Here is a 72,089-nt window from a genome sequence, read left to right on the forward strand (position 1 = left end):
ATAATCTTATAGTTTTTCAATTGTTCATTCGTGTGGATATTACTAGAGGCCGGACAACTGGACGACTTATAGTTTGCAACAATCTAGCCGCGTAGGTTAAGTTTGAAGAATCTGCAAAAAAAGTATTCTCTTAAATAATTTTATTATTTTAATCGTTTAAACAGATTCCTGTTGGAATAATTATTTTTATTATAATTATCTTATTCCGGAGCATATTATTAATATTGAAAACCAATATGTGTCTTGTCTTTGTTGTTTAGAAATATGTTTGAAGAATTTCATTTCATGCATCTATTATGAGCTTGCAACAACTTTAGATAAATTCAAGCACAAATTAGAGTAGATATCTAAAAAATACAAAAAGAAAAGTAAATAAATTTTATAACAGGAAGAAGAAGTAAGACATTAATATATTAAATTTGTCTGCACATAAACATCTCATAATTTCATGTGGCTCATTACAGATAACCCAAACGATAATTTATTATTATTATTATTATTATTTTCCAAAAGATAAGAAGAAGGAACCACAATCTGGGCCAGGGGATCTCATGAAGAAGCAAATAGCTAATTAATGCCCTAAAGGGGCTGCCTCGAAGGTTGTTAACTAGTAATGAAGCAACGTCACGTTATACTCAGTGATGGACTCAACAGTAGTGACATTAAAGTAACGTGTATAGACTTCTGCAAATCCTCTAGCCATCCTAAAGTGTCCTCGCCCACCGACAACAGCAAGCTCGCGTTTTGTCTCTGTCACATGATCTCTTGAGCACAAAACAAACGAACTTCCATTAAACTTACCTGTTGTGAAACCAAAATCCATATAGAAAACCAAAACGAAATCTGCTCCTTGGCCAGTTACCACAAATAGCCCTTTAGCTCTCCCAATGACTTCTGAACTTGGTTCCACACCTACCCTCAAAGCATCATTAGAGGCATAAAGTGACCCAAATGTAAACGGGATGGTCTTGTTAGCTTGGGCTACTAGTACTGTACTCGGGTTTTTTGCATTAATTGTTTGATGGGAAAAGAAATGGAGATTGGTCATTTTCTCTTGGTTGTAGTCAGCGGGAATGGTTTTGGAGTAGTAGTTTCCTTGTGCATTTGCTATCATAATAACACAAAGGATCAGAGCCCACATAAAGGAAAATTTTCCTTCCATCTTTCTTTTATCTTTCTCTTCTTCTTCCTCTTATTTGTAAATGTACATATAAAGTTATGAATTGTGGTACATATATACTTTTAGGGAACTTACCTTTCGCTGGGTCCATGAATCCATCTCATATACCAAACTATTGATTTAACGAGGGTATTTCTGATAATTCATTAGGAAAAAATAAACTGATAACTATTTTTTAAAAAAATATATATTTTTAATTGATTTGATATATAAGTGATCTCATACACTCGTGTAGGCAAGTCATATCATATACTAGCAATATCTTTTTACGCACGGTTAAGAAAAATAAATAAAACTTAAAGAAAAGAATATATATAAATTTTTATATTATGCTATTAAAAGATATGAACATAGATAAATAAATAGCAAAAAAATATGGTCATGATCTTTTGGTTGCAATAGAATTAAGGAATAACAACAGTACATAACTTGAAAAATACAACTAGTCTGTCTCTGTTAAAAAATAGACTACAATGTCCTTATAGTTCATTTCCGTCAGACCATGAGATCCTTTTGTTTAACTTTTGCATATTATCTGTTAAGTATCTTATAAGATGACGAAAATTCCCTTTTATTTTGAAAAACACAGGGATGAACTAGTTATATTTTTCAAACTATAAAGACTGCACTGTAATTTTTTTGGTATAATATTATAGTACATCTGCTTTGATCTTTATGTTTTCTTGTTGACTTAATAGAAAATATGCAAAATTGGACATAATGACCTAATAGTGTAACAGAAATAAAATTTAAGAACAAATTAGTATATTTTAAAAAAGACAAGGCAGACTGATTATATTTCGCAAACCACAAGGATCATATTATAATTTTCTAAAATTAATAGATAGACATGTATTTATAGATTAAAGATGAGGAAATTCATAGAGATAAACAGAGAAAAAGAATATAAAATAAAAGATAATAATAGAATTCATTAAAATTTTTTATTTATTTTAGAATTATTTATAGAGGACCAATGACAACTTTATAAGGTTTTAAAGATTTTTCTAATGAATATTTCTTAATTCTTTCAAATTTTGTTGACCGCGTGACAACCACGCAGTGCTTTTTGTCCAAAAATTGGTGAATTGGCTATATGTAGATATATTTTGGAGTAATTTCACTAAAAAATTGATTTTTTTTGGGTAAATTAATTATTTAAACTAAATTCAAAATGCAAGATAAGCCTTTTTCTAATAAATTTTCTATGATATCACAATCATAAGATTCCTTGTTATGCTAGAATTGCAAATAGGGGCATTATTAGGTGAGAATGATTTTCAGTCACAAGTCGATAAATTCAAATAACGTTCAAATTTTAAAAAGTTCTCTTCAATAGCAAATAATCTAAAGTATTTCAATGTAACACGTTAAATTATAAAAACAGTTATGCTCAAAAAAAGAAACCACCATAGCAGTTTACATATGGTCTCTTATGGAGACTTATTAATAAGGATAAATATTGTATTATTAAAGTAGGGTGTGATAAAAAAAAAGTAATTTTTTTAAAAAATACATAGCAATAATAGATAGGTTTAAAAAATATAAATGAATAATTAACAAGAAAAGAGAAGTATAAATTAATTACTAATGTGATTAACAACTCTAGCTAGAGAAGTTGTATGTGTAACTAATTAAGAGAAAGTCATTATTAATTATTTCATTTGTGGGAAGTGGAAACTAATAAATCACCTCAACAAATTATTAAAAAAAAACCTTTAAATTCATTATTTTTCTAATAAAATTCAAGCAAATAAGTGAAGATAATCAAACCTTTAAAATTAGTAAGCGGAGATAATCAAAAGTAAATTCAAGCAAATAATTGTAGAGATAATCTAGCTATGGGATCTCTATTTATTCTTAGTGCAAATCATGAATAGTTGATTTATGGTGTCCAAATTTCTCTCTCGTATCTAAATGGACCGTTAAAAGCACATGACATCTACTTTCGTAGCTTAACACAGTTAAAACGTTTTATGCCAATTCCTTAAGGAGAAGTAACCTAGGGTAACTGGATTCCTCTCTCGAGTTTAAATGGAATGTTAAAATCATGCGATATCTACTCTCGTAGCTTAACATAATTAAAACTCATTAAGCTGGTGGTAATTCTTTTTACCCTCAGAGAACTTAGTCAATCTCTAGGTCTAAAATTCTACATTAATATGTGGGATTCAATCTAATTTGTCAATCTCTCGATCTATTCAAACAGCTCTAAAATCATGCAAATATGGGTACCGACATATGCACAAACATATTAAATCGAGAATTTTAGCATTTAAATACAAATCAAACTATTCAAAGTTGCATTTTAAATTAATAGATAAATCTCATAACTAGATCTGGATATTTAGCTTAGCATTATTACAAATATATCAACACAAATAAAATACACAAAAGGAATAAAAAACATAATTAACAAACTTTGAAATTTATTGATTGGTTGGCCTTGTTGTCCACGTCCAAGTTTGCAAAAATCCTCCTCTCCCTTTGTGTTGTAGTAACACTAGTGCTAACAGCTACTGACTCTCTCTCCTTTTTTTTTTTTTTTTTTTGGAATTCTTTTGATTGGCTACTCCTTCTTCTCATACACGGCAGTAACTGCCCAAGGAGAGTAACCTCTACAACTCCTTTCTTTGCTCCTTAAATAGGTTCTTTGCTTAGCTCACTTTGGTCCACATCACACACACCACTTCCACAAGTTGCATTTGGAAAACTGTCTCCACTGCCCATAGTCAACATGCAACGCATATCATGAAAAGACTAGTTATAGCAAAACGAAGAGTAATTTGATGTCAAACCCAAGGGTTTTATCCAATATAAATAAGGATAATATTGAAAAAATATAATTTATTACACCTTAAAATATTTAAAAAATGACTTATATTTTAAGATAAAATAATCAATTTATAAACGACTTATATTTTGGATAAAAAAAAGTGATTAATTAGTAATAAGGTGACATGGCGTCACCATTAATGTCATTCAAGTAACGCATATAGAATTTAGCAAACCGTTTAGCTATCCTAAATTGTCCTCACCCACCACCCACAACAAGCTCGTTACAGTACTTTTTGAACATTAATGAATTTCCCCTGAACTTGCTTATTGTGAACCCGAAATCAAATCATTATATATATATATATATATATATATATATATATAAAGAAGAACTATTGATTTTTGTTGGGTGTTGACATGACAGTTCTTTTAAAGAGAGATTTGAGTATTTGTATTTAATTAATTAGAGGAAAAAATTGTAGGTTTTTAAAGAAAAAATATGTTTCCCATTAAAAGTCTATCTATTTAATAATTTGCATAGAGAGTTTTAAATACAATGACTTTTGGATTTACTTATATTTCTTACTTATCATTCATAATTTTTTCAACATTTTTTTTTTTATGTATGCATTTTTATGTTTCAAATTGTTACCCTAAGGGAATATAAGTTCTCACTAATTTTTTCATTAATATTTAAAAATTTTGTTATAGTTGCATTTCTATGCTTCAAGTTATGACCTTTAGGGAATAGAAGTTCTCATTAAGTTTTCCATCAGTATTTTGTGTTTATAGAATAATATATTTCTCCTATTTCAATTGACTACATATAAATACTATATTGGCATTCTTTTTTCTTTCAAGTTTATATATTAAATTTGTCTGCACATGAAAGTTTCATACTTCATGTGGCTCATTACAGAAAACCCAAAGGATAATTTATTATTTTAAAAGATAAGAAGAAGGAGCTGAAATTATTTCGAGCACAATTTAGGCTAGGGGATCTCACAAATGTCATGAAGAAGCAAATAGCTAATGCCTAAAGGGTCTTCCTCGAAGGTTGTTAACTACTAATGATGAAACAAGGTCACAGTATACTCAACAATGGCATCACCAGCAGTGACATTAAAGTAACGTGAGTAGAGTTCTGCAAATCCTCTAGCCATCTTAAATTGCCCTCGCCCACCAACCACAGCAAGCTCACGTTTTGTCTCTGTTACAGGATTTTGTGAACACAAAATAAAAGAACTTCCATTAAACTTACCCGTTGTGAAACCAAAATCCACATACATAACCAAAATAAAGTCATCTCCTTGGCCAGCTATCACATATAGCCCTTTAGCTCTCCCAATGACTTGTGAGGTTCGTTCAAAACCTACCCTCAAAGCATCATTAATGGCAAAAAGTGTCCCAAATGGGTTAGATGAGTTGCTATTTTTGGCTTGGGCTATTTGTACTGCACTTGGGTGTTTTCCATTAACTGTTTCATGGAAAAAGAAATGGAGATTGGTAATTTTCTGTTGGTTGTAGTCAGCAGGAATGCTTTCAGAGTAGTAGTTTCCTTGTGCATGTGCTATCATAATAACATAAAGGATCATAGCCCACACAAAGGAAAACTTTCCTTCCATCTCTCTCTTCTTCTTCCTATTTGTAAATATACATATGAAGTTATGAATTGCTGTCTATATATTTATATAAACTTCAACCGGATTGACTTACCTATACGCAATGTATGAACCCATCAATATATTAAACCAATCAAAAATAATTTTTTTGGTTTAAATAAGGATATAGTAATTTTTTAAAAAATTATTTTATAATTGGTTTGGTATATAGGTGGTGCATAAATTGATATAGGCAAATCATATCTTATAACTAGCAATAGCCCTATAGCACGGTTAAGAAAAAAAAAAAATTAAAGAAAAGAATATAAATAAATTGTTGATAGACTGTGGAGTAAAAGTTTTTATATTATGCTATTAAAATATATGAATGTAGATAAATAAATAGTAAAATATGTAGCGGTGATTGTTTAGCTGTAAGAAAATTAATAGATAGACAGGTATTTATTATAGGTTAATAGATGGTAAAATTTATAGAAATAAATAAAGAAAAAAATGTGAAATAAAAGATTGTAGAATTTACATTCATTAAAATTTTTGATTTATTTTAGAATTAATATAAAAAATGCCTCCTCATACTATGAAAGTACAAGAAGGAAGTAATCTATTTTAAATAATTTAAATTTATATAAATCATCATTTTATTATGTTATTAATTGTCTAAAGTTATAATTAATTAATTATATTTATCACAATGTAATTGAATAAATAAATAATTATTCAATTTATTTTCAAATAATATATTCTGAAATTAATATACAACAATAACTGTTCATACCATTAAAATATGTATATAAATTATAATTTATTCATATCATTAAAAGCTATATAAATTATTAATTCTTTGACCTTGTATTAACCAATTAGATATTTAAACACAATTTAATTCGATCAACAGACAAAGTAGTGGCTATGTATAAGGATGATCACGAGTGTCCTCTTTGAAAGATCGGACGATCATCGCCGTGCATGCGCGACGCAGCAACGGAGGACAATGACAACTTTATCAGGTTTCAAAGGCTTTTCCATATTAATTCTTTTAACTTATGTTGACCGCTTCATAATCACGCATTGCTTTCAGTCCAAATAAGGGGTGAATTGGCTATAATTGAACAAGTTTTGGAGTGATTTTTTACTAAAAAGCTGATTTTTTTTGGGTAAATTAATTATTTGAAACAAATTCAATAAGCAAAATGGGGCTTTTTCTGATAAATTTTCTATGATATGACAACCATAAGATTCTTTTTTTTTTTTTTTTTTTTTAGTATTGCAAATAGTGGAATTGTTAGGTGGGAATGATTTCCGATCACAAGTTGATAAATTCAAAGAGTAAAATACTTTCGAGCCCCTAAATTATAATCATATTAACACTTTCGTCTTCTACAAGGAACAAATAATTTTGGATATCCCTAAATTATTGTCAAATAAATGGGTCTTTCCATTCAATTTTTTAAATCCATGTATAAGTTAACATTTTAAACTTTTGAAATTTAATTATTTCCTCTGAGTATTTTCACTTATGGTATAAATATTATATATTATAGAAAGATAGCTATTTTAATTAATATATTAATCATTGTTTTAGAGTATAGTTTATAATACTCTGTAAAAGGAAAATAATTTTTAGTTTAAACGAGAGTATATGAATTTATAGTGTAAATTTTCTCATAGGTCAAACCAATTAAAAATAATTTTTTAGTTTAAACCGGGGGGGGTGGGGGGGGGGGGGGGTGGGGGGTGTCTATGTAAAAGGAAAAACACATTAAGGAACTTCCTCTAACCAAATAGCTTCATCTACAATACTACAAATAGAAAGCTTTATCTAGTTTCTGAGCCACCATCCGAAGGGCATGACAACACTGGAAGGATAGAAATCTGTTTACCATCCAACATGGGTCATAGAAGATGAGTGTGCATTTTCCAGACTGATATTAGACAATCTATATATATATATATATATATATACATATGTAAACTATTGAGTGAAAGTTTTTATATTAATGCTATTAAAAGCATAGATAAGTAAATAGAAAAAAATTATGATCTTGATTTTTTTGTTGTAAGAAAATTAATAGATAGATAGGTGTTGAAGAGTATGGATTAAAGATGGTGAAATTTATAAAGATAAATAAAGAAAAAGAAAGTGAAATAAAAAAAATAGTAGAATTCATTAAAATTTGATTTATTTTAGAATTAATATAAAAAATGACTCCTCATAAAATAAGTAATCTATTTTAAATAATTTAAAGCTATATAAATCCTCACCTTATTATGTTATTAATAATCTAAAGTTATAATTAATTAATAATTCTAAAAAAAGTTATAATTAATTAATTATATTTAACATAATTTAATTCAATAAATAAATAATTATTCAATTTATTTTAAAATTAATATAAAACAATAATTTTTCGTACTTTTAAAATATAAATTATCATTAAAAGCTATATAAATTATTAATTAATATTATTAATTCTGAGTCCTTGTATTAACCAATTGTATATTTATCACAATTTAATTCAAGTTTAGACAATTGTAAATTCAATTTACTTCAAATAAATATAAAGGCAAACAATTAAGGCACCATGAAGTTAAATATATACTCTCTCCGTCTCATTTTATTTGCTTGTTATTCCTTTTTGACATATCCCAAAATTTTTGTAAGGTTTCTAAATTTATACATTTAGACAATTATTTTTTCCCAAATAATATTTATGGTTATTCATTAAATGAAAGACTTTTATTAATATTTAAGGCTAAAAATGATAAAATATTTTGGTTGACTAAATTCATAATATGCATATTTTGTCAAATCATACAAACAAAATGGGACGGAAGGAGTATATGTTATTTCTTTGAATCTTACGTGGCAGCACTAAAGAAACATCTGTCAGCTATATAGTGTTTAAATATTACTTCCTCTATCCCGAAAAGATAGTTCATTTTTTCTTTTTTGTTTGTCTCAAAATATAGTTCACTTTTTTTTTTTTTTTTTTTTTTTTGCATTATAGTTAATATTTAAATTGTCTACTATACCCTTATTAAATTTTATCTTATTTTCAATAACCATCATTAATTCTTAGTTATTATTTTAATATATTTTTGTATATTTTCAACATATTTTTGTATATTCCAATTATTCAACCATATTATGAAATAACATGTATATTTTTGTTCCCTATGAAAAATTCTTGGCTCTGTCACTACAATTTACCAATTCTTTGGATTTGTAAGGGTGCGTGCATAATGAAAAATAAAAAAATCAAAAGCGCATAAGATAATTGGTGAAGTGAGCAATTGAAATTTGGAGGCAAAGACCAAAAAAAAATCTTATTCATGAAGTACTTGTATTTGGTTTGCATTATCAATTTTACTTTCCAGAAATTAGATCATCTAACTTCTCTCACATAAGAGAAGTAAGTTCCTCAGAATGACTAGGGAAATTGCACTTCTCCGGTTAAGTGCAATGAATTTACTATTTTATTATATTATTTAAATATACTCAAATTTATATTATAGATATTATTGTAATTTATTGTTTGAGAGCAATTTATTTTTCAAAAAGTTGATTTGCATACCAAACATGTTCAAATTATAATTTCTGAAAAATAATTTTCTTGGAGGTATACTTTCTGTGAAGTGACATGCCATTTTAAACCAAACGAGATAATACTAAACGCATGATAAATATTTCTTAATTCTTTTAAATATTGTTTCATAACCACACATTACTAATTTTAGTCCAAAAAATGGTGAATTCTCTATATTTAGACAAGTTTTGGACTAATTTGACTAAAAAACTGACTTTTTTTTGGGTAACTTGTTTATTTGAACCAAATTGAGAAGACGAAATGAGACTTTTTCTAATAAAGTTTCTATGATATCACAAGCATAAGATTCTTTTTTTTGATTAAGATTGCAAATAGGGAAATTAGTAGGTGGGAATGATTTGCAATCACAAGTTATTCAAATTTAAAAGTATTTCAATTCAACATGTTAATTTATAAAGGAAATTGCCATAATAGGTTAAGTATGGTGGCTTGTGGAGACTTGTTAATAAGGAAAAAATTGTACTTTTTAAATATAAAAAATAATTTTTTTTTTGAAAAAATAGTAATAAAGATAAGTTGAATATTAAGTTTGTGATTTAAAAATAGTTATCGAAAGAAGAAAGAAATTGAGACACAAATATCATATGCATTTTACTTTAATTTTATTTGGAGAAAAAAAGGGAAAACAAATAAATAACAAGAAAACAAAAGTATAAAAACCACATCTGATGAACAACTCTAGTTTGAGACGTTGCATGTGTAACTAAGAGATTATAGATTTTATTGTAATTTGTTGTTTGAGTGCAGTTTACTTTCGAAGAAGTTGATTTGCATAACAAACATATTCAAATTATAATTTCTGAAAAAAAATTTTCTTGGAGGTATACTTTGTTGGCTCAAGGGTCAAATATTAATCTCGAGATTTTGATGATTAAAACAAACAAATAAATTTAAATTATATTATTTGTGCTAATAATATTTGATGCAGATTACATATGGAAAGTAATAAATGAACAAGGCAAGTCCTACAAATTCAAGGATTGTGAAGGCATTTGAAGACCCTAGTGGTTAGATTTTTAGGATTCATTGTAGGATAGAAAGAATATCCAATTATAAGTACAAAAATCAATTTACTTCCAAATTATCAAAAAGGTTTTTCGAAACTATCTCTTTAAATTAAAAACTTTTTCTTGCGTTTCTTTTTTCATAAAAATTGGAAAGGTTTACTTTAATTTTTCGAATTTTCTTAAAGTTCGAAATATTCAAATTACCTAAATTAAAAAGACTTTGTCTCTAGCAATTTTGGTAATAAGAATAAATCAAATAAAGATCTTATGTACTTCATTTTCGGAAACAAAACCTTCTTGAAGATCCAAAAATCTTGATTTATTTTCTTACCTAAACGAAGGAAGATTGTATTTTAATTCGTTTTGGTAAATAAATCTTTCGAAAAAGATTTTTCAAACATTTACTTTCGAAAATCTTTGTTTTTAAAGGAAAGAAAGATTGTCTCTCATTTGCGTACCAAAAAGATAGAATGTTGACTCAGAAGTTTTTGCTAACAACGACTTCCATATCTTTTAAATAAAGAAAGTCAATATTCTGATTTGAAAAATAGATATTCACTTTCTAAAAATGAGAGTCACAGCCCTCTCTATAAAAAGGCTTTTTCGTTTTTGAAAGAGATGGAGAAAAGAGTTTTCGTTTTAAGAGTATTCATCCATTGATCATATCTTTTATCTCTCAAAACTTACTCTCTACCCTCTTATTTCTTTTCATCTTAATACTTTACGTTTTATCTTTAAAAGAGAAAAGAAATTTTATAACAACTTCTTTTGAAAAACAGTTAATGGTTTCTAAAACGATTTTCTAATCTTAAAAATTGTTTTTCCTGTACTTATATTTGGATTTCTGTCTGTCTATTTAGATTTTGTAATCTTCAGTAGACATGTTTTATTTGATAAATTTTTGTGTAATAGCTTAGGTGAGAAGCTATTGTGAAATAGGTTCTCAAGTGACCTTCTCCGTGAGAGAGATTCTAATGTCTTGAACTGAGTTTCTGTACTCTGCCAAAAACAGAAAGGGTTGAGATTAACTAGAACCTTTGGAAAATTTAGTGGGACAAAGGGTAGATCTAGGAGTTGATCTATTGCCTTGTACTATTAGTTTGTCTCTTACCCTTAAAAAGAGATAACATAGTTGAGGATCTCAAGATGAGTCTTAGGGAGTGGATGTAGGCGAGTCAGTGCCGAACCACTATAAATCACTGTGTTGATCTTTTTATTTTCTGAAGTTATGCTTGATAATATTTTACTCACACTTCTGTTTATACTTTAGAAATGCTAAAGTTGTTAATAATTTTGATGTTCTAAAACTGAGATATGCTTTATATTTTCTGAACATTAGAACTCTGAACTTCTGCTCAGTGAATATACCAAGTTTTAAACTATTCTTCTATTTTCAGTATATTTCGTTGTTTGAGTTTCTAATCAATTTTCTAAACTTGATCAAAACTTTGTGAAGCAGTTCAGATTTCAATAACTGTCTCTCACACGGTCTTTTATGATTTTATAAACTTTATAGGGAAGTTCTAATCACAATTGCTTTCCATCATAAAGCAGTTTCAATATTAAAATAAGACATTGTGAAGCAGTTCTAATTGATAGCTCCACTTTGCAAAGTCTTTCTATTTTCTCTGAATAGAATATTGTGAGGTAGTTCTAATCAATAACTTATTATTACAAGTTTATTACTTTTCCACTGCAGATAGAATTCTGAGTTTTGTTTTAAAAGTCAAATTGTTATTTTTAGAAAACCCTGACCGCGTCATAACCACACATTACTAATTTCAGTCCAAAGAATGGTGAATTCTCTATGTTTAGCCAAGTTTTGGACTAATTTGACTAAAAACCAGACTTTTTTTTTTTGGTAAATTGTTTATTTGAACCAAATTGAAGAGAGGAAATGAGACTTTTCTAATAAAGTTTCTACGATATCACAAGCATAAGATTCTTTTTTTTTTTTTTTTTTTTTGATTAAGATTGCAAATAGGGAAATTATTAGGTGAGAATGATTTGCAATCACAAGTTGTTCAAATTTAAAAGTATTTCAATTCAACATGTTAATTTATAAAGGAAACTCCCATAATATGTTAAGTATGGTCGCTTGTGGAGACTTGTTAATCAGGAAAAAATTGTATTTTTTAAATATAAAAAATAATTTTTTTTAAAAAAAAATAGTAATAAAGATAAGTTTAATATTAAGTTTGTGATTTAAAAATAGTTATCGAAAGAAGAAGGAAATTGAGACACAAGTATCATATGCATTTTACTTTAATTTAATTTGGAGAAAAAAAGGGAAAACAAATAAATAACAAGAAAACAAAAGTATAAAAACCACATGTGATTAACAACTCTAGCTAGAGAGGTTGCATGTGTAACTAAGAGATTATAGATATTATCGTAATTTTTTGTTTGAGAGCAATTTACTTCCCAAGAAGTTGATTTGCATACTAAACACATTCAAATTATTATTTCTGAAAAATAATTTTCTTGGAGATATACTTTTTGCGAAGTGACAGGCCATTTTAAATCAAACGAGATATACTAAACGAATGATAAATATTTCTTAATTCTTTTAAATATTGTTGACCGCGTCATAACCACACATTACTAATTTCAGTCCAAAAAATGGTGAATTCTCTATATTTAGACAAGTTTTGGACTAATTTGACTAAAAAATCCGACTTTTTTCGTGGGTAAATTGTTTATTTGAACCAAATTGAGGAGACGAAATGAGACTTTTTCTAATAAAGTTTCTATGATATCACAAGCATAAGATTTTTTTTTTTTTTTTTTTGATTAAGATTGCAAATAGGGAAACTAGTAGGTGATAATGATTTGCAATCACAATTTGTTCAAATTTAAAAGTATTTCAATTCAACATGTTAATTTATAAAGGAAACTACCATAATAGGTTAAGTATGGTCGCTTGTGGAGACTTGCTAATCAGGAAAAAATTGTTTTTTTTAAATATACAAAATAATTTTTTTTTGAAAAAATAGTAATAAAGATAAGTTGAATATTAAGTTTGTGATTTAAAAATAGTCATCGAAAGAAGAAAGAAATTGAGACACAAATATCATATGAATTTTTACTTTAATTTTATTTGGGAAAAAAAGGGAAAACAAATAAATAAAAAGAAAACAAAAGTATAAAAACCACATGTGATTAACAACTCTAGTTTGAGAGGTTGCATGTGTAACTAAGAGGTTATAGATTTTATTGTGATTTGTTGTTTGAGTGCAGTTTACTTTCGCAGAAGTTAATTTGCATACCAAACATATTCAAATTATAATTTCTGAAAAATAATTTTCTTGGAGGTATACTTTGTTGGCTCAATGGTCAAATATTAATCTCAAGATTTTGATAATTAAAACAAAACAAATAAATTTAAATTATATTATTTGTGCTAATAATATTTGATGCAGATTATATATGGAAAGTAATAAATGAACAAGGCAAGTCCTACAAATTCAAGGATTGTGAAGGCATTTGAAGACCCTAGTGGTTAGATTTTTAGGATTCATTGTAGGATAGAAAGAACATCCAATTATAAGCACAAAAATCAATTTACTTCCACATTATCAAAAAGGTTTTTAGAAACTATCTCTTTAAATCAAAAACTTTTTCTTGTGTTTCTTGTTTCATAAAAATCGGAAAAGTTTAATTTAATTTTTCGAATTTTCTTAAGGTTCGAAATATTCAAATTACCTCAATTAAAAAGACTTTGTCTCTAGCAATTTTGGTAATAAGAATAAATCAAATAAAGATCTTATGTACTTCATTTTCGGAAACAAAACCTTCTTGAAGATCCAAAAATCTTGATTTATTTTCTTACCTAAACGAAGGAAGATTTTATTTTAATTCGTTTTGGTAAATAAATCTTTCGAAAAAGATTTTTCAAATATTTACTTTCGAAAATCTTTGTTTTTAAAGGAAAGAAAGATTGTCTCTCATTTGCGTACCACAAAGACAGAATGTTGACTCAAAAAGTTTTTGCTAACAACGACTTCCATATCTTCTAAATAAAGAAAGTCAATATTCTGATTTGAAAAAGAGATATTCACTTTCTAAATTGAGAGTCACAGCCCCCTCTATAAAAAAACTTTTTCGTTTTTGAAAGAGATGGAGAAAAGAGTTTTCGTTTTAAGAGTATTTATCCATTGATCATATCTTTTATCTCTCAAAACTTACTCTCTACCCCCTTATTTCTTTTCATCTTAATACTTTACGTTTTATCTTTAAAAGAGAAAAGAAATTTTATAACAATTTCTTTTGAAAAATAGTTCTGATTTCTAAAACGATTTTCTAATCTTAAAAACTGTTTTTCCTATGCCTATATTTGCATTTCTCTTTGTCTATTTAGATTTTGTAATCTTCAGTAGACAGGTTTTATTTGATAAATTTTTGTGTAATAGCTTAGGTGAGAAGCTATTGTGAAATAGGTTATCAAGCGGCCTTATCCGTGAGAGAGATTCTAATGTCTTGAACTGAGTTTCTGTACTCTGCCAAAAACAGAAAGGGTTGAGGTTAACTAGAACCTTTGGAAAATCTAGTGGGACAAAGGGTAGATCTGGGAGTTGATCTATTGCCTTGTACTGTTGGTTTGTCTCTTACCCTCGAAAAGAAATAACATAGTTGAGGATTTCAAGATGAGTCTTGGGGAGTGGATGTAGGCGAGTCAGTGCCGAACCACTATAAATCACTCTGTTGATCTTTTTATTTTCTGAAGTTATGCTTGATAATATTTTACTCACACTTCTGTTTATACTTTAGAAATGCTAAAGTTGTTAATAATTTTAATGTTATAAAACTGAGATAAGCTTTATATTTTCTAAACATTAGAATTCAGTATATTTCACTATTTGAGTTTCTAATCAGTTTTCTAAACTTGATCAAAACTTTGTGAAGCAGTTCAGATTTCGATAACTATCTCTCACACGATCTTTTATGATTTTCTAAATTTTATAAGAAAGTTCTAATCACAATTGCTTTCCGTCATAAAGCAGTTTCAATATTAAAATAAGACATTGTGAAGCAGTTCTATTTGATTGCTACACTTTGCAAAGTCTTTCTATTTTCTCTGAATAGAACATTGTGAGGTAGTTGTAATCAATAACTTATTATCACAAGTTTATTACTTTTCCGCTGCAGATAGAATTCTAAGTTTTGTTTTAAAAGTCAAATTGTTATTTTTAGAAGACCCAATTCACCCCCTTTTGGGTTGTACCATACATATACGGGACCCACATACTTTCTGCGAAGTGACAAGCCATTTTAAACCAAACGAGATATATTGAACGCATGATAAATAATTCTTAATTCTTTTAAATATTGTTGACCGCGTCATAACCACACATTACTAATTTCAGTCCAAAGAATGGTGAATTCTCTATGTTTAGCCAAGTTTTGGACTAATTTGACTAAAAACCCGACTTTTTCTTTTTTGGGTAAATTGTTTATTTTAAGCAAATTGAGGAGAGGAAATGAGACTTTTCTAATAAAGTTTCTACGATATCACAAGCATAAGATTCTTTTTTTTTTTTTTTTTTTTTGATTAAGATTGCAAATAGGGAAATTATTAGGTGAGAATGATTTGCAATCACAAGTTGTTCAAATTTAAAAGTATTTCAATTCAACATGTTAATTTATAAAGGAAACTACCATAATAGGTTAAGTATGGTCGCTTGTGGAGACTTGTTAATCAGGAAAAAATTGTATTTTTTAAATATAAAAAATAATTTTTTTGAAAAAATAGTAATAAAGATAAGTTGAATATTAAATTTGTGATTTAAAAATTGTCATCGAAAGAAGAAAGAAATTGAGACACAAATATCATATGCATTTTGACTTTAATTTTATTTGGAAAAAAAAAAGGGAAAACAAATAAATAACAAGAAAACAAAAGTATAAAAACTACATGTGATTAACAAGTTTAGCTTGAGAGGTTGGATGTGTTACTAAGAGAAAGGCATTACCATTTACTACTTTTTCGGTTTCATTTTAATAGTAACAAAAAGACATTTTACTTTATTTCTTTTTCAGCAGTTATTTACGATTTTGAGAGTATATTAATAAATTCTTTTTCAATTTATCCATATTTGGAGATGTATGTTATTATTATTTGACATTTATTTTCACTTTTTTGTCATTACTTCAATCATATATATTTGTATTAAAAGTTTGACTATACACATAATTAAAAGTTTTTCATTATATTAAGGCATGAGAAAATGAAAAGGAAATACTAATCTGATAGTATTACTTTAATATGAGTTAAAATTAGCATTGGTCTTGTATCTAAATTAAATGGAGAGTTTTTAACTTAAAAAAAATAATTTAGACATTCTACTATATATTTTTAGAAAATCGATATGTTCTAATCATTTTTTAAAATTCTTGTTGCTATTAAAATATAACAGAAGAAGTACTATTTGTTTCATTCGTGGAGAGTGGAAACTAATAAATCATCTCAACAAATTATTCGAAAAAATTCATTTTTTTTATAAAAAATGAATTGATAAATCATAAATGAAAACTTTGAATATTCCTTCAATAGAGAGTCAATTCATATAATGTTTAGTTCATGACTCATCTAACCTCTTAACAACTCAAATTCAAAAATCAAATATGGTTATAAATTAGGAATAAAGGCCAATTTGGTCCTTAAACTTATTTAGCAACATAAAAAAGGCTAGATTTGACCTTTTGGGTCAATTTAGTCCTTGAACTTATATAAAATGATTAAAAAAAATCTGATTTCACTTTTTAGGCCAATTTAACTCATGATTTTATTTAAAATGATTAAAAAAAAGTCATATTTGACATTTTGAGTCAATTTAACCTCCAATTTTTTATTGAACTTATAATGTGAAAATCAATATGATTAAAAAAAAAAATCATATTTAACATTTTGAGTTAATTTAATATCTAATTCTTTATTGTACTTACAATGTAAAAAGCATTATATAGACATTTATTAAAACTGTAATTGGGATCGAGCTAACTAATTTATTAAAAAATTAATTAATTATAAAATATATAAAAATGATATATGAAGTATATTATATCTCTTTACCTTGATTGATGGTTTTGAAAATTAACCTCTATTACTAGGTTATCGCTTATGAAATCAATGCATTTTTCATATTGAATAAATTAAAGTTATAATGCATGTTTTTAAATTTATTATATTACAAGAAATGATTTTTGTATGGATTTTAAAGTTATATTTAAAAGTGTTGAAAAAGTTTGATCTAAATGTTCTTAGTGTAAGACAAAATGAGATAAAAAGTCAATCATATGACATTAAATCAATCATTAATTTATAAAAATCAAAACAATTTCAAGGGTTAAATTGAACTAAAAAGTGAAATCGGATCTTTTTGGTCATTTTATATAAGTTCAAGTGCTAAATTTTTCTAAAGGTCAAATCTGACGTTTTTTATCCTGCTATACAAATTCAGGGATCAAAGTGACTTTTATCCTATAAATTATGTACATCTTTATAATCCCTAATTGAATTATGAAACTCTCAAAATACTTATTCATATAAATAATCAACGATAAGAATATTTATTTCATTAATTCAATCCAGAAAAGTTTAATATATAAAGAGATTAAATTTAGGTGAATAGGCCATACACTCAAACCTATCCTAGATATATTAAGTAAAAAAAATTTGGTCAAAACGTCAAAATTAATTAAAAGCAATATACAAAAATAACCACATTAATGCCCAATCTTAGAAACACAGTACTAAAAAACATAGATAAAATCGCAAAAGGTGAGAAGGGTTATTGAGGTAAGAAAAGATTCACCGTACAAGACCATAGAAGCTCAATGGAAAGAATTATATTAGGCATCACCACGGTTCCAAAATCACTGATTTTAGTTTCAAAATCTCCCATTTCGATTATAAAAAGGTGAAATTGGAACAAAACCATTTTTAATAGTCTCGGTTTTGGTTTTATTTCAATTTTGAACTAAAATTAAATAATATATTTTTAAACTTTTAAAAATATTCTTTAAAAATTTGTAGCTTGAATAATAATAATAATAATAATAATAATAATAATAATAATAATAATAAATATTACTATTAAAAAAACTAAACCAATTTAATAAAAATTCTTAGAAGTTTAAAAAACTATAATAAAATAAAAACTATGGTTTATTGTCGGTTTTGACTGGTTCGATTTCGATTCGATTCCGATTTAAAATCGAACTGTAGTTATATCTTAACTAAATCCACTTAAAACAAACTAGCACTAAAATAGCAGTAAAGTATAGTAAACACAGCCAAACCCAATGGCATGGGTTTCTAGTCGAGCGGAGCATCTCATCTCTTGCGGTTGGATAGCAATCATTACTCATATGAATCTAAAAGTATAAGAAACACCACCAACTATAGAAGAGAAGAGGTAGTTAGTATCTCATAACAATTCAACTTAAATTATATAATTAGTAGCTTGAATACATAAAATTCAATTCTGAATTTTATTATTTTAATCTTGTGGTATCCTTAATTTTTATTTTGACCCATTAAATATTTCAATTTATAAAATTATACCAATTAAATACTTAAATTTATAGAATTATATCTAATTAAGCACTTCAACTTGCAAATTAATTTTATTGAACACTTTAACTTGTAAAATTAGATCAATCAAAAACCTATTAGATTGTTAAAAAATGTAAAAATTATCGTTTTAAAAATTATATTAACTATACATCAAATCAATTGTTTCATATTTTGAAATAATCAATGCATCCTTGAACCCATGTATACTCAATGAATTGATGGTTTTATTATATACTCCATTACTGAGACACATATATCATATGCATTTTTACTTTAGTTTTATTTATAGAAAGGTAAATCAAGTAAATAACAAGAAAAGAAAGGTATAAAAACTATAAATTAATTAGTAGTGTAGGCTTATTGAGTAGTAGGCTTATTGAGCCTTTTACCAACTAAAGGTTTGTTTGACAATACTAGCTGTTTTAGTAACTGTTGATTGTTAGATGTTAACTGTTCGCTATTTAAGTAGTGGTTGAAAGCTAATATGTTAGATAATAATAATTGTTTAATTGACAATTCAATTTAAAATGACAAAAAAAGATATTGGAATATTCACTTGTAGCCATAGAATTAAACTCATTATAGAAAAATCATTTTACTAAACCTAAATTTTCAAAATTTAAGGGAGTATAAATTGAAAAGTTCATTATTTTATAAATAAAATTGAAAATTTTTAATATTTTAGGGATCAATATTTTTAATTTTTAATATTTGCTTGAGTTCAAATGCAAAAATATATAAGCAAACATTTTGTTTCTTTCTTCTATCAATTATAAATAAGCCAAGCATTAAAAAAATAATAATATAAAGAAATATAAAAATTGTGAAGTTATAGTTGTTTAAACTTGAGACCAAATTAAGAACACTATATATAATTTAAATATAAAATAATTATTTTTGGACCGATGAGTTGGAGCTGTCCATAATAATTGACTTGAACAACTTATCAATAATATTAAAGGGAAAAGATCTAATATATGCATCCATATCCTCTTTGAATTCAGTCCAACAAATAATGTGATAATGGAAGGATTTTAAATTAATTAAGGGAGGGCTGTAAAAAAATTTCAATAAACAAATATTCCCTAATCTTCTAAAAGCTACTGTATTACCGAATACTATAATATAGGCAGATAGTATTTTGATAAGTTCAAAACACTTAAAGTTATTCTAAACGCTGTTGCCAATCACACCCTAAAATTCACATATCAAATATGATTTATAAATTATGTACATCTTCATAACCCCTAACTCAATTCTATAACTCTCAAAATACTTAATCATATAAATTTTTACTCAATTCTATAACTCTCAAAATACTTAATCATATAAATTTTTTTATCAGAAATGATAATTTTTATTTTATTAATTCAGTTTAGGAAAAACTTAATATTTCCGAAAATTAAAGGCCAATAGAACCCGCATACGATCAAACCTACCTAGATATACTAGGTCAAAAAACCTGATAAAAAACATCACAATTAAAAGCAATATACAAAAATAACCATACTAATGCCCAATCTAAGAAACATTGTACTAAAAGTCAAGAAACATAGATAAAATGCAAAAGGTGAGAAGAGTAATTGATGTAAGAAAAGATCCTCGATACCAGACCTCTCAAGATCATAGTGACGGCTGTCGAATCCACCAAAAATAATTTCTGCTATTCTTAATCTAAATAATTTATAGAAAGGGTGAGAAGGGTCGAACCCTAGAGACTAATTTCGATTAATTTAATTTGAAGACCAGAAAATCAAACAATAAAAATAAAAGGGGTTGTTATTGAAAGAGAATAAATTAACCACGAAGTAATTAAAATAAATAAAGAGAGCAACATAAGTAACAGATTTAAATCAATAGGAAAATGATTCAATCAAAGGCAATTCTCAGTATGAAATTCTTTTGATCGATCATTAACTCTGAGATAATTCAATAACTCAAAAAGCAAATAGGATATAATCTTTGAACAAGCATTGCCGATCAATCTTTCCTTATTATTAGATTAAATGAGACAAGGCCTATAAATAATACCTAATTAATAGACAACCCTAAACAAGGATAAGATTTAATTCGCCAATTGCTTTTAAGAATTATAAAGACCATATCCTAGTTAATAAATTCTATAAACAAGATTTATTTAAATCAGTTCGTAAATTCTCATAATACAATCCAAAAACCTGTTTGTGGTTCGATTATATTATTCTACTTTTTTTTTTTCGCTTCACCCCCTTTTGCTTTTCATCTTTTATTCATTCTAATAAAATTAGATATGTTTTTCCTACAACAAATCTGTCCTTTTTTTAGTTTTATTATTATTATTTTGTCTCCATTTTCAGAGTTTTTTGTCCCTTCTTTGTGAGGGTGGTCCCTTCTTTATGAGTATCTATTACTAATTAAAATAATATGATATTTGATTTTATTTGGGTAGAGACTTTAGATCTCGATTTTGCAGGTGTGGATCTTCGAACAATGAAGCTTGATAGTGCGGCCTGTTCCTACATTGATGCTATTGATTTATGGTGGTGTAAACTCATCTGTGTCTCTCATATATTTCAAATTCTTGAAAAAATAATCTAGGTATAGAAGATCCAGAAGAGTTATTATTTTATTGTCCAAATCCATTAATGGACTAATTGCTACAGTGAAGATTTATATCTTTTATCAAGATCAACTTCAAGCGAAAAAATTTAATATTAATTTTTAAATTTTAGTTTCATTGTTTAAAAGAATATGAATTCTTTTGGTTTGTTAAAAGATCAGTGAACTCAGTTAGCTACCAATAGTAGAGTTTTATGTCTGGTCTATAAGAGTTTATAATTCTTAATATTATTATTAATGAATTATATTTTCAAAAAAAAAAAAAAAAGAGCAATTATGGACTTAATTTTGTTGATTAGCTATGTGCTATCCAATTACATTGAACAATGGGCACTGTTGAACAAATAATAAGACAATAATAGAGATGACATTTCTCATTATATGCAGAAAACACAAAAAGACTGATCGAAATTAAAGAAGAAAATATTGCATTAAGATCTCACAATCTTTGAGGAATTTCTACTTTGACCGAAAAGAAAGGGCTTAGCTATGCATGACCTTGAACAAAATATAAGAAAAATATTAAACCTAAGAAAACGACTATTATTTCCAAAAAAATGATGATCCCCTTTAATGGACTTAAAGTTCTATTTATGAGAGAGCAGAAAAATCCCTAAACTAAGAAAATAAATCTAAAATTAATTACAAAATTAAAGTATTTGAATCCGAGTATCTTTCTAATTTCCTAATTAGTAGTATAGTTGCTTTAAAAGATTTTCTAGAGTAGTCCAATGCTAAATTGTCGATTTTCAGAAGGTCTTAGCAGTCTTTTGAATTCAACTCCAACTTAACATATTTCTCCAAAACTTCAAAAATTGACCCCAAAAACTCCTTATCCAATTAGCACAACCTAAGAAAAATATGAAAACAAAGTAAAAATATCTTCAATTAACAACCAAAAAGATATCATGCTAAATTAACAACTTATCACATAAAAGAACTAAATCCACTTAAAACAAACTAGCACTAAAGTAGCAATAAAATACACGAAATACAACCAAGGGTTGTTGTGTGGGCTTCTAGCTAAGTGGAGTATCTCATCCTTTGAGATTTGGGTAACAATCATTACTCATATGAATCTAAAAATATACGAAACACACGAGCTATAGAAAAGAAGAGGCAGTTAGTATGTCACATTAACCCAACTTAAATTAGACATTGGTCTAATAATATTACGAGCTTCCTTAATGTGAGATGATTTTATAGATTTGTTTAAAAAGGAAACATTTTAAAATATTTTTAAGATGACTGAATACTTGGTTTCCAATTACATTCAAAATGTGGTTTTCAAAGTTTTCAATCTTGAACATCTTTTGTTAAAAAAAGTCTTCTAATTTTTTGACCAAATGCATAAAGTTACCTCCATATTTTTCGTGAAAAATTTAGTAGCACCTTCAATTTTATTTTATTACTTTCTCAACCTTCCAAGCTTTGAATCTTCATGTTGTTAGTTTTATGCTCTATAGCTAATTTGATTGATTATATTTTAGATATAATATTTCATGCAACAAATATTTTATTATTAATAAAAAGGGCATTTATTTATCTTTTATATTCTATTGATTGAATCTTGGTAAAAGATAAAGACCATAAGACAATACTGCTTTGCAAAGTAAATTACAATGTGGTTATAATTATGAGTTTTATTTTGTATTAAAGCAATGTTTCTAAATATTCCTGGTCAATGTTTTCCTCATTATTAGACAATGATAAAGGTGTTGAGACTGATATATATTATGTTCTTTCCTTAAGAAAGTAGCTATTCTCATAAGCTCAGATATATGTGATATCTAGAATTATTATGTAGGTGCTTGTTATTTAAATAAGTCTACTGATTTGACTTGCATGAGAATTTCGTATGGAGAGTTATCTGTGTCTATGGAATTCTCAAGTCATGGTTGTGTAAGTGATCCTTTAGCTTGAAATTACTAGGCTATCTTGTTTGGGGATGACTATGTTTTGATTCTTCGTTCACATAATTCATTCATGAAAAATAAGTAATGATTTATTGGACATAGTATGAACTGTATGGAGGTACTTAGTGTAATTAAGAGATGATTGATCACCTTATGTAAATTAGGAAAAATGTTCTAATTGTTTTCTATTATTATTAATTAAGAAATCCTTGCATAAGGTAGAATGAAATTAGCAAATTAGATTTAGAATTTCATTAAAATGATCAATGACTAAGATCAAGAGAACTAACATGATTTAGTAAAGCAGATACACTTCATGTCTAATTACTAAATCAAAACATTAATGAATGATATTAATTATATTGACAAATCATGCACTAAAAGATTAAGTCAAACCACTTTGACTTTCCAAATGTTTGGGTAGTTATGACATGTTGCTAGACAATGTACTACCTTCAAATATTAATTAATTGGTTTAATTCATATTTGTTGCCAACATATTTGGAATGTTGAAAGTCACACACATAAGAATGGATATGAAAAAGTGAAAACGAGAAATCGAATCAAGTATTACTTGATTACAAATAAGCTTTGGGATCTTAAGGGCAAAATTGTAATTTATATTTAATTACAATTTTATCTAAATTATTAAGTATTGACTTAATTGATTTATGTCTAAAATTGATCAAGATTAAATAAGCCTAATATTTTAATTATGATTTATTTATTTAAATAGTTAAATAAATAAATTAAATTGATTAAATTGAAAATCCTATTACCATATGTATTATGATTTATTTATTTAAATTGTTTAAATAAATAAATAGGCACCTATATATTTTAGTTATAACTTATTTATTTAAAAGGTTTAAATAAATAATTATAATTTTATTTATAAGATAGAGTTTTCATATATAAGGTTTAAGAGACACTCTAAAGACTGCAGTAGTTGTTCATAAGTACAAAACTAAACATAGAGCGTAGGATAGCTAGCACCATCATATACTCTAATCTCTCAACCCTCTAAAATAATCTTATAGTTTTTCAATTGTTCATTCGTGTGGATATTACTAGAGGCCGGACAACTGGACGACTTATAGTTTGCAACAATCTAGCCGCGTAGGTTAAGTTTGAAGAATCTGCAAAAAAAGTATTCTCTTAAATAATTTTATTATTTTAATCGTTTAAACAGATTCCTGTTGGAATAATTATCTTTATTATAATTATCTTATTCCGGAGCATATTATTAATATTGAAAACCAATATGTGTCTTGTCTTTGTTGTTTAGAAATATGTTTGAAGAATTTCATTTCATGCATCTATTATGAGCTTGCAACAACTTTAGATAAATTCAAGCACAAATTAGAGTAGATATCTAAAAAATACAAAAAGAAAAGTAAATAAATTTTATAACAGGAAGAAGAAGTAAGACATTAATATATTAAATTTGTCTGCACATAAACATCTCATAATTTCATGTGGCTCATTACAGATAACCCAAACGATAATTTATTATTATTATTATTATTATTTTCCAAAAGATAAGAAGAAGGAACCACAATCTGGGCCAGGGGATCTCATGAAGAAGCAAATAGCTAATTAATGCCCTAAAGGGGCTGCCTCGAAGGTTGTTAACTAGTAATGAAGCAACGTCACGTTATACTCAGTGATGGACTCAACAGTAGTGACATTAAAGTAACGTGTATAGACTTCTGCAAATCCTCTAGCCATCCTAAAGTGTCCTCGCCCACCGACAACAGCAAGCTCGCGTTTTGTCTCTGTCACATGATCTCTTGAGCACAAAACAAACGAACTTCCATTAAACTTACCTGTTGTGAAACCAAAATCCATATAGAAAACCAAAACGAAATCTGCTCCTTGGCCAGTTACCACAAATAGCCCTTTAGCTCTCCCAATGACTTCTGAACTTGGTTCCACACCTACCCTCAAAGCATCATTAGAGGCATAAAGTGACCCAAATGTAAACGGGATGGTCTTGTTAGCTTGGGCTACTAGTACTGTACTCGGGTTTTTTGCATTAATTGTTTGATGGGAAAAGAAATGGAGATTGGTCATTTTCTCTTGGTTGTAGTCAGCGGGAATGGTTTTGGAGTAGTAGTTTCCTTGTGCATTTGCTATCATAATAACACAAAGGATCAGAGCCCACATAAAGGAAAATTTTCCTTCCATCTTTCTTTTATCTTTCTCTTCTTCTTCCTCTTATTTGTAAATGTACATATAAAGTTATGAATTGTGGTACATATATACTTTTAGGGAACTTACCTTTCGCTGGGTCCATGAATCCATCTCATATACCAAACTATTGATTTAACGAGGGTATTTCTGATAATTCATTAGGAAAAAATAAACTGATAACTATTTTTTAAAAAAATATATATTTTTAATTGATTTGATATATAAGTGATCTCATACACTCGTGTAGGCAAGTCATATCATATACTAGCAATATCTTTTTACGCACGGTTAAGAAAAATAAATAAAACTTAAAGAAAAGAATATATATAAATTTTTATATTATGCTATTAAAAGATATGAACATAGATAAATAAATAGCAAAAAAATATGGTCATGATCTTTTGGTTGCAATAGAATTAAGGAATAACAACAGTACATAACTTGAAAAATACAACTAGTCTGTCTCTGTTAAAAAATAGACTACAATGTCCTTATAGTTCATTTCCGTCAGACCATGAGATCCTTTTGTTTAACTTTTGCATATTATCTGTTAAGTATCTTATAAGATGACGAAAATTCCCTTTTATTTTGAAAAACACAGGGATGAACTAGTTATATTTTTCAAACTATAAAGACTGCACTGTAATTTTTTTGGTATAATATTATAGTACATCTGCTTTGATCTTTATGTTTTCTTGTTGACTTAATAGAAAATATGCAAAATTGGACATAATGACCTAATAGTGTAACAGAAATAAAATTTAAGAACAAATTAGTATATTTTAAAAAAGACAAGGCAGACTGATTATATTTCGCAAACCACAAGGATCATATTATAATTTTCTAAAATTAATAGATAGACATGTATTTATAGATTAAAGATGAGGAAATTCATAGAGATAAACAGAGAAAAAGAATATAAAATAAAAGATAATAATAGAATTCATTAAAATTTTTTATTTATTTTAGAATTATTTATAGAGGACCAATGACAACTTTATAAGGTTTTAAAGATTTTTCTAATGAATATTTCTTAATTCTTTCAAATTTTGTTGACCGCGTGACAACCACGCAGTGCTTTTTGTCCAAAAATTGGTGAATTGGCTATATGTAGATATATTTTGGAGTAATTTCACTAAAAAATTGATTTTTTTTGGGTAAATTAATTATTTAAACTAAATTCAAAATGCAAGATAAGCCTTTTTCTAATAAATTTTCTATGATATCACAATCATAAGATTCCTTGTTATGCTAGAATTGCAAATAGGGGCATTATTAGGTGAGAATGATTTTCAGTCACAAGTCGATAAATTCAAATAACGTTCAAATTTTAAAAAGTTCTCTTCAATAGCAAATAATCTAAAGTATTTCAATGTAACACGTTAAATTATAAAAACAGTTATGCTCAAAAAAAGAAACCACCATAGCAGTTTACATATGGTCTCTTATGGAGACTTATTAATAAGGATAAATATTGTATTATTAAAGTAGGGTGTGATAAAAAAAAAGTAATTTTTTTAAAAAATACATAGCAATAATAGATAGGTTTAAAAAAATATAAATGAATAATTAACAAGAAAAGAGAAGTATAAATTAATTACTAATGTGATTAACAACTCTAGCTAGAGAGGTTGTATATGTAACTAATTAAGAGAAAGTCATTATTAATTATTTCATTTGTGGGAAGTGGAAACTAATAAATCACCTCAACAAATTATTAAAAAAAAATTCTTTAAATTCATTATTTTCCTAATAAAATTCAAGCAAATAAGTGGAGATAATCAAACCTTTAAAATTAGTAAGCGGAGATAATCAAAAGTAAATTCAAGTAAATAATTGTAGAGATAATCTAGCTATGGGATCTCTATTTATTCTTAGTGCAAATCATGAATAGTTGATTTATGGTGTCCAAATTTCTCTCTCGTATCTAAATGGACCGTTAAAAGCACATGACATCTACTTTCGTAGCTTAACACAGTTAAAACGTTTTATGCCAATTCCTTAAGGAGAAGTAACCTAGGGTAACCGGATTGCTCTCTCGAGTTTAAATGGAATGTCAAAATCATGCGATATCTACTCTCGTAGCTTAACATAATTAAAACTCATTAAGCTGGTGGTAATTCTTTTTACCCTCAGAGAACTTAGTCAATCTCTAGGTCTAAAATTCTACATTAATATGTGGGATTCAATCTAATTTGTCAATCTCTCGATCTATTCAAACAGCTCTAAAATCATGCAAATATGGGTACCGACATATGCACAAACATATTAAATCGAGAATTTTAGCATTTAAATACAAATCAAACTATTCAAAGTTGCATTTTAAATTAATAGATAAATCTCATAACTAGATCTGGATATTTAGCTTAGCATTATTACAAATATATCAACACAAATAAAATACACAAAAGGAATAAAAAACTTAATTAACAAACTTTGAAATTTATTGATTGGTTGGCCTTGTTGTCCACGTCCAAGTTTGCAAAAATCCTCCTCTCCCTTTGTGTTGTAGTAACACTAGTGCTAACAGCTACTGACTCTCTCTCCTTTTTTTTTTTTTTTTTTTGGAATTCTTTTGATTGGCTACTCCTTCTTCTCATACACGGCAGTAACTGCCCAAGGAGAGTAACCTCTACAACTCCTTTCTTTGCTCCTTATATAGGTTCTTTGCTTAGCTCCCTTTGGTCCACATCACACACACCACTTGCACAAGTTGCATTTGGAAAACTGTCTCCACCGCCCATAGTCAACATGCAACGCATATCATGAAAAGACTAGTTATAGCAAAACGAAGAGTAATTTGATGTCAAACCCAAAGGTTTTATCCAATATAAATAAGGATAATATTGAAAAAATATAATTTATTACACCTTAAAATATTTAAAAAATGACTTATATTTTAAGATAAAATAATCAATTTATAAACGACTTATATTTTGGATAAAAAAAAGTGATTAATTAGTAATAAGGTGACATGGCGTCACCATTAATGTCATTCAAGTAACGCATATAGAATTTAGCAAACCGTTTAGCTATCCTAAATTGTCCTCACCCACCACCCACAACAAGCTCGTTACAGTACTTTTTGAACATATATACATTAATGAATTTCCCCTGAACTTGCTTATTGTGAATCCGAAATCAAATCATTATATATATATATATATATATATATATAAAGAAGAACTATTGATTTTTGTTGGGTGTTGACATGACAGTTCTTTTAAAGAGAGATTTGAGTATTTGTATTTAATTAATTTGAGGAAAAAATTGTAGGTTTTTAAAGAAAAAATATGTTTCCCATTAAAAGTCTCTCTATTTAATAATTTGCATAGAGAGTTTTAAATACAATGACTTTTGGATTTACTTATATTTCTTACTTATCATTCATAATTTTTTCAACATTTTTTTTTTATGTATGCATTTTTATGTTTCAAATTGTTACCCTAAGGGAATATAAGTTCTCACTAATTTTTTCATTAATATTTAAAAATTTTGTTATAGATGCATTTCTATGCTTCAAGTTATGACCTTTAGGGAATAGAAGTTCTCATTAAGTTTTCCATCAGTATTTTGTGTTTATAGAATAATATATTTCTCCTATTTCAATTGACTACATATAAATACTATATTGGCATTCTTTTTTCTTTCAAGTTTATTAAATGGATAACTCACTCATAGGTTAAAATAAAAAATTTCAATTTCACAAGATACATTTAAATCTTAATGTCTATACATTGTTACACTCTAATTTTTTAGCAATTTATTCAATACACATATTTTACATCTCAAAAATAAATTTATTACATAACTGCGCAAAACGCGGAAAACTGCCTAATATATGACTAAAGCAAATTCATTTTCTTGATAAAAAACCTACTAGATATAGCCATAAGCTCTCCACAAGATGTATAAAACTACTTACCGAACCAAACCAACCTATTTCGATTTGATTTAGTTAGGTGTTCAAGAGAAGTTTGGTTACTCTGTTTATTCGGTTTGAACCAAATTTGTTATTTAGTTCGAGTCCGTTGCAATGAAATTCATTAGCTGGGCTTAAAACTAAACCGAAATGGTAAAAATAATCAAAATAGACCGAACAGATTGGTTCAGTTTGAGTAGTTCAGTTTAAATGTTAATTTCAGTTTGGTTCCATCTGTTGTAAAAAAGTTCGATTTGCATTTTGTAGCCTCGATTTGGTATGGTTTGAATCGAATCCAAGCATTTGCTCAGCTGTAGCTCTCCCAATGATTTTTGATGTTGAATTGAACAGACCATTTGCTCATCCCTAGCTTTCCGAATGATTTTTAGGTTGGTGAAAAACCTATCCTCATAGCATCATTAATGGCACTAAATTATTGTTTGGAACAAATGAATTCTATAAAATTTTGTACAATTCATTTGGGAAATCCAAAGTTTTATGTTTGGAATAAAATAAGATACAAATTTAAATTTCTTGAATTAAATTCTATATAAAATTAGGAATACCTAGCTCAAATTTGGTGTAATTTCAAAATGCATTTTACAAAATTAAACCATTGAACATATTGGCAAATTAAACTATATCTATAATCTTACCAAGCTTATTGTTTCTTCTCAAGTAAACTAAGCATACAATCCTTTCTTGTGCATGTGCTAAAAAAAACATATCTAAAATAGAGTAGAACATATCTAAAAAACACAAAAATAAAAGTAAAAGAAACAAAAAAAAAATTATTCTATTCATAGTAGGCAGAAGAGATAAGACATTAATATATTAAATTTGTCTGCACATGAAAGTTTCATACTTCATGTGGCTCATTACAGAAAACCCAAAGGATAATTTATTATTTTAAAAGATAAGAAGAAGGAGCTGAAATTATTTCGAGCACAATTTAGGCTAGGGGATCTCACAAATGTCATGAAGAAGCAAATAGCTAATGCCTAAAGGGTCTTCCTCGAAGGTTGTTAACTACTAATGATGAAACAAGGTCACAGTATACTCAACAATGGCATCACCAGCAGTGACATTAAAGTAACGTGAGTAGAGTTCTGCAAATCCTCTAGCCATCTTAAATTGCCCTCGCCCACCAACCACAGCAAGCTCACGTTTTGTCTCTGTTACAGGATTTTGTGAACACAAAATAAAAGAACTTCCATTAAACTTACCTGTTGTGAAACCAAAATCCACATACATAACCAAAATAAAGTCATCTCCTTGGCCAGCTATCACATATAGCCCTTTAGCTCTCCCAATGACTTGTGAGGTTCGTTCAAAACCTACCCTCAAAGCATCATTAATGGCAAAAAGTGTCCCAAATGGGTTAGATGAGTTGCTATTTTTGGCTTGGGCTATTTGTACTGCACTTGGGTGTTTTCCATTAACTGTTTCATGGAAAAAGAAATGGAGATTGGTAATTTTCTGTTGGTTGTAGTCAGCAGGAATGCTTTCAGAGTAGTAGTTTCCTTGTGCATGTGCTATCATAATAACATAAAGGATCATAGCCCACACAAAGGAAAACTTTCCTTCCATCTCTCTCTTCTTCTTCCTATTTGTAAATATACATATGAAGTTATGAATTGCTGTCTATATATTTATATAAACTTCAACCGGATTGACTTACCTATACGCAATGTATGAACCCATCAATATATTAAACCAATCAAAAATAATTTTTTTGGTTTAAATAAGGATATAGTAATTTTTTAAAAAATTATTTTATAATTGGTTTGGTATATAGGTGGTGCATAAATTGATATAGGCAAATCATATCTTATAACTAGCAATAGCCCTATAGCACGGTTAAGAAAAAAAAAAATTAAAGAAAAGAATATAAATAAATTGTTGATAGACTGTGGAGTAAAAGTTTTTATATTATGCTATTAAAATATATGAATGTAGATAAATAAATAGTAAAATATGTAGCGGTGATTGTTTAGCTGTAAGAAAATTAATAGATAGACAGGTATTTATTATAGGTTAATAGATGGTAAAATTTATAGAAATAAATAAAGAAAAAATATGAAATAAAAGATTGTAGAATTTACATTCATTAAAATTTTTGATTTATTTTAGAATTAATATAAAAAATGCCTCCTCATACTATGAAAGTACAAGAAGGAAGTAATCTATTTTAAATAATTTAAATTTATATAAATCATCATTTTATTATGTTATTAATTGTCTAAAGTTATAATTAATTAATTATATTTATCACAATGTAATTGAATAAATAAATAATTATTCAATTTATTTTCAAATAATATATTCTGAAATTAATATACAACAATAACTGTTCATACCATTAAAATATGTATATAAATTATAATTTATTCATATCATTAAAAGCTATATAAATTATTAATTCTTTGACCTTGTATTAACCAATTAGATATTTAAACACAATTTAATTCGATCAACAGACAAAGTAGTGGCTATGTATAAGGATGATCACGAGTGTCCTCTTTGAAAGATCGGACGATCATCGCCGTGCATGCGCGACGCAGCAACGGAGGACAATGACAACTTTATCAGGTTTCAAAGGCTTTTCCATATTAATTCTTTTAACTTATGTTGACCGCTTCATAATCACGCATTGCTTTCAGTCCAAATAAGGGGTGAATTGGCTATAATTGAACAAGTTTTGGAGTGATTTTTTACTAAAAAGCTGATTTTTTTTGGGTAAATTAATTATTTGAAACAAATTCAATAAGCAAAATGGGGCTTTTTCTGATAAATTTTCTATGATATGACAACCATAAGATTCTTTTTTTTTTTTTTTTTTTTTTAGTATTGCAAATAGTGGAATTGTTAGGTGGGAATGATTTCCGATCACAAGTTGATAAATTCAAAGAGTAAAATACTTTCGAGCCCCTAATTATAATCATATTAACACTTTCGTCTTCTACAAGGAACAAATAATTTTGGATATCCCTAAATTATTGTCAAATAAATGGGTCTTTCCATTCAATTTTTTAAATCCATGTATAAGTTAACATTTTAAACTTTTGAAATTTAATTATTTCCTTTGAGTATTTTCACTTATGGTATAAATATTATATATTATAGAAAGATAGCTATTTTAATTAATATATTAATCATTGTTTTAGAGTATAGTTTATAATACTCTGTAAAAGGAAAATAATTTTTAGTTTAAACGAGAGTATATGAATTTATAGTGTAAATTTTCTCATAGGTCAAACCAATTAAAAATAATTTTTTAGTTTAAACCGGGGGGGGGTGGGGGGTGTCTATGTAAAAGGAAAAACACATTAAGGAACTTCCTCTAACCAAATAGCTTCATCTACAATACTACAAATAGAAAGCTTTATCTAGTTTCTGAGCCACCATCCGTCGGGCATGACAACACTGGAAGGATAGAAATCTGTTTACCATCCAACATGGGTCATAGAAGATGAGTGTGCATTTTCCAGACTGATATTAGACAATCTATATATATATATATATATATATATATACATATGTAAACTATTGAGTGAAAGTTTTTATATTAATGCTATTAAAAGCATAGATAAGTAAATAGAAAAAAATTATGATCTTGATTTTTTTGTTGTAAGAAAATTAATAGATAGATAGGTGTTGAAGAGTATGGATTAAAGATGGTGAAATTTATAAAGATAAATAAAGAAAAAGAAAGTGAAATAAAAAAAATAGTAGAATTCATTAAAATTTGATTTATTTTAGAATTAATATAAAAAATGACTCCTCATAAAATAAGTAATCTATTTTAAATAATTTAAAGCTATATAAATCCTCACCTTATTATGTTATTAATAATCTAAAGTTATAATTAATTAATAATTCTAAAAAAAGTTATAATTAATTAATTATATTTAACATAATTTAATTCAATAAATAAATAATTATTCAATTTATTTTAAAATTAATATAAAACAATAATTTTTCGTACTTTTAAAATATAAATTATCATTAAAAGCTATATAAATTATTAATTAATATTATTAATTCTGAGTCCTTGTATTAACCAATTGTATATTTATCACAATTTAATTCAAGTTTAGACAATTGTAAATTCAATTTACTTCAAATAAATATAAAGGCAAACAATTAAGGCACCATGAAGTTAAATATATACTCTCTCCGTCTCATTTTATTTGCTTGTTATTCCTTTTTGACATATCCCAAAATTTTTGTAAGGTTTCTAAATTTATACATTTAGACAATTATTTTTTCCCAAATAATATTTATGGTTATTCATTAAATGAAAGACTTTTATTAATATTTAAGGCTAAAAATGATAAAATATTTTGGTTGACTAAATTCATAATATGCATATTTTGTCAAATCATACAAACAAAATGGAACGGAAGGAGTATATGTTATTTCTTTGAATCTTACGTGGCAGCACTAAAGAAACATCTGTCAGCTATATAGTGTTTAAATATTACTTCCTCTATCCCGAAAAGATAGTTCATTTTTTCTTTTTTGTTTGTCTCAAAATATAGTTCACTTTTTTTTTTTTTTTTTTTTGCATTATAGTTAATATTTAAATTGTCTACTATACCCTTATTAAATTTATCTTATTTTCAATAACCATCATTAATTCTTAGTTATTATTTTAATATATTTTTGTATATTTTCAACATATTTTGTATATTCCAATTATTCAACCATATTATGAAATAACATGTATATTTTTGTTCCCTATGAAAAATTCTTGGCTCTGTCACTACAATTTACCAATTCTTTGGATTTGTAAGGGTGCGTGCATAATGAAAAATAAAAAAATCAAAAGCGCATAAGATAATTGGTGAAGTGAGCAATTGAAATTTGGAGGCAAAGACCAAAAAAAAAATCTTATTCATGAAGTACTTGTATTTGGTTTGCATTATCAATTTTACTTTCCAGAAATTAGATCATCTAACTTCTCTCACATAAGAGAAGTAAGTTCCTCAGAATGACTAGGGAAATTGCACTTCTCCGGTTAAGTGCAATGAATTTACTATTTTATTATATTATTTAAATATACTCAAATTTATATTATAGATATTATTGTAATTTATTGTTTGAGAGCAATTTATTTTCAAAAAGTTGATTTGCATACCAAACATGTTCAAATTATAATTTCTGAAAAATAATTTTCTTGGAGGTATACTTTCTGTGAAGTGACATGCCATTTTAAACCAAACGAGATAATACTAAACGCATGATAAATATTTCTTAATTCTTTTAAATATTGTTTCATAACCACACATTACTAATTTTAGTCCAAAAAATGGTGAATTCTCTATATTTAGACAAGTTTTGGACTAATTTGACTAAAAAACTGACTTTTTTTGGGTAACTTGTTTATTTGAACCAAATTGAGAAGACGAAATGAGACTTTTTCTAATAAAGTTTCTATGATATCACAAGCATAAGATTCTTTTTTTTGATTAAGATTGCAAATAGGGAAATTAGTAGGTGGGAATGATTTGCAATCACAAGTTATTCAAATTTAAAAGTATTTCAATTCAACATGTTAATTTATAAAGGAAATTGCCATAATAGGTTAAGTATGGTGGCTTGTGGAGACTTGTTAATAAGGAAAAAATTGTACTTTTTAATATAAAAAATAATTTTTTTTTTGAAAAAATAGTAATAAAGATAGTTGAATATTAAGTTTGTGATTTAAAAATAGTTATCGAAAGAAGAAAGAAATTGAGACACAAATATCATATGCATTTTACTTTAATTTTATTTGGAGAAAAAAAGGGAAAACAAATAAATAACAAGAAAACAAAAGTATAAAACCACATGTGATGAACAACTCTAGTTTGAGACGTTGCATGTGTAACTAAGAGATTATAGATTTTATTGTAATTTGTTGTTTGAGTGCAGTTTACTTTCGAAGAAGTTGATTTGCATAACAAACATATTCAAATTATAATTTCTGAAAAATAATTTTCTTGGAGGTATACTTGTTGGCTCAAGGGTCAAATATTAATCTCGAGATTTTGATGATTAAAACAAACAAATAAATTTAAATTATATTATTTGTGCTAATAATATTGATGCAGATTACATATGGAAAGTAATAAATGAACAAGGCAAGTCCTACAAATTCAAGGATTGTCAAGGCATTTGAAGACCCTAGTGGTTAGATTTTTAGGATTCATTGTAGGATAGAAAAAATATCCAATTATAAGTACAAAAATCAATTTACTTCCAAATTATCAAAAAAGGTTTTCGAAACTATCTCTTTAAATTAAAAACTTTTTCTTGCGTTTCTTTTTTCATAAAAATTGGAAAGGTTTACTTTAATTTTTCGAATTTTCTTAAAGTTCGAAATATTCAAATACCTAAATTAAAAAGACTTTGTCTCTAGCAATTTTGGTAATAAGAATAAATCAAATAAAGATCTTATGTACTTCATTTTCGGAAACAAAACCTTCTTGAAGATCCAAAAATCTTGATTTATTTTCTTACCTAAACGAAGGAAGATTGTATTTTAATTCGTTTTGGTAAATAAATCTTTCGAAAAAGATTTTTCAAATATTTACTTTCGAAAATCTTTGTTTTTAAAGGAAAGAAAGATTGTCTCTCATTTGCGTACCAAAAAGATAGAATGTTGACTCAGAAGTTTTTGCTAACAACGACTTCCATATCTTTTAAATAAAGAAAGTCAATATTCTGATTTGAAAAATAGATATTCACTTTCTAAAAATGAGAGTCACAGCCCTCTCTATAAAAAGGCTTTTTCGTTTTTGAAAGAGATGGAGAAAATAGTTTTCGTTTTAAGAGTATTCATCATTGATCATATCTTTTATCTCTCAAAACTTACTCTCTACCCTCTTATTTCTTTTCATCTTAATACTTTACGTTTTATCTTTAAAAGAGAAAAGAATTTTATAACAACTTCTTTTGAAAAAACAGTTAATGGTTTCTAAAACGATTTTCTAATCTTAAAAATTGTTTTTCCTGTACTTATATTTGGATTTCTGTCTGTCTATTTAGATTTTGTAATCTTCAGTAGACATGTTTTATTTGATAAATTTTTGTGTAATAGCTTAGGTGAGAAGCTATTGTGAAATAGGTTCTCAAGTGACTTCTCCGTGAGAGAGATTCTAATGTCTTGAACTGAGTTTCTGTACTCTGCCAAAACAGAAAGGGTTGAGATTAACTAGAACCTTTGGAAAATTTAGTGGGACAAAGGGTAGATCTAGGAGTTGATCTATTGCCTTGTACTATTAGTTTGTCTCTTACCCTTAAAAAGAGATAACATAGTTGAGGATCTCAAGATGAGTCTTAGGGAGTGGATGTAGGCGAGTCAGTGCCGAACCACTATAAATCACTGTGTTGATCTTTTTATTTTCTGAAGTTATGCTTGATAATATTTTACTCATACTTCTGTTTATACTTTAGAAATGCTAAAGTTGTTAATAATTTTGATGTTCTAAAACTGAGATAAGCTTTATATTTTCTGAACATTAGAACTCTGAACTTCTGCTCAGTGAATATACCAAGTTTTAAACTATTCTTCTATTTTCAGTATATTTCACTGTTTGAGTTTCTAATCAATTTTCTAAACTTGATCAAAACTTTGTGAAGCAGTTCAGATTTCAATAACTGTCTCTCACACGGTCTTTTATGATTTTATAAACTTTATAGGGAAGTTCTAATCACAATTGCTTTCCATCATAAAGCAGTTTCAATATTAAAATAAGACATTGTGAAGCAGTTCTAATTGATAGCTCCACTTTGCAAAGTCTTTCTATTTTCTCTGAATAGAATATTGTGAGGTAGTTCTAATCAATAACTTATTATTACAAGTTTATTACTTTTCCGGCTGCAGATAGAATTCTGAGTTTTGTTTTAAAAGTCAAATTGTTATTTTTAGAAAACCCAATTCACCCCTCTCTTGGGTTGTGCCATACATATACGGGACCCACATACTTTCTGCGAAGTGACAGTCCATTTTAAACCAAACGAGATATACTGAACGCATGATAAATAATTCTCAATTCTTTTAAATATTGTTGACCGCGTCATAACCACACATTACTAATTTCAGTCCAAAGAATGGTGAATTCTCTATGTTTAGCCAAGTTTGGACTAATTTGACTGAAAACCAGACTTTTTTTTTTGGTAAATTGTTTATTTGAACCAATTGAGGAGAGGAAATGAGACTTATCTAATAAAGTTTTCTACGATATCACAAGCATAAGATTCTTTTTTTTTTTTTTTTTTTTTTTGATTAAGATTGCAAATAGGGAAATTATTAGGTGAGAATGATTTGCAATCACAAGTTGTTCAAATTTAAAAGTATTCAATTCAACATGTTAATTTATAAGGAAACTCCCATAATATGTTAAGTATGGTCGCTTGTGGAGACTTGTTAATCAGGAAAAATTGTATTTTTTAAATATAAAAAATAATTTTTTTTTAAAAAAAATAGTAATAAAGATAAGTTTATATTAAGTTTGTGATTTAAAAATAGTTATCGAAAGAAGAAGGAATTGAGACACAAGTATCATATGCGTTTTACTTTAATTTAATTTGGAGAAAAAAAAGGGAAAACAAATAAATAACAAGAAAACAAAGTATAAAAACCACATGTGATTAACAACTCTAGCTAGAGAGGTTGCATGTGTAACTAAGAGATTATAGATATTATCGTAATTTTTGTTTGAGAGCAATTTACTTCCCAAGAAGTTGATTTGCATACTAAACACATTCAAATTATTATTTCTGAAAAATAATTTTCTTGGAGATATACTTTTTGCGAAGTGACAGGCCATTTTAAATCAAACGAGATATACTAAACGAATGATAAATATTTCTTAATTCTTTTAAATATTGTTGACCGCGTCATAACCACACATTACTAATTTCAGTCCAAAAAATGGTGAATTCTCTATATTTAGACAAGTTTTGGACTAATTTGACTAAAAATCCGACTTTTTTCTTGGGTAAATTGTTTATTTGAACCAATTGAGGAGACGAAATGAGACTTTTTCTAATAAAGTTTCTATGATATCACAAGCATAAGATTTTTTTTTTTTTTTTTTTTGATTAAGATTGCAAATAGGGAAACTAGTAGGTGAGAATGATTTGCAATCACAATTTGTTCAAATTTAAAAGTATTTCAAGTCAACATGTTAATTTATAAAGGAAACTACCATAATAGGTTAAGTATGGTCGCTTGTGGAGACTTGCTAATCAGGAAAAATTGTTTTTTTTAAATATACAAAATAATTTTTTTTTGAAAAAATAGTAATAAAGATAAGTTGAATATTAGTTTGTGATTTAAAAATAGTCATCGAAAGAAGAAAGAAATTGAGACACAAATATCATATGAATTTTTACTTTAATTTTATTTGGGAAAAAAAAGGGAAAACAAATAAATAAAAAGAAACAAAAAGTATAAAAACCACATGTGATTAACAACTCTAGTTTGAGAGGTTGCATGTGGAACTAAGAGGTTATAGATTTTATTGTGATTTGTTGTTTGAGTGCAGTTTACTTTCGCAGAAGTTAATTTGCATACCAAACATATTCAAATTATAATTTCTGAAAAATAATTTTCTTGGAGGTATACTTTGTTGGCTCAATGGTCAAATATTAATCTCAAGATTTTGATAATTAAAACAAAACAAATAAATTTAAATTATATTATTTGTGCTAATAATATTGATTGCAGATTACATATGGAAAGTAATAAATGAACAAGGCAAGTCCTACAAATTCAAGGATTGTGAAGGCATTTGAAGACCCTAGTGGTTAGATTTTTAGGATTCATTGTAGGATAGAAAGAACATCCAATTATAAGCACAAAAATCAATTTACTTCCACATTATCAAAAAGTTTTTAGAAACTATCTCTTTAAATCAAAAACTTTTTCTTGTGTTTCTTGTTTCATAAAATCGGAAAGTTACTTTAATTTTTCGAATTTTCTTAAGGTTCGAAATATTCAAATTACCTCAATTAAAAAGACTTTGTCTCTAGCAATTTTGGTAATAAGAATAAATCAAATAAGATCTTAGTACTTCATTTTCGGAAACAAAACCTTCTTGAAGATCCAAAAATCTTGATTTATTTTCTTACCTAAACGAAGGAAGATTTTATTGTAATGCGTTTTCCGTAAATAAATCTTTCGAAAAAGATTTTTCAAAATATTACTTTCGAAAATCTTTGTTTTAAAGGAAAGAAAGATTGTCTCTCATTTGCGTACCACAAAGACAGAATGTTGACTCAAAAAGTTTTTGCTAACAACGACTTCCATATCTTCTAATAAAGAAAGTCAATATTCTGATTTGAAAAGAGATATTCACTTTCTAAAATTGAGAGTCACAGCCCCCTCTATAAAAAAGCTTTTCGTTTTGAAAGAGATGGAGAAAAGAGTTTTCGTTTAAGAGTATTTATCCATTGATCATATCTTTTATCTCTCAAAACTTACTCTCTACCCCCTTATTTCTTTTCATCTTAATACTTTACGTTTTATCTTTAAAAGAGAAAAGATTTTTATAACAACTTCTTTTGAAAAACAGTTCTGATTTCTAAAACGATTTTCTAATCTTAAAAACTGTTTTTCCTGTGCCTATATTTGCATTTCTCTCTGTCTATTAGATTTTGTAATCTTCAGTAGACAGGTTTTATTTGATAATTTTTGTGTAATAGCTTAGGTGAGAAGCTATTGTGAAATAGGTTATCAAGCGGCCTTATCCGTGAGAGAGATTCTAATGTCTTGAACTGAGTTTCTGTACTCTGCCAAAAACAGAAAGGGTTGAGGTTAACTAGAACCTTTGGAAAATCTAGTGGGACAAAGGGTAGATCTGGGAGTTGATCTATGCCTTGTACTGTTGGTTTGTCTCTTACCCTCGAAAAGAAAATAACATAGTTGAGGATTTCAAGATGAGTCTTGGGGAGTGGATGTAGGCGAGTCAGTGCCGAACCACTATAAATCACTGTGTTGATCTTTTTATTTCTGAAGTTATGCTTGATAATATTTTACTCACACTTCTGTTTATACTTTAGAAATGCTAAAGTTGTTAATAATTTAATGTTATAAAACTGAGATAAGCTTTATATTTTCTGAACATTAGAATTCAGTATATTTCACTATTTGAGTTTCTAATCAATTTTCTAAACTTGATCAAAACTTTGTGAAGCAGTTCAGATTTCGATAACTGTCTCTCACACGATCTTTATGATTTTCTAAATTTTATAAGAAAGTTCTAATCACAATTGCTTTCCGTCATAAAGCAGTTTCAATATTAAAATAAGACATTGTGAAGCAGTTCTATTTGATTGCTACACTTTTGCAAACGTCTTTCTATTTTCTCTGAATAGAACATTGTGAGGTAGTTCTAATCAATAACTTATTATCACAAGTTTATTACTTTTCCGCTGCAGATAGAATTCTAAGTTTTGTTTTAAAAGTCAAATTGTTATTTTTAGAAGACCCAATTCACCCCCTTTTGGATTGTGCCATACATATACGGGACCCACATACTTTCTGCGAAGTGACAAGCCATTTTAAACCAAACGAGATATACTGAACGCATGATAAATAATTCTCAATTCTTTTAAATATTGTTGACCGCGTCATAACCACACATTACTAATTTCAGTCCAAAGAATGGTGAATTCTCTATGTTTAGCCAAGTTTTGGACTAATTTGACTAAAAACCCGACTTTTTCTTTTTTGGGTAAATTGTTTTAAGCAAATTGAGGAGAGGAAATGAGACTTTTCTAATAAAGTTTCTACGATATCACAAGCATAAGATTCTTTTTTTTTTTTTTTTTTTTTGATTAAGATTGCAAATAGGGAAATTATTAGGTGAGAATGATTTGCAATCACAAGTTGTTCAAATTTAAAAGTATTTCAATTCAACATGTTAATTTATAAAGGAAACTACCATAATAGGTTAAGTATGGTCGCTTGTGGAGACTTGTTAATCAGGAAAAAATTGTATTTTTTAAATATAAAAAATAATTTTTTGAAAAAATAGTAATAAAGATAAGTTGAATATTAAATTTGTGATTTAAAAATTGTCATCGAAAGAAGAAAGAAATTGAGACACAAATATCATATGCATTTTGACTTTAATTTTATTTGGAAAAAAAAAAGGGAAAACAAATAAATAACAAGAAAACAAAAGTATAAAAACTACATGTGATTAACAAGTTTAGCTTGAGAGGTTGGATGTGTTACTAAGAGAAAGGCATTACCATTTACTACTTTTTCGGTTTCATTTTAATAGTAACAAAAAGACATTTTACTTTATTTCTTTTTCAGCAGTTATTTACGATTTTGAGAGTATATTAATAAATTCTTTTTCAATTTATCCATATTTGGAGATGTATGTTATTATTATTTGACATTTATTTTCACTTTTTGTCATTACTTCAATCATATTATTTGTATTAAAAGTTTGACTATACACATAATTAAAAGTTTTTCATTATATTAAGGCATGAGAAAATGAAAAGGAAATACTAATCTGATAGTTACTTTAATATGAGTTAAAATTAGCATTGGTCTTGTATCTAAATTAAATGGAGAGTTTTTAACTTAAAAAAAATAATTTAGACATTCTATATATTTTTAGAAAATCGATATGTTCTAATCATTTTTTTAAATTCTTGTTGCTATTAAAATATAACAGAAGAAGTACTATTTGTTTCATTCGTGGAGAGTGGAAACTAATAATCATCTCAACAAATTATTCGAAAAAATTCATTTTTTTTATAAAAAATGAATTGATAAATCATAAATGAAAACTTTGAATATTCCTTCAATAGAGAGTCAATTCATATAATGTTTAGTTCATGACTCATCTAACCTCTTAACAACTCAAATTCAAAAATCAAATATGGTTATAAATTAGGAATAAAGGCCAATTTGGTCCTTAAACTTATTTAGCAACATAAAAAAGGCTAGATTTGACCTTTTGGGTCAATTTAGTCCTTGAACTTATATAAAATGATTAAAAAAAATCTGATTTCACTTTTTAGGCCAATTTAACTCATGATTTTATTTAAAATGATTAAAAAAAAGTCATATTTGACATTTTGAGTCAATTTAACCTCCAATTTTTTATTGAACTTATAATGTGAAAATCAATATGATTAAAAAAAAATCATATTTAACATTTTGAGTTAATTTAATATCTAATTCTTTATTGTACTTACAATGTAAAAAGCATTATATAGACATTTATTAAAACTGTAATTGGGATCGAGCTAACTAATTTATTAAAAAATTAATTAATTATAAAATATATAAAAATGATATATGAAGTATATTATATCTCTTTACCTTGATTGATGGTTTTGAAAATTAACCTCTATTACTAGGTTATCGCTTATGAAATCAATGCATTTTTCATATTGAATAAATTAAAGTTATAATGCATGTTTTTAAATTTATTATATTACAAGAAATGATTTTTGTATGGATTTTAAAGTTATATTTAAAAGTGTTGAAAAAGTTTGATCTAAATGTTCTTAGTGTAAGACAAAATGAGATAAAAAGTCAATCATATGACATTAAATCAATCATTAATTTATAAAAATCAAAACAATTTCAAGGGTTAAATTGACCTAAAAAGTGAAATCGGATCTTTTTGGTCATTTTATATAAGTTCAAGTGCTAAATTTTTCTAAAGGTCAAATCTGACGTTTTTTATCCTGCTATACAAATTCAGGGATCAAAGTGACTTTTATCCTATAAATTATGTACATCTTTATAATCCCTAATTGAATTATGAAACTCTCAAATACTTATTCATATAAATAATCAACGATAAGAATATTTATTTCATTAATTCAATCCAGAAAAGTTTAATATATAAAGAGATTAAATTTAGGTGAATAGGCCATACACTCAAACCTATCCTAGATATATTAAGTAAAAAAAATTTGGTCAAAACGTCAAAATTAATTAAAAGCAATATACAAAATAACCACATTAATGCCCAATCTTAGAAACACAGTACTAAAAAACATAGATAAAATCGCAAAAGGTGAGAAGGGTTATTGAGGTAAGAAAAGATTCACCGTACAAGACCATAGAAGCTCAATGGAAAGAATTATATTAGGCATCACCACGGTTCCAAAATCACTGATTTTAGTTTCAAAATCTCCCATTTCGATTATAAAAAGGTGAAATTGGAACAAAACCATTTTAATAGTCTCGGTTTTGGTTTTATTTCAATTTTGAACTAAAATTAAATAATATATTTTTAAACTTTTAAAAATATTCTTTAAAAATTTTGTAGCTTGAATAATAATAATAATAATAATAATAATAATAATAATGAATAAATATTACTATTAAAAAACTAAACCAATTTAATAAAAATTCTTAGAAGTTTAAACAAAACTATAATAAAATAAAAACTATGGGTTATTGTCGGTTTTGACTGGTTCGATTTCGATTCGATTCCGATTTAAATCGAACTGTAGTTATATCTTAACTAAATCCACTTAAAACAAACTAGCACTAAAATAGCAGTAAAGTATAGTAAACACAGCCAAACCCAATGGCATGGGTTTCTAGTCGAGCGGAGCATCTCATCTCTGTGCGGTTGGATACGCAATCATTACTCATATGATCTAAAAGTATAAGAAACCCACCAACTATAGAAGAGAAGAGGGTAGTTGAGTATCTCAGTAACAATTCAACTTAAATATATAATTAGTAGCTTGAATACATAAATTCAATTCTGAATTTTATTATTTTATCTTGTGGTATCCTTAATTGTTATTTTGACCCATTAAATATTTCAATTTATAAAATTATACCAATTAAATACTAAATTTATAGAATTATATCTAATTAAGCACTTCAACTTGCAAATTAATTTATTAAACACTTTAACTTGTACAATTAGATCAATCAAAAACCTATTAGATTGTTAAAAAATATAAAAATTATCGTTTTAAAAACTATATTAATTATCATCAAATCAATATTGTTTCATATTTTGAAATAATCAATGCATCCTTAAATCCATGTATACTCAATGAATTGATGGTTTTATTATATACTCCATTACTGAGACACATATATCATATGCATTTTTACTTTAGTTTTATTTATAGAAAGGGAAAAAATAAATAACAGGAAAAGAAAAGTAAAAAACTATAAATTAATTAGTACTGTAGTGTCATTAACAACTCTAGCTAGAAAGGTTGTATGTTTAACTAAGAAAAACTCATTATTAATTAGTAGTGTAGGCTTATTGAGCCTTACCAACTAAAGGTTTGTTTGACAATACTAGCCGTTGATTGTTAGATATTAACTGTTCGCTGTTTAAGTAGTGGTTGAAAGCCAATATGTTAGCTAACAATAATTATTAATTGACAATTAAATTTCAAATGACAAAAAAAGATATTGAAATATTCACTTGTAGCCATAGAATTAAACTCATTATAGAAAAATCATTTTAATAAATCTAAATTTCAAAATTTAAGGGAGCAAAAATTGAAAAGTTCATTATTTTATAAATAAAATTGAAAATTTTTAATATTTTAGGGGATCCATATTTTTAATTTTAATATTTGCTTGAGTTCAAATGCAAAAATATATAAGCAAACATTTTTTTCTTCTTCAATTATAATAAGCCAAGCATAAAAAAATAATAAAAGAAATATAAAATTTGAAGTTATAGTTGTTTAAACTTGAGACCAAATTAAGAACACTATATATAATTTAAATATAAAATAATTATTTTTGGACCGATGAGTTGGAGCTGTCCATAATAATTGACTTGAACAACTTATCAATAATATGAAAGGGAAAAGATCTAATATAGCATCCATATCCTCTTGAATTCAGTCCAACAAATAATGTGATAATGGAAGGATTTAAATAATTAAGGGAGGACTGTAAAAAAAATTTCAATAAAAAGACGCAAAACACTAACAAATACTCTCTCATCTTCTAAAAGCTATTTTATATATCAGGTTACCAAATACTATAATCTAGGCAGATAATATTTTGATAAGTTCAAAACACTAAAAGTTATTCTAAACGCTGTTACCAAACACATTCTAAAATTCACATATCAAATATGATTTATAAATTATGTACATCTTCATAACCCCTAATTCAATTCTATACCTCTCAAAATACTTAATCATATAAATTTTTTATCAGAAATAATATTTTTATTTTATTAATTCAGTTTAGGAAAAACTTAATATTTCCGAAAATTAAAGGCCAATAGGTCCCGCATACGATCAAACCTACCTAGATATACTAGGTCAAAAAACTTGATAAAAAAACATCACAATTAAAAGCAATATACAAAAATAACCATACGAATGCCCAATCTAAGAAACATTGTACTAAAAGTGAAGTAACATAGATAAAATGCAAAAGGTGAGAAGAGTAATTGATGTAAGAAAAGATCCTCCGTACCAGACCTCTCAAGCTCATAGTTATGGCTGTCGAATCCACCAAAAATAATTTCTGCTATTCTTAATCTAAATAATTTATAGAAAGGGTGAGAAGGGTCGAACCCTAGAGACTAATTTCGATTAATTTAATTTGAAGACCAGAAAATAGAACAATAAAAATAAAGGGGGTTGTTATTGAAAGAGAATAAATTAACCACGAAGTAATTAAAATAAATAAAGAGAGCAACATAAGTGATAGATTTAAATCAATAGGAAAATGATTCAATCAAAGGCAATTCTCAGTATGAAATTCTTTTGATCGATCATTAACTCTAAGATAATTCAATAACTCAAAAAGTAAACAGAATATAATTTTTGAACAAGCATCGCCGATCAATTTTCCTTATTATTAGATTAACTGAGACAAGGCCTATAAATAATACCTAATTAATAGACAACCCTAAACAAGGATAAGATTTAATTCGCCAATTGCTTTTAAGAATTAGAAAGACCATATCCTAGTTAATAAATTCTATAAGCAAGATTTATTTAAATCAGTTGTAAATTCTCATAATACAATCCAAAAACCTGTTTGTGGTTCGATTAATTATTCTACTTTTTTTTTTCGCTTCACCCCCTTTTGCTTTTCATCTTTTATTCACTCTAATAAAATTAGATATGTTTTTCCTACAACAGATCTGTCCCTTTTTTAGTTTTATTATGTTATTTTGTCTCCATTTTTAGAGTTTTTTGTCCCTTCTTTGTGAGGGTGGTCCCTTCTTTGTGAGGGTCTATTACTCATTAAAATAATATGATATTTGATTTATTTGGATAAAGACCTTAGATCTTGATTTTGCAGGTGTGAATCTTCGAACAATGAAGCCTAGTAGTGCGGCCTGTTCCTACATCGATGCTATTGATTTATAGTTGTGTAAACTCATCTGTGTCCATCATATGTTTCAAATTCTTGAAAAAACAATCTAGGTATAGAAGATCCAGAAGAGTTATTATTTTATTGTCCAAATTAATTAACGGACTAATTGTTATAGTGAAGATATATCTTTTATCAAAATCAACTTCAAGCGAAAAAATTTAATATTATATTTTTAACTTTAGTTTCATTGTTTAAAAGAATATGATTCTTTTGGTTTGTTAAAAGACCAATGAACTATTTTAGCTACTAATAGTAGAGTTTTATGTCTGGTCTATATGAGTTTATAATTCTTAATATTATTATTAATGAATTATTTTCAAAAAAAAAAAAAAAAGCAATTATGGACTTAATTTGTTGATTAGCTATGTGCTATCCAATTATATTGAACAATGGGCACTGTTGAACAAATAATAAGACAATAATAGAGATGACATTTCTCATTATATGCAGAAAACACAAAAAGACTGATCGAAATAAAGAAGAAAATATTGCATTAAGATCTCACATCTTTGAGGAATTTTCTACTTTGACCGAAAAGAAAGGGCTTAGCTATGCATGACCTTGCAACAAAAATCTAAGAAAATATTAAACCTAAGAAAACGACTATTATTTCCAAAAAAATGATGATCCCCTTTAATGGACTTAAAGTTCTATTTATAAGAGAGTAGAAAAATCCCTAAACTAGGAAATAAATCTAAAATTAATTACAAAATTAAAGTATTTGAATCCGAGTATCTTTCTAATTTCCTAATTAGTAGTATAGTTGCTTTAAAAGATTTTCTAGAGTAGTCCAATGCTAAATTGTCGATTTTCAGAAGGTTTTAGCAGTCTCTTGAATTCAACTCCAACTTAACATATTTGTCCAAAACTTCAAATTGACCGCAAAAACTCCCTTATCCAATGATTTTAGCACAACCTAAAGAAAAATATGAAAACAAAGTAAAAACTATCTTTTTAAAATAAAAATATCTTCAATTAATAACCAAAAAGATATCATGCTAAATTACAACTTATCACATAAAAGAACTAAATCCACTTAAAACAAACTAGCACTAAAGTAGCAATAAAATACACGAAATACAACCAAGGGTTGTTGTGTGGGCTTCTAGCTAAGTGGAGTATCTCATCCTTTGAGATTTGGGTAACAATCATTACTCATATGAATCTAAAAATATACGAAACCACGAGCTATAGAAAGAAGAGGCAGTTAGTATGTCACATTAACCCAACTTAAATTATATAATTAGTGGCTTGAAACTTGAATACATAAATTCAATCCCGAACTTAATTATTTTAATCTGTAGTACCCTTAATTTTTATTTGACCCATTAAACGATTTAACTTATAAATTTATACCTATTAATACGTTAACTTATATAATATACTTGAACTTAAAAAATTATATCTATTAAACACTTCAACTTGCAAAATCATTTTATTGAAGACTTTAACTTATAAAATATAGATCAATTAAAAACCTGTTAGATTGTTAAAAAAATATAAAATTACCAAAAACTTGGTAACTATCATTAATCAATATTGTTTGATATTTTGAAATGATCACTGCATTGTTAAATCCATGAATAGTTCAATTTTGATGGTTTTTATTATATTCTCCATTACTTTGCTATATACGTTATAAGTGCATGGGGCACCGATAAAAAATTGGGTCTAATAATATTACGAGCTTCTTTAATGTGAGATGATTTTATAGATTTGTTTAAAAGGAAACATTTTAAAATATTTGGAGATAGGAAATGAAGGATGTTTCAAAATGTATCCAACATGGTCTGTGTAAAATTATAATAGAACATATTTTACTTTTGGAATCCAATAACAACCTATGAAAATTTTGACTCAATTTGAAAATATTTTTAAGATGACTGAATACTTGGTTTCCAATTACATTCAAAATGTGGTTTTCAAAGTTTTCAATCTTGAAACATCTTTTGTTAAAAAAAGTCTTCTAATTTTTTGACCAAATGCATAAAGTTACCTCCATATTTTTCGTGAAAAATTTAGTAGCACCTTCAATTTTATTTTATTACCTTTCTCAACCTTCCAAGCTTGAATCTTCATGTTGTTCGTTATATGCTCTATAGCTAATTTGATTGGTTATGCAATAAATATTTTATTATTAATAAAAAGGGCATTTATTTATCTTTATATTCTATTGATTGAATCTTGGAAAAGATAAAGATCATAATAGAATATTGCTTTGCAAAGTAAATTACAATGTGGTTATAATTATGAGGTTTTATTTTGTATTAAAGCAATGTTTCTAAATATTCCTGGTCAATGTTCTCCTCATTATTAGACGATGATAAATGTGTTGAGACTGATATATATTATGTTCTTTCCTTAAGGAAGTAGCTATTCTCATAAGCTCAGATATATGTGATATCTAGAATTATATTGTAGGTGCTTGTTATTTAAATAAGTCTACTGATTTGACTGGCATGAGAATTTCGTATGGAGAGCTATCTGTGTCTATGGAATTCTCAAGTGATGATTATGTAAGTGATCCTTTAACTTGGAATTATAAGCTATCTTGTTTGGGGATAACTATGTTTTGATTTTTCGTTCACATTATTCATTCATGAAAAATAAGTAATGATTATTGGACATAGTAGGAACTGTATGAGGTTACTTGTGTAATTAAGAGATGATTGATCACCCTATGTAAATTAGGAAAAATGTTCTAATTTTTCTCTATTATTATTAATTAAGAAATCATTGCATAAGGTAGAATGAAATTAGCAAATTAGATTTAAAATTCATTCAAATTATCAAGGACTAAGATCAAGAGAACTAACATGATTTAGTAAAGCAGATACACTTCGTGTCTAATTACTAAATCAGAACATTAATGAAGGATATTAATTATACTGATAAATCATGCACGAAAGTATTAAGGTCAAACCACTTTGACTTTCCAAATGTTTTGGGTAGTTATGACATGTTGCTAGACAATGTACTACTTCAAATATTAATTAATTGGTTTAATTCATATTTGTTGCCAACATATTGGAACGTTGAAGTCCCACACATAAGAATGAATATGAAAAAGTAAAAATGGAGAAATCGAATTAAGTATGACTTGATTACAAATAAGCTTTGGGATCTTAAGGGCAAAATTGTAATTTATATTTAATTACAATTTTATGTAAATTATAAAGTATGACTTAATTGATTTATGTCTAAAATTTATCAAGATTAAATAAGCCTAATATTTTTAATTATGATTATTTATTTAAATAGTTAAATAAATAAATAAAATTGATTAAATTGAAAATCCTATTACTATATGTATATGATTTATTTATTTGAAATTGTTTAAATAAATAATAGGCCCCTATATATTTTAGTTATAAACTTATTTATTTAAAAGCTTAAATAAATAATTATAATTTTATTTATAAGATAGAGTTTTCATATATAAGGTTTAAGAGACACTCTAAAGACTGCAGTAGTTGTTCATAGGCACAAAACTAAACATAGAGCGTATGATAGCTAGCACCATCATATACTCTAATCTATCAACCCTCTAAAATAATTTATAGTTTTTCAATTGTTCATTCGTGTAGATATTATTAGAGGCCGGACAACTGGACGCTTATGGTTTGCGACAATCTAGCCGCGTAGGTTAAGTTTGAAGAATCTGCAAAAAAAGTATTCTCTTAAATAATTTTATTGCTTTAATCGTTTAAACAGATCCTGCTGAATAATTATTTATTATAATTATCTTATTCCGGAGCGTATTATTAATATTGAAAACCAATATGTGTCTGTCTTTGTTGTTTAGAAATATGCTTGAAGAATTTCATTTCATGCATCTATTATGAGCTTGCAACAACTTTAGATAAATTCAAGCACAATTAGAGTAGATATCTAAAAAATACAAAAAGAAAAGTAAATAAATTTTATAACAGGAAGAAGAAGTAAGACATTAATATATTAAATTTGTCTGCACATAAACATCTCATAATTTCATGTGGCTCGTACAGATAACCCAAAGGATAATTTATTATTATTATTATTATTATTTTCCAAAAGATAAGAGAAGAAGGAACCACAATCTGGGCCAGGGGATCTCATGAAGAAGCAAATAGCTAATTAATGCCCTAAAGGGGCTGCCTCGAAGGTTGTTAACTAGTAATGAAGCAACGTCACGTATACTCAGTGATGGACTCAACAGTAGTGACATTAAAGTAACGTGTATAGACTTCTGCAAATCCTCTAGCCATCCTAAAGTGTCCTCGCCCCCGACAACAGCAAGCTCGCGTTTTGTCTCTGTCACATGATCTCTTGAGCACAAAACAAACGAACTTCCATTAACTTACCTGTTGTGAAACCAAAATCCATATAGAAAACCAAAACGAAATCTGCTCCTTGGCCAGTTACCACAAATAAGCCCTTTAGCTCTCCCAATGACTTCTGAACTTGGTTCCACACCTACCCTCAAAGCATCATTAGAGGCATAAAGTGACCCAAATGTAAACGGGATGGTCTTGTTAGCTTGGGCTACTAGTACTGTACTCGGGTTTTTGCATTAATTGTTTGATGGGAAAAGAAATGGAGATTGGTCATTTTCTCTTGGTTGTAGTCAGCGGGAATGGTTTTGGAGTAGTAGTTTCCTTGTGCATTTGCTATCATAATAACACAAAGGATCAGAGCCCACATAAAGGAAAATTTTCCTTCCATCTTTCTTTTATCTTTCTCTTCTTCTTCCTCTTATTTGTAAATGTACATATAAAGTTATGAATTGTGGTACATATATACTTTTAGGGAACTTACCTTTCGCTGGGTCCATGAATCCATCTCATATACCAAACTATTGATTTAACGAGGGTATTTCTGATAATTCATTAGGAAAAAATAAACTGATAACTATTTTTTTAAAAAAATATATATTTTTAATTGATTTGATATATAAGTGATCTCATACAACTCGTGTAGGCAAGTCATATCATATACTAGCAATATCTTTTTACGCACGGTTAAGAAAAATAAATAAAACTTAAAGAAAAGAATATATATACAATTTTTATATTATGCTATTAAAGATATGAACATAGATAAATAATAGCAAAAAAATATGGTCATGATCTTTTGGTTGCAATAGAATTAAGGAATAACAACAGTACATAACTTGAAAAATACAACTAGTCTGTCTCTGTTAAAAAATAGACTACAATGTCCTTATAGTTCATTTCCGTCAGACCATGAGATCCTTTGTTTAACTTTTGCATATTATCTGTTAAGTATCTTATAAGATGACGAAAATTCCCTTTTATTTTGAAAAACACAGGGATGAACTAGTTATATTTTTCAAACTATAAAGACTGCACTGTAATTTTTTTGGTATAATATTATAGTACATCTGCTTTGATCTTTATGTTTTCTTGTTGACTTAATAGAAAATATGCAAAATTGGACATAATGACCTAATAGTGTAACAGAAATAAAATTTAAGAACAAATTAGTATATTTAAAAAGACAAGGCAGACTGATTATATTTCGCAAACCACAAGGATCATATTATAATTTTCTAAAATTAATAGATAGACATGTATTTATAGATTAAAGATGAGGAAATTCATAGAGATAAACAGAGAAAAAGAATATAAAATAAAAGATAATAATAGAATTCATTAAAATTTTTTATTTATTTTAGAATTATTTATAGAGGACCAATGACAACTTTATAAGGTTTTAAAGATTTTTCTAATGAATATTTCTTAATTCTTTCAAATTTTGTTGACCGCGTGACAACCACGCAGTGCTTTTTGTCCAAAAATTGGTGAATTGGCTATATGTAGATATATTTTGGAGTAATTTCACTAAAAAATTGATTTTTTTTGGGTAAATTAATTATTTAAACTAAATTCAAAATGCAAGATAAGCCTTTTTCTAATAAATTTTCTATGATATCACAATCATAAGATTCCTTGTTATGCTAGAATTGCAAATAGGGGCATTATTAGGTGAGAATGATTTTCAGTCACAAGTCGATAAATTCAAATAACGTTCAAATTTTAAAAAGTTCTCTTCAATAGCAAATAATCTAAAGTATTTCAATGTAACACGTTAAATTATAAAAACAGTTATGCTCAAAAAAAGAAACCACCATAGCAGTTTACATATGGTCTCTTATGGAGACTTATTAATAAGGATAAATATTGTATTATTAAAGTAGGGTGTGATAAAAAAAAAGTAATTTTTTTAAAAAATACATAGCAATAATAGATAGGTTTAAAAAAATATAAATGAATAATTAACAAGAAAAGAGAAGTATAAATTAATTACTAATGTGATTAACAACTCTAGCTAGAGAGGTTGTATATGTAACTAATTAAGAGAAAGTCATTATTAATTATTTCATTTGTGGGAAGTGGAAACTAATAAATCACCTCAACAAATTATTAAAAAAAAATTCTTTAAATTCATTATTTTCCTAATAAAATTCAAGCAAATAAGTGGAGATAATCAAACCTTTAAAATTAGTAAGCGGAGATAATCAAAAGTAAATTCAAGTAAATAATTGTAGAGATAATCTAGCTATGGGATCTCTATTTATTCTTAGTGCAAATCATGAATAGTTGATTTATGGTGTCCAAATTTCTCTCTCGTATCTAAATGGACCGTTAAAAGCACATGACATCTACTTTCGTAGCTTAACACAGTTAAAACGTTTTATGCCAATTCCTTAAGGAGAAGTAACCTAGGGTAACCGGATTGCTCTCTCGAGTTTAAATGGAATGTCAAAATCATGCGATATCTACTCTCGTAGCTTAACATAATTAAAACTCATTAAGCTGGTGGTAATTCTTTTTACCCTCAGAGAACTTAGTCAATCTCTAGGTCTAAAATTCTACATTAATATGTGGGATTCAATCTAATTTGTCAATCTCTCGATCTATTCAAACAGCTCTAAAATCATGCAAATATGGGTACCGACATATGCACAAACATATTAAATCGAGAATTTTAGCATTTAAATACAAATCAAACTATTCAAAGTTGCATTTTAAATTAATAGATAAATCTCATAACTAGATCTGGATATTTAGCTTAGCATTATTACAAATATATCAACACAAATAAAATACACAAAAGGAATAAAAAACTTAATTAACAAACTTTGAAATTTATTGATTGGTTGGCCTTGTTGTCCACGTCCAAGTTTGCAAAAATCCTCCTCTCCCTTTGTGTTGTAGTAACACTAGTGCTAACAGCTACTGACTCTCTCTCCTTTTTTTTTTTTTTTTTTTTGGAATTCTTTTGATTGGCTACTCCTTCTTCTCATACACGGCAGTAACTGCCCAAGGAGAGTAACCTCTACAACTCCTTTCTTTGCTCCTTATATAGGTTCTTTGCTTAGCTCCCTTTGGTCCACATCACACACACCACTTGCACAAGTTGCATTTGGAAAACTGTCTCCACCGCCCATAGTCAACATGCAACGCATATCATGAAAAGACTAGTTATAGCAAAACGAAGAGTAATTTGATGTCAAACCCAAAGGTTTTATCCAATATAAATAAGGATAATATTGAAAAAATATAATTTATTACACCTTAAAATATTTAAAAAATGACTTATATTTTAAGATAAAATAATCAATTTATAAACGACTTATATTTTGGATAAAAAAAAGTGATTAATTAGTAATAAGGTGACATGGCGTCACCATTAATGTCATTCAAGTAACGCATATAGAATTTAGCAAACCGTTTAGCTATCCTAAATTGTCCTCACCCACCACCCACAACAAGCTCGTTACAGTACTTTTTGAACATATATACATTAATGAATTTCCCCTGAACTTGCTTATTGTGAATCCGAAATCAAATCATTATATATATATATATATATATATATATATATAAAGAAGAACTATTGATTTTTGTTGGGTGTTGACATGACAGTTCTTTTAAAGAGAGATTTGAGTATTTGTATTTAATTAATTTGAGGAAAAAATTGTAGGTTTTTAAAGAAAAAATATGTTTCCCATTAAAAGTCTCTCTATTTAATAATTTGCATAGAGAGTTTTAAATACAATGACTTTTGGATTTACTTATATTTCTTACTTATCATTCATAATTTTTTCAACATTTTTTTTTTTATGTATGCATTTTTATGTTTCAAATTGTTACCCTAAGGGAATATAAGTTCTCACTAATTTTTTCATTAATATTTAAAAATTTTGTTATAGATGCATTTCTATGCTTCAAGTTATGACCTTTAGGGAATAGAAGTTCTCATTAAGTTTTCCATCAGTATTTTGTGTTTATAGAATAATATATTTCTCCTATTTCAATTGACTACATATAAATACTATATTGGCATTCTTTTTTCTTTCAAGTTTATTAAATGGATAACTCACTCATAGGTTAAAATAAAAAATTTCAATTTCACAAGATACATTTAAATCTTAATGTCTATACATTGTTACACTCTAATTTTTTAGCAATTTATTCAATACACATATTTTACATCTCAAAAATAAATTTATTACATAACTGCGCAAAACGCGGAAAACTGCCTAATATATGACTAAAGCAAATTCATTTTCTTGATAAAAAACCTACTAGATATAGCCATAAGCTCTCCACAAGATGTATAAAACTACTTACCGAACCAAACCAACCTATTTCGATTTGATTTAGTTAGGTGTTCAAGAGAAGTTTGGTTACTCTGTTTATTCGGTTTGAACCAAATTTGTTATTTAGTTCGAGTCCGTTGCAATGAAATTCATTAGCTGGGCTTAAAACTAAACCGAAATGGTAAAAATAATCAAAATAGACCGAACAGATTGGTTCAGTTTGAGTAGTTCAGTTTAAATGTTAATTTCAGTTTGGTTCCATCTGTTGTAAAAAAGTTCGATTTGCATTTTGTAGCCTCGATTTGGTATGGTTTGAATCGAATCCAAGCATTTGCTCAGCTGTAGCTCTCCCAATGATTTTTGATGTTGAATTGAACAGACCATTTGCTCATCCCTAGCTTTCCGAATGATTTTTAGGTTGGTGAAAAACCTATCCTCATAGCATCATTAATGGCACTAAATTATTGTTTGGAACAAATGAATTCTATAAAATTTTGTACAATTCATTTGGGAAATCCAAAGTTTTATGTTTGGAATAAAATAAGATACAAATTTAAATTTCTTGAATTAAATTCTATATAAAATTAGGAATACCTAGCTCAAATTTGGTGTAATTTCAAAATGCATTTTACAAAATTAAACCATTGAACATATTGGCAAATTAAACTATATCTATAATCTTACCAAGCTTATTGTTTCTTCTCAAGTAAACTAAGCATACAATCCTTTCTTGTGCATGTGCTAAAAAAAACATATCTAAAATAGAGTAGAACATATCTAAAAAACACAAAAATAAAAGTAAAAGAAACAAAAAAAAAATTATTCTATTCATAGTAGGCAGAAGAGATAAGACATTAATATATTAAATTTGTCTGCACATGAAAGTTTCATACTTCATGTGGCTCATTACAGAAAACCCAAAGGATAATTTATTATTTTAAAAGATAAGAAGAAGGAGCTGAAATTATTTCGAGCACAATTTAGGCTAGGGGATCTCACAAATGTCATGAAGAAGCAAATAGCTAATGCCTAAAGGGTCTTCCTCGAAGGTTGTTAACTACTAATGATGAAACAAGGTCACAGTATACTCAACAATGGCATCACCAGCAGTGACATTAAAGTAACGTGAGTAGAGTTCTGCAAATCCTCTAGCCATCTTAAATTGCCCTCGCCCACCAACCACAGCAAGCTCACGTTTTGTCTCTGTTACAGGATTTTGTGAACACAAAATAAAAGAACTTCCATTAAACTTACCTGTTGTGAAACCAAAATCCACATACATAACCAAAATAAAGTCATCTCCTTGGCCAGCTATCACATATAGCCCTTTAGCTCTCCCAATGACTTGTGAGGTTCGTTCAAAACCTACCCTCAAAGCATCATTAATGGCAAAAAGTGTCCCAAATGGGTTAGATGAGTTGCTATTTTTGGCTTGGGCTATTTGTACTGCACTTGGGTGTTTTCCATTAACTGTTTCATGGAAAAAGAAATGGAGATTGGTAATTTTCTGTTGGTTGTAGTCAGCAGGAATGCTTTCAGAGTAGTAGTTTCCTTGTGCATGTGCTATCATAATAACATAAAGGATCATAGCCCACACAAAGGAAAACTTTCCTTCCATCTCTCTCTTCTTCTTCCTATTTGTAAATATACATATGAAGTTATGAATTGCTGTCTATATATTTATATAAACTTCAACCGGATTGACTTACCTATACGCAATGTATGAACCCATCAATATATTAAACCAATCAAAAATAATTTTTTTGGTTTAAATAAGGATATAGTAATTTTTTAAAAAATTATTTTATAATTGGTTTGGTATATAGGTGGTGCATAAATTGATATAGGCAAATCATATCTTATAACTAGCAATAGCCCTATAGCACGGTTAAGAAAAAAAAAAATTAAAGAAAAGAATATAAATAAATTGTTGATAGACTGTGGAGTAAAAGTTTTTATATTATGCTATTAAAATATATGAATGTAGATAAATAAATAGTAAAATATGTAGCGGTGATTGTTTAGCTGTAAGAAAATTAATAGATAGACAGGTATTTATTATAGGTTAATAGATGGTAAAATTTATAGAAATAAATAAAGAAAAAAATATGAAATAAAAGATTGTAGAATTTACATTCATTAAAATTTTTGATTTATTTTAGAATTAATATAAAAAATGCCTCCTCATACTATGAAAGTACAAGAAGGAAGTAATCTATTTTAAATAATTTAAATTTATATAAATCATCATTTTATTATGTTATTAATTGTCTAAAGTTATAATTAATTAATTATATTTATCACAATGTAATTGAATAAATAAATAATTATTCAATTTATTTTCAAATAATATATTCTGAAATTAATATACAACAATAACTGTTCATACCATTAAAATATGTATATAAATTATAATTTATTCATATCATTAAAAGCTATATAAATTATTAATTCTTTGACCTTGTATTAACCAATTAGATATTTAAACACAATTTAATTCGATCAACAGACAAAGTAGTGGCTATGTATAAGGATGATCACGAGTGTCCTCTTTGAAAGATCGGACGATCATCGCCGTGCATGCGCGACGCAGCAACGGAGGACAATGACAACTTTATCAGGTTTCAAAGGCTTTTCCATATTAATTCTTTTAACTTATGTTGACCGCTTCATAATCACGCATTGCTTTCAGTCCAAATAAGGGGTGAATTGGCTATAATTGAACAAGTTTTGGAGTGATTTTTTACTAAAAAGCTGATTTTTTTTGGGTAAATTAATTATTTGAAACAAATTCAATAAGCAAAATGGGGCTTTTTCTGATAAATTTTCTATGATATGACAACCATAAGATTCTTTTTTTTTTTTTTTTTTTTTTTAGTATTGCAAATAGTGGAATTGTTAGGTGGGAATGATTTCCGATCACAAGTTGATAAATTCAAAGAGTAAAATACTTTCGAGCCCCTAAATTATAATCATATTAACACTTTCGTCTTCTACAAGGAACAAATAATTTTGGATATCCCTAAATTATTGTCAAATAAATGGGTCTTTCCATTCAATTTTTTAAATCCATGTATAAGTTAACATTTTAAACTTTTGAAATTTAATTATTTCCTTTGAGTATTTTCACTTATGGTATAAATATTATATATTATAGAAAGATAGCTATTTTAATTAATATATTAATCATTGTTTTAGAGTATAGTTTATAATACTCTGTAAAAGGAAAATAATTTTTAGTTTAAACGAGAGTATATGAATTTATAGTGTAAATTTTCTCATAGGTCAAACCAATTAAAAATAATTTTTTAGTTTAAACCGGGGGGGGGTGGGGGGTGTCTATGTAAAAGGAAAAACACATTAAGGAACTTCCTCTAACCAAATAGCTTCATCTACAATACTACAAATAGAAAGCTTTATCTAGTTTCTGAGCCACCATCCGTCGGGCATGACAACACTGGAAGGATAGAAATCTGTTTACCATCCAACATGGGTCATAGAAGATGAGTGTGCATTTTCCAGACTGATATTAGACAATCTATATATATATATATATATATATATATACATATGTAAACTATTGAGTGAAAGTTTTTATATTAATGCTATTAAAAGCATAGATAAGTAAATAGAAAAAAATTATGATCTTGATTTTTTTGTTGTAAGAAAATTAATAGATAGATAGGTGTTGAAGAGTATGGATTAAAGATGGTGAAATTTATAAAGATAAATAAAGAAAAAGAAAGTGAAATAAAAAAAATAGTAGAATTCATTAAAATTTGATTTATTTTAGAATTAATATAAAAAATGACTCCTCATAAAATAAGTAATCTATTTTAAATAATTTAAAGCTATATAAATCCTCACCTTATTATGTTATTAATAATCTAAAGTTATAATTAATTAATAATTCTAAAAAAAGTTATAATTAATTAATTATATTTAACATAATTTAATTCAATAAATAAATAATTATTCAATTTATTTTAAAATTAATATAAAACAATAATTTTTCGTACTTTTAAAATATAAATTATCATTAAAAGCTATATAAATTATTAATTAATATTATTAATTCTGAGTCCTTGTATTAACCAATTGTATATTTATCACAATTTAATTCAAGTTTAGACAATTGTAAATTCAATTTACTTCAAATAAATATAAAGGCAAACAATTAAGGCACCATGAAGTTAAATATATACTCTCTCCGTCTCATTTTATTTGCTTGTTATTCCTTTTTGACATATCCCAAAATTTTTGTAAGGTTTCTAAATTTATACATTTAGACAATTATTTTTTCCCAAATAATATTTATGGTTATTCATTAAATGAAAGACTTTTATTAATATTTAAGGCTAAAAATGATAAAATATTTTGGTTGACTAAATTCATAATATGCATATTTTGTCAAATCATACAAACAAAATGGAACGGAAGGAGTATATGTTATTTCTTTGAATCTTACGTGGCAGCACTAAAGAAACATCTGTCAGCTATATAGTGTTTAAATATTACTTCCTCTATCCCGAAAAGATAGTTCATTTTTTCTTTTTTGTTTGTCTCAAAATATAGTTCACTTTTTTTTTTTTTTTTTTTGCATTATAGTTAATATTTAAATTGTCTACTATACCCTTATTAAATTTTATCTTATTTTCAATAACCATCATTAATTCTTAGTTATTATTTTAATATATTTTTGTATATTTTCAACATATTTTTGTATATTCCAATTATTCAACCATATTATGAAATAACATGTATATTTTTGTTCCCTATGAAAAATTCTTGGCTCTGTCACTACAATTTACCAATTCTTTGGATTTGTAAGGGTGCGTGCATAATGAAAAATAAAAAAATCAAAAGCGCATAAGATAATTGGTGAAGTGAGCAATTGAAATTTGGAGGCAAAGACCAAAAAAAAAATCTTATTCATGAAGTACTTGTATTTGGTTTGCATTATCAATTTTACTTTCCAGAAATTAGATCATCTAACTTCTCTCACATAAGAGAAGTAAGTTCCTCAGAATGACTAGGGAAATTGCACTTCTCCGGTTAAGTGCAATGAATTTACTATTTTATTATATTATTTAAATATACTCAAATTTATATTATAGATATTATTGTAATTTATTGTTTGAGAGCAATTTATTTTTCAAAAAGTTGATTTGCATACCAAACATGTTCAAATTATAATTTCTGAAAAATAATTTTCTTGGAGGTATACTTTCTGTGAAGTGACATGCCATTTTAAACCAAACGAGATAATACTAAACGCATGATAAATATTTCTTAATTCTTTTAAATATTGTTTCATAACCACACATTACTAATTTTAGTCCAAAAAATGGTGAATTCTCTATATTTAGACAAGTTTTGGACTAATTTGACTAAAAAACTGACTTTTTTTTGGGTAACTTGTTTATTTGAACCAAATTGAGAAGACGAAATGAGACTTTTTCTAATAAAGTTTCTATGATATCACAAGCATAAGATTCTTTTTTTTGATTAAGATTGCAAATAGGGAAATTAGTAGGTGGGAATGATTTGCAATCACAAGTTATTCAAATTTAAAAGTATTTCAATTCAACATGTTAATTTATAAAGGAAATTGCCATAATAGGTTAAGTATGGTGGCTTGTGGAGACTTGTTAATAAGGAAAAAATTGTACTTTTTAAATATAAAAAATAATTTTTTTTTTGAAAAAATAGTAATAAAGATAAGTTGAATATTAAGTTTGTGATTTAAAAATAGTTATCGAAAGAAGAAAGAAATTGAGACACAAATATCATATGCATTTTACTTTAATTTTATTTGGAGAAAAAAAGGGAAAACAAATAAATAACAAGAAAACAAAAGTATAAAAACCACATGTGATGAACAACTCTAGTTTGAGACGTTGCATGTGTAACTAAGAGATTATAGATTTTATTGTAATTTGTTGTTTGAGTGCAGTTTACTTTCGAAGAAGTTGATTTGCATAACAAACATATTCAAATTATAATTTCTGAAAAATAATTTTCTTGGAGGTATACTTTGTTGGCTCAAGGGTCAAATATTAATCTCGAGATTTTGATGATTAAAACAAACAAATAAATTTAAATTATATTATTTGTGCTAATAATATTTGATGCAGATTACATATGGAAAGTAATAAATGAACAAGGCAAGTCCTACAAATTCAAGGATTGTCAAGGCATTTGAAGACCCTAGTGGTTAGATTTTTAGGATTCATTGTAGGATAGAAAAAATATCCAATTATAAGTACAAAAATCAATTTACTTCCAAATTATCAAAAAGGTTTTTCGAAACTATCTCTTTAAATTAAAAACTTTTTCTTGCGTTTCTTTTTTCATAAAAATTGGAAAGGTTTACTTTAATTTTTCGAATTTTCTTAAAGTTCGAAATATTCAAATTACCTAAATTAAAAAGACTTTGTCTCTAGCAATTTTGGTAATAAGAATAAATCAAATAAAGATCTTATGTACTTCATTTTCGGAAACAAAACCTTCTTGAAGATCCAAAAATCTTGATTTATTTTCTTACCTAAACGAAGGAAGATTGTATTTTAATTCGTTTTGGTAAATAAATCTTTCGAAAAAGATTTTTCAAATATTTACTTTCGAAAATCTTTGTTTTTAAAGGAAAGAAAGATTGTCTCTCATTTGCGTACCAAAAAGATAGAATGTTGACTCAGAAGTTTTTGCTAACAACGACTTCCATATCTTTTAAATAAAGAAAGTCAATATTCTGATTTGAAAAATAGATATTCACTTTCTAAAAATGAGAGTCACAGCCCTCTCTATAAAAAGGCTTTTTCGTTTTTGAAAGAGATGGAGAAAATAGTTTTCGTTTTAAGAGTATTCATCCATTGATCATATCTTTTATCTCTCAAAACTTACTCTCTACCCTCTTATTTCTTTTCATCTTAATACTTTACGTTTTATCTTTAAAAGAGAAAAGAAATTTTATAACAACTTCTTTTGAAAAACAGTTAATGGTTTCTAAAACGATTTTCTAATCTTAAAAATTGTTTTTCCTGTACTTATATTTGGATTTCTGTCTGTCTATTTAGATTTTGTAATCTTCAGTAGACATGTTTTATTTGATAAATTTTTGTGTAATAGCTTAGGTGAGAAGCTATTGTGAAATAGGTTCTCAAGTGACCTTCTCCGTGAGAGAGATTCTAATGTCTTGAACTGAGTTTCTGTACTCTGCCAAAAACAGAAAGGGTTGAGATTAACTAGAACCTTTGGAAAATTTAGTGGGACAAAGGGTAGATCTAGGAGTTGATCTATTGCCTTGTACTATTAGTTTGTCTCTTACCCTTAAAAAGAGATAACATAGTTGAGGATCTCAAGATGAGTCTTAGGGAGTGGATGTAGGCGAGTCAGTGCCGAACCACTATAAATCACTGTGTTGATCTTTTTATTTTCTGAAGTTATGCTTGATAATATTTTACTCATACTTCTGTTTATACTTTAGAAATGCTAAAGTTGTTAATAATTTTGATGTTCTAAAACTGAGATAAGCTTTATATTTTCTGAACATTAGAACTCTGAACTTCTGCTCAGTGAATATACCAAGTTTTAAACTATTCTTCTATTTTCAGTATATTTCACTGTTTGAGTTTCTAATCAATTTTCTAAACTTGATCAAAACTTTGTGAAGCAGTTCAGATTTCAATAACTGTCTCTCACACGGTCTTTTATGATTTTATAAACTTTATAGGGAAGTTCTAATCACAATTGCTTTCCATCATAAAGCAGTTTCAATATTAAAATAAGACATTGTGAAGCAGTTCTAATTGATAGCTCCACTTTGCAAAGTCTTTCTATTTTCTCTGAATAGAATATTGTGAGGTAGTTCTAATCAATAACTTATTATTACAAGTTTATTACTTTTCCGCTGCAGATAGAATTCTGAGTTTTGTTTTAAAAGTCAAATTGTTATTTTTAGAAAACCCAATTCACCCCTCTCTTGGGTTGTGCCATACATATACGGGACCCACATACTTTCTGCGAAGTGACAGTCCATTTTAAACCAAACGAGATATACTGAACGCATGATAAATAATTCTCAATTCTTTTAAATATTGTTGACCGCGTCATAACCACACATTACTAATTTCAGTCCAAAGAATGGTGAATTCTCTATGTTTAGCCAAGTTTTGGACTAATTTGACTGAAAACCAGACTTTTTTTTTTGGTAAATTGTTTATTTGAACCAAATTGAGGAGAGGAAATGAGACTTATCTAATAAAGTTTCTACGATATCACAAGCATAAGATTCTTTTTTTTTTTTTTTTTTTTTTTTTGATTAAGATTGCAAATAGGGAAATTATTAGGTGAGAATGATTTGCAATCACAAGTTGTTCAAATTTAAAAGTATTTCAATTCAACATGTTAATTTATAAAGGAAACTCCCATAATATGTTAAGTATGGTCGCTTGTGGAGACTTGTTAATCAGGAAAAAATTGTATTTTTTAAATATAAAAAATAATTTTTTTTTAAAAAAAATAGTAATAAAGATAAGTTTAATATTAAGTTTGTGATTTAAAAATAGTTATCGAAAGAAGAAGGAAATTGAGACACAAGTATCATATGCGTTTTACTTTAATTTAATTTGGAGAAAAAAAGGGAAAACAAATAAATAACAAGAAAACAAAAGTATAAAAACCACATGTGATTAACAACTCTAGCTAGAGAGGTTGCATGTGTAACTAAGAGATTATAGATATTATCGTAATTTTTTGTTTGAGAGCAATTTACTTCCCAAGAAGTTGATTTGCATACTAAACACATTCAAATTATTATTTCTGAAAAATAATTTTCTTGGAGATATACTTTTTGCGAAGTGACAGGCCATTTTAAATCAAACGAGATATACTAAACGAATGATAAATATTTCTTAATTCTTTTAAATATTGTTGACCGCGTCATAACCACACATTACTAATTTCAGTCCAAAAAATGGTGAATTCTCTATATTTAGACAAGTTTTGGACTAATTTGACTAAAAAATCCGACTTTTTTCTTGGGTAAATTGTTTATTTGAACCAAATTGAGGAGACGAAATGAGACTTTTTCTAATAAAGTTTCTATGATATCACAAGCATAAGATTTTTTTTTTTTTTTTTTTTGATTAAGATTGCAAATAGGGAAACTAGTAGGTGAGAATGATTTGCAATCACAATTTGTTCAAATTTAAAAGTATTTCAATTCAACATGTTAATTTATAAAGGAAACTACCATAATAGGTTAAGTATGGTCGCTTGTGGAGACTTGCTAATCAGGAAAAAATTGTTTTTTTTAAATATACAAAATAATTTTTTTTGAAAAAATAGTAATAAAGATAAGTTGAATATTAAGTTTGTGATTTAAAAATAGTCATCGAAAGAAGAAAGAAATTGAGACACAAATATCATATGAATTTTTACTTTAATTTTATTTGGGAAAAAAAGGGAAAACAAATAAATAAAAAGAAAACAAAAGTATAAAAACCACATGTGATTAACAACTCTAGTTTGAGAGGTTGCATGTGTAACTAAGAGGTTATAGATTTTATTGTGATTTGTTGTTTGAGTGCAGTTTACTTTCGCAGAAGTTAATTTGCATACCAAACATATTCAAATTATAATTTCTGAAAAATAATTTTCTTGGAGGTATACTTTGTTGGCTCAATGGTCAAATATTAATCTCAAGATTTTGATAATTAAAACAAAACAAATAAATTTAAATTATATTATTTGTGCTAATAATATTTGATGCAGATTACATATGGAAAGTAATAAATGAACAAGGCAAGTCCTACAAATTCAAGGATTGTGAAGGCATTTGAAGACCCTAGTGGTTAGATTTTTAGGATTCATTGTAGGATAGAAAGAACATCCAATTATAAGCACAAAAATCAATTTACTTCCACATTATCAAAAAGGTTTTTAGAAACTATCTCTTTAAATCAAAAACTTTTTCTTGTGTTTCTTGTTTCATAAAAATCGGAAAAGTTTACTTTAATTTTTCGAATTTTCTTAAGGTTCGAAATATTCAAATTACCTCAATTAAAAAGACTTTGTCTCTAGCAATTTTGGTAATAAGAATAAATCAAATAAAGATCTTATGTACTTCATTTTCGGAAACAAAACCTTCTTGAAGATCCAAAAATCTTGATTTATTTTCTTACCTAAACGAAGGAAGATTTTATTTTAATTCGTTTTCGTAAATAAATCTTTCGAAAAAGATTTTTCAAATATTTACTTTCGAAAATCTTTGTTTTTAAAGGAAAGAAAGATTGTCTCTCATTTGCGTACCACAAAGACAGAATGTTGACTCAAAAAGTTTTTGCTAACAACGACTTCCATATCTTCTAAATAAAGAAAGTCAATATTCTGATTTGAAAAAGAGATATTCACTTTCTAAATTGAGAGTCACAGCCCCCTCTATAAAAAAGCTTTTTCGTTTTTGAAAGAGATGGAGAAAAGAGTTTTCGTTTTAAGAGTATTTATCCATTGATCATATCTTTTATCTCTCAAAACTTACTCTCTACCCCCTTATTTCTTTTCATCTTAATACTTTACGTTTTATCTTTAAAAGAGAAAAGATTTTTTATAACAACTTCTTTTGAAAAACAGTTCTGATTTCTAAAACGATTTTCTAATCTTAAAAACTGTTTTTCCTGTGCCTATATTTGCATTTCTCTCTGTCTATTTAGATTTTGTAATCTTCAGTAGACAGGTTTTATTTGATAAATTTTTGTGTAATAGCTTAGGTGAGAAGCTATTGTGAAATAGGTTATCAAGCGGCCTTATCCGTGAGAGAGATTCTAATGTCTTGAACTGAGTTTCTGTACTCTGCCAAAAACAGAAAGGGTTGAGGTTAACTAGAACCTTTGGAAAATCTAGTGGGACAAAGGGTAGATCTGGGAGTTGATCTATTGCCTTGTACTGTTGGTTTGTCTCTTACCCTCGAAAAGAAATAACATAGTTGAGGATTTCAAGATGAGTCTTGGGGAGTGGATGTAGGCGAGTCAGTGCCGAACCACTATAAATCACTGTGTTGATCTTTTTATTTTCTGAAGTTATGCTTGATAATATTTTACTCACACTTCTGTTTATACTTTAGAAATGCTAAAGTTGTTAATAATTTTAATGTTATAAAACTGAGATAAGCTTTATATTTTCTGAACATTAGAATTCAGTATATTTCACTATTTGAGTTTCTAATCAATTTTCTAAACTTGATCAAAACTTTGTGAAGCAGTTCAGATTTCGATAACTGTCTCTCACACGATCTTTTATGATTTTCTAAATTTTATAAGAAAGTTCTAATCACAATTGCTTTCCGTCATAAAGCAGTTTCAATATTAAAATAAGACATTGTGAAGCAGTTCTATTTGATTGCTACACTTTGCAAAGTCTTTCTATTTTCTCTGAATAGAACATTGTGAGGTAGTTCTAATCAATAACTTATTATCACAAGTTTATTACTTTTCCGCTGCAGATAGAATTCTAAGTTTTGTTTTAAAAGTCAAATTGTTATTTTTAGAAGACCCAATTCACCCCCTTTTGGATTGTGCCATACATATACGGGACCCACATACTTTCTGCGAAGTGACAAGCCATTTTAAACCAAACGAGATATACTGAACGCATGATAAATAATTCTCAATTCTTTTAAATATTGTTGACCGCGTCATAACCACACATTACTAATTTCAGTCCAAAGAATGGTGAATTCTCTATGTTTAGCCAAGTTTTGGACTAATTTGACTAAAAACCCGACTTTTTCTTTTTTGGGTAAATTGTTTATTTTAAGCAAATTGAGGAGAGGAAATGAGACTTTTCTAATAAAGTTTCTACGATATCACAAGCATAAGATTCTTTTTTTTTTTTTTTTTTTTTTGATTAAGATTGCAAATAGGGAAATTATTAGGTGAGAATGATTTGCAATCACAAGTTGTTCAAATTTAAAAGTATTTCAATTCAACATGTTAATTTATAAAGGAAACTACCATAATAGGTTAAGTATGGTCGCTTGTGGAGACTTGTTAATCAGGAAAAAATTGTATTTTTTAAATATAAAAAATAATTTTTTTGAAAAAATAGTAATAAAGATAAGTTGAATATTAAATTTGTGATTTAAAAATTGTCATCGAAAGAAGAAAGAAATTGAGACACAAATATCATATGCATTTTGACTTTAATTTTATTTGGAAAAAAAAAAGGGAAAACAAATAAATAACAAGAAAACAAAAGTATAAAAACTACATGTGATTAACAAGTTTAGCTTGAGAGGTTGGATGTGTTACTAAGAGAAAGGCATTACCATTTACTACTTTTTCGGTTTCATTTTAATAGTAACAAAAAGACATTTTACTTTATTTCTTTTTCAGCAGTTATTTACGATTTTGAGAGTATATTAATAAATTCTTTTTCAATTTATCCATATTTGGAGATGTATGTTATTATTATTTGACATTTATTTTCACTTTTTTGTCATTACTTCAATCATATATATTTGTATTAAAAGTTTGACTATACACATAATTAAAAGTTTTTCATTATATTAAGGCATGAGAAAATGAAAAGGAAATACTAATCTGATAGTATTACTTTAATATGAGTTAAAATTAGCATTGGTCTTGTATCTAAATTAAATGGAGAGTTTTTAACTTAAAAAAAATAATTTAGACATTCTACTATATATTTTTAGAAAATCGATATGTTCTAATCATTTTTTTAAATTCTTGTTGCTATTAAAATATAACAGAAGAAGTACTATTTGTTTCATTCGTGGAGAGTGGAAACTAATAAATCATCTCAACAAATTATTCGAAAAAATTCATTTTTTTTATAAAAAATGAATTGATAAATCATAAATGAAAACTTTGAATATTCCTTCAATAGAGAGTCAATTCATATAATGTTTAGTTCATGACTCATCTAACCTCTTAACAACTCAAATTCAAAAATCAAATATGGTTATAAATTAGGAATAAAGGCCAATTTGGTCCTTAAACTTATTTAGCAACATAAAAAAGGCTAGATTTGACCTTTTGGGTCAATTTAGTCCTTGAACTTATATAAAATGATTAAAAAAAATCTGATTTCACTTTTTAGGCCAATTTAACTCATGATTTTATTTAAAATGATTAAAAAAAAGTCATATTTGACATTTTGAGTCAATTTAACCTCCAATTTTTTATTGAACTTATAATGTGAAAATCAATATGATTAAAAAAAAATCATATTTAACATTTTGAGTTAATTTAATATCTAATTCTTTATTGTACTTACAATGTAAAAAGCATTATATAGACATTTATTAAAACTGTAATTGGGATCGAGCTAACTAATTTATTAAAAAATTAATTAATTATAAAATATATAAAAATGATATATGAAGTATATTATATCTCTTTACCTTGATTGATGGTTTTGAAAATTAACCTCTATTACTAGGTTATCGCTTATGAAATCAATGCATTTTTCATATTGAATAAATTAAAGTTATAATGCATGTTTTTAAATTTATTATATTACAAGAAATGATTTTTGTATGGATTTTAAAGTTATATTTAAAAGTGTTGAAAAAGTTTGATCTAAATGTTCTTAGTGTAAGACAAAATGAGATAAAAAGTCAATCATATGACATTAAATCAATCATTAATTTATAAAAATCAAAACAATTTCAAGGGTTAAATTGACCTAAAAAGTGAAATCGGATCTTTTTGGTCATTTTATATAAGTTCAAGTGCTAAATTTTTCTAAAGGTCAAATCTGACGTTTTTTATCCTGCTATACAAATTCAGGGATCAAAGTGACTTTTATCCTATAAATTATGTACATCTTTATAATCCCTAATTGAATTATGAAACTCTCAAAATACTTATTCATATAAATAATCAACGATAAGAATATTTATTTCATTAATTCAATCCAGAAAAGTTTAATATATAAAGAGATTAAATTTAGGTGAATAGGCCATACACTCAAACCTATCCTAGATATATTAAGTAAAAAAAATTTGGTCAAAACGTCAAAATTAATTAAAAGCAATATACAAAAATAACCACATTAATGCCCAATCTTAGAAACACAGTACTAAAAAACATAGATAAAATCGCAAAAGGTGAGAAGGGTTATTGAGGTAAGAAAAGATTCACCGTACAAGACCATAGAAGCTCAATGGAAAGAATTATATTAGGCATCACCACGGTTCCAAAATCACTGATTTTAGTTTCAAAATCTCCCATTTCGATTATAAAAAGGTGAAATTGGAACAAAACCATTTTTAATAGTCTCGGTTTTGGTTTTATTTCAATTTTGAACTAAAATTAAATAATATATTTTTAAACTTTTAAAAATATTCTTTAAAAATTTGTAGCTTGAATAATAATAATAATAATAATAATAATAATAATAATAATAAATATTACTATTAAAAAAACTAAACCAATTTAATAAAAATTCTTAGAAGTTTAAAAAACTATAATAAAATAAAAACTATGGTTTATTGTCGGTTTTGACTGGTTCGATTTCGATTCGATTCCGATTTAAAATCGAACTGTAGTTATATCTTAACTAAATCCACTTAAAACAAACTAGCACTAAAATAGCAGTAAAGTATAGTAAACACAGCCAAACCCAATGGCATGGGTTTCTAGTCGAGCGGAGCATCTCATCTCTTGCGGTTGGATAGCAATCATTACTCATATGAATCTAAAAGTATAAGAAACACCACCAACTATAGAAGAGAAGAGGTAGTTAGTATCTCATAACAATTCAACTTAAATTATATAATTAGTAGCTTGAATACATAAAATTCAATTCTGAATTTTATTATTTTAATCTTGTGGTATCCTTAATTTTTATTTTGACCCATTAAATATTTCAATTTATAAAATTATACCAATTAAATACTTAAATTTATAGAATTATATCTAATTAAGCACTTCAACTTGCAAATTAATTTTATTAAACACTTTAACTTGTAAAATTAGATCAATCAAAAACCTATTAGATTGTTAAAAAATATAAAAATTATCGTTTTAAAAACTATATTAATTATCATCAAATCAATATTGTTTCATATTTTGAAATAATCAATGCATCCTTAAATCCATGTATACTCAATGAATTGATGGTTTTATTATATACTCCATTACTGAGACACATATATCATATGCATTTTTACTTTAGTTTTATTTATAGAAAGGGAAAACAAATAAATAACAGGAAAAGAAAAGTATAAAAACTATAAATTAATTAGTACTGTAGTGTCATTAACAACTCTAGCTAGAAAGGTTGTATGTTTAACTAAGAAAAACTCATTATTAATTAGTAGTGTAGGCTTATTGAGCCTCTTACCAACTAAAGGTTTGTTTGACAATACTAGCCGTTGATTGTTAGATATTAACTGTTCGCTGTTTAAGTAGTGGTTGAAAGCCAATATGTTAGCTAACAATAATTATTTAATTGACAATTAAATTTCAAATGACAAAAAAAGATATTGAAATATTCACTTGTAGCCATAGAATTAAACTCATTATAGAAAAATCATTTTAATAAATCTAAATTTCAAAATTTAAGGGAGCAAAAATTGAAAAGTTCATTATTTTATAAATAAAATTGAAAATTTTTAATATTTTAGGGGATCCATATTTTTAATTTTTAATATTTGCTTGAGTTCAAATGCAAAAATATATAAGCAAACATTTTTTTCTTTCTTCTATCAATTATAATAAGCCAAGCATAAAAAAAATAATATAAAGAAATATAAAAATTGTGAAGTTATAGTTGTTTAAACTTGAGACCAAATTAAGAACACTATATATAATTTAAATATAAAATAATTATTTTTGGACCGATGAGTTGGAGCTGTCCATAATAATTGACTTGAACAACTTATCAATAATATGAAAGGGAAAAGATCTAATATATGCATCCATATCCTCTTTGAATTCAGTCCAACAAATAATGTGATAATGGAAGGATTTTAAATTAATTAAGGGAGGACTGTAAAAAAAATTTCAATAAAAAGACGCAAAACACTAAACAAATACTCTCTCATCTTCTAAAAGCTATTTTATATATCAGGTTACCAAATACTATAATCTAGGCAGATAATATTTTGATAAGTTCAAAACACTAAAAGTTATTCTAAACGCTGTTACCAAACACATTCTAAAATTCACATATCAAATATGATTTATAAATTATGTACATCTTCATAACCCCTAATTCAATTCTATACCTCTCAAAATACTTAATCATATAAATTTTTTTATCAGAAATAATATTTTTTATTTTATTAATTCAGTTTAGGAAAAACTTAATATTTCCGAAAATTAAAGGCCAATAGGTCCCGCATACGATCAAACCTACCTAGATATACTAGGTCAAAAAACTTGATAAAAAAACATCACAATTAAAAGCAATATACAAAAATAACCATACGAATGCCCAATCTAAGAAACATTGTACTAAAAGTGAAGTAACATAGATAAAATGCAAAAGGTGAGAAGAGTAATTGATGTAAGAAAAGATCCTCCGTACCAGACCTCTCAAGCTCATAGTTATGGCTGTCGAATCCACCAAAAATAATTTCTGCTATTCTTAATCTAAATAATTTATAGAAAGGGTGAGAAGGGTCGAACCCTAGAGACTAATTTCGATTAATTTAATTTGAAGACCAGAAAATAGAACAATAAAA

At 26.9% G+C, this 72,089-nt stretch overlaps 1 protein-coding gene and 5 pseudogenes across 1 annotated transcript; all 6 read right to left on the bottom strand.

The window, feature by feature from the left end:
- Positions 1 to 432: 432 nt before the first annotated feature.
- LOC149494505 (dirigent protein 4 pseudogene) lies at positions 433 to 1,183 on the bottom strand (annotated as a pseudogene).
- A 3,600-nt stretch (positions 1,184 to 4,783) lies between these two features.
- LOC105641043 (dirigent protein 4) lies at positions 4,784 to 5,601 on the bottom strand. Its single transcript, XM_089724267.1, has one exon. It carries the CDS (start codon positions 5,581 to 5,583, stop codon positions 5,026 to 5,028), a length of 558 nt encoding a protein of 185 aa, XP_089580393.1. The 5' UTR covers positions 5,584 to 5,601; the 3' UTR covers positions 4,784 to 5,025.
- Positions 5,602 to 24,747: 19,146 nt separating this feature from the next.
- Positions 24,748 to 25,495, bottom strand: LOC149494506 (dirigent protein 4 pseudogene; annotated as a pseudogene).
- Positions 25,496 to 30,176: 4,681 nt separating this feature from the next.
- On the bottom strand, positions 30,177 to 31,014 carry LOC149494507 (dirigent protein 4 pseudogene; annotated as a pseudogene).
- A 19,905-nt stretch (positions 31,015 to 50,919) lies between these two features.
- LOC149494508 (dirigent protein 4 pseudogene) lies at positions 50,920 to 51,487 on the bottom strand (annotated as a pseudogene).
- Positions 51,488 to 56,174: 4,687 nt separating this feature from the next.
- On the bottom strand, positions 56,175 to 57,012 carry LOC149494509 (dirigent protein 4 pseudogene; annotated as a pseudogene).
- Between the last annotated feature and the right edge of the window lie 15,077 nt (positions 57,013 to 72,089).

The sequence above is a fragment of the Jatropha curcas genome, chromosome 7 (genome assembly GCF_041381405.1).
Source record: "Jatropha curcas cultivar XTBG-Jc1 chromosome 7, XTBG_Jcur_1.0, whole genome shotgun sequence".
In the NCBI taxonomy this organism is placed as follows: Eukaryota; Viridiplantae; Streptophyta; class Magnoliopsida; order Malpighiales; family Euphorbiaceae; genus Jatropha; species Jatropha curcas.

Bases quoted from the DNA above. Each gene is read 5' to 3' on its own strand.
- LOC105641043 (XM_089724267.1), bottom strand. From the start codon at position 5,583: ATGGAAGGAAAGTTTTCCTTTGTGTGGGCTATGATCCTTTATGTTATT.